This window comes from Micromys minutus, assembly GCF_963924665.1.
Source record: "Micromys minutus genome assembly, chromosome: 2".
NCBI lineage: Eukaryota > Metazoa > Chordata > Mammalia > Rodentia > Muridae > Micromys > Micromys minutus.
In genome coordinates this window covers 87,561,636-87,633,724 of record NC_137971.1, presented here as the reverse complement: position 1 = coordinate 87,633,724, position 72,089 = coordinate 87,561,636, and the positions used below count along the sequence as shown (strand labels likewise).

The 72,089-nt window shown below is 38.4% G+C and overlaps 3 protein-coding genes and 1 pseudogene across 4 annotated transcripts; 3 read left to right on the top strand and 1 right to left on the bottom strand.

The window, feature by feature from the left end:
- Positions 1-3,517: 3,517 nt before the first annotated feature.
- On the bottom strand, positions 3,518-4,465 carry LOC308417180 (olfactory receptor 5P76; the record flags this gene model as incomplete). Its single annotated transcript, XM_080912336.1, has 1 exon — positions 3,518-4,465. The coding sequence occupies one exon, from the start codon at positions 4,463-4,465 to the stop codon at positions 3,518-3,520; it is 948 nt and encodes a 315-aa protein (XP_080768462.1).
- Positions 4,466-34,244: 29,779 nt separating this feature from the next.
- Positions 34,245-35,189, top strand: LOC308417185 (olfactory receptor 5P81-like; the record flags this gene model as incomplete). The annotated part of the gene is made up of 1 exon (XM_080912341.1): positions 34,245-35,189. The coding sequence occupies one exon, from the start codon at positions 34,245-34,247 to the stop codon at positions 35,187-35,189; it is 945 nt and encodes a 314-aa protein (XP_080768467.1).
- A 941-nt stretch (positions 35,190-36,130) lies between these two features.
- On the top strand, positions 36,131-44,774 carry LOC308417696 (cytochrome c oxidase subunit 5B, mitochondrial-like; annotated as a pseudogene). Its single transcript has 2 exons — positions 36,131-36,252; positions 44,404-44,774. The product of its transcript is annotated as a cytochrome c oxidase subunit 5B, mitochondrial-like (transcript).
- Positions 44,775-62,587: 17,813 nt separating this feature from the next.
- On the top strand, positions 62,588-63,562 carry LOC308417175 (olfactory receptor 10A3-like; the record flags this gene model as incomplete). Its single annotated transcript, XM_080912330.1, has 1 exon — positions 62,588-63,562. The coding sequence occupies one exon, from the start codon at positions 62,588-62,590 to the stop codon at positions 63,560-63,562; it is 975 nt and encodes a 324-aa protein (XP_080768456.1).
- Positions 63,563-72,089: the final 8,527 nt, after the last annotated feature.

Genomic DNA, 72,089 nt, shown 5'->3' with positions numbered 1-72,089 from the left:
ATAAAAGCTGTTTTAATCACTTTGTCATGGGCTTGATCTGTATCAAAAATTTCAGAGCATTTGGTGGTAGGGTTGCGGTCTCTAGTAGAGACATATTGTCCTGGTTGTTATTATTTGGCCATATCACCCAGAAGATACCAAATCTTGGCAACACATTATTTTTTTATTTTTTATCACTATGTACATCTCAAGTATCTCTGACCCTTTTAGCAAATTATATATATATATATATATATATATATATATATATATATATATATATATATATATATATATGGCCTGTGTTGTTTTATATCAATATTAACCAAATGTTACTGGTTTCATTTCTTCCATATTTTGATTTCACCAAATTCCATATTTAATATTCCTGAAATTCTTTTGACTTGTCAATATCTTTCTCTGTGATTGATGGAATAACTTGAGAGTGAGCTGTTTATTTAATTACTTTATTCTGGAAAATTACTGGGTTTTGGCCATATTGAACAAGCACAAGGCCATGGCTAGAGGTTTGTGGTTGTTATCTGTGCATAGCTTGATATATTATATTTCCTCTTTTCCTGAAAACATGTGTGATGTCTAACAATTGTCTATACTTAGTTTTGCCTTTTGTCTATCCATTTACAAATAACATTAAATCTACAGCCCATGTAGGTAGCATTTTCTTCCTGGTTATCAAATCTTTACTGTTGAAAGAGATTATTTGGATGTCAGGTCATCCTGCCTCCCTCTCAACATGCACTTCCTGCCAGCTCTTACACTTTCAGTTTTGTTATTCTGTAAACCCAATTTTGATATTAAGCCTAACATTTATTAGTTGTTCTAGTTGTGGTTCCCATTGGATTGATTAAAATGACCAATGCTGATATTGTTGTAACTGAAATCTCAAAAGTAAATCTCATGCACATGAGTGAGTATTAAATTCACACAACTATCTATACAGAGATAACACCTCATCCCTGAAAACTTTAATGTCCTTCTGACATCCTTACTGGGGTATTGGGTAAGAACTATGTTGAACATACCATACCTTAGCACATCAATCTCCTATGTACATTTAATTTAATTTTGGTGGTGGTATTTTTGTTTTGTTTTGTTTTTTTCACTCACACTACTCAATGTAAACTCATAATTCACATATCTTACATTTAATTTTCTTTCTTGGAATCCTATTGTAGAAACTGAATTCCACTTTGAGTGTTTTTTATTCACAAAACCACTGGCATAGATTACTACCTTACATGTGAGATTTCAAAATATAACTCTAAAATATATCCAAACATGGACTTTTATTCTGAAGCACTGAAGAATGGCCCAGAAAAAAAGTGAGTGTGATAACCATTATCATTTGAAGATTTTCCCCACTGAAGATAATCACAACTTCAAGGAAAAGACAGCCAAGGTAGCATGAGAATGCAGATGAGGGTAGGGACGACTCTGATCACAATTTTTTTTCTAAAACTTTCTTCTTCACAATCTCATGGTCAGACTTACAAGCTTGACTCTTCAGGGAAAGTATTTTGGTTTGTCTTTCTTTGTTCTTGGAAACTCAGGAACCTGTTTATTCCAGCACAAAATCCCATTCTTAGTACCTGATATAGAATGCCACAAATTATTCTAGGCCAGGGCTGGAAAAAATTATGTAGTCTACAATTTCAGAGGGGCAGGAGTCAAGAAATATGAAAAAAAAAAGTTTGTATTGCTCTCAATATTAGCTAGACAAGCATTTTGTTTGTTTGTTTGTTTGTTTGTTTGTTTGTTTTCTTCCCAGAAGTTAGTGGTTAATGCAGAAGCCTATAGTTGATCAAAGCACATGGGTCATCTCTACCAATCTCAATCTTAAAATCCACAGAAAACTTCACAGAAGCCAAGTCGGAAAGAATGTATGAGCTTGCAGATGGAGAAAATCACTGTGAAATGCTTACCTCTAAATATAGCATGTCTATTTCACAAGTAATTTGGTTACCTTTAAAAGATCAGGCTAGTCCACAGTCCAGCATGAATAAGAGAAAATGAACCACTGTGACCCCAAGCCAGTCAGAGGAGCTACTAATATGTGGTGGTTCTTAAAGAACATAACATAAAAATGGAAAAGGTAGCTATATAATTAAAGGATCAAAGGGCTATATAATTAAAGGATCAAAGGGTATATGTAGCATTTTGGTGACAGAAAGGAGAAAAACTATATTATAATACCCAAAAATAAATGATAATTTAAAATATTTTTAAATATATAAATTTGTGCAGAAGATAAAGTGGGGGCACTCTGTAAACTGAGAAATAGTAGTGGGTAGATATAATCAATATACATATAATAAATTATGAAAATTTTTAAATATAAGAAAATTTTGTTAGAAATTTACAGATTAATCATGGATGTATTGCCTACTGTTCACTACAAACTCTGGAATTAGGCCATGGCCAGGGGTAAAGACCACAAATCAAAAGTTTTATGAATCTACAAATTCCATTCATTCTTAAATTTTTTAAAAATATATTTATTATATATTAGTATACTGTAGCTATCTTCAGACACACCAGAAGAAGGCATCAGGTCTCATTTCAGATGGTTGTTTGCTGGGATTTGAACTCAGAACCTCTGGAAGAGCAGTCAGTGCTCTTAACCACTGAGCCATCTCTCCAGCCTGGCCCATCTTTATATATCTCCCTTTCTATAATATTTCTAGGAATTTTAGTCTTTTCTTGCTACTTATCATTCAATAAGATAAAATTATTTATTGGGTTTATCTCAAGATAACAGTATTAAATCAAGTACAGCCTGAAGGATTGAAGTCTGTATTATCCAGGTTTCTTATACTACAACAAATAGCTAATAATTAACTAATAAAAAAACATTATATCTGACACAGAGGTTTACAAGTCTCAGTCACTGGTGGGTTGAGTATATCTATATGGTTTATTTCTACACCTCATGGTAGGATGTGTGGTTGAACAAAGTCACTAACCTCCTGGCCAAAAAAGAATGATAAACAAAGTTCTGAGTTACTATTATCTTTTATGACATACCTTAAGTAAAGGAGTTACTGCAAATAGGTTCAATTTCTAAGATTTCCAGCATTTTCCAAGGGCACTAAAATAGACAATAAGCTTTTGGAAATGACATGAGATTTGGGAGAAAATTAATATCTAATCTGAGCCAGGGGTGCTTGCCTTTAATCTCAGTACTTTGGAGGCAGAAACAAAAGGATCTCTGTGTTCAAGGTCAGCCTGTTCTACACAATGAGTTCCAGGACATTCAGGACTTTTACATAAAGATCCCTGTCTGAAGAAACCCAACAACAACAAATAAAGATCCTGTCTATTAAAGGCTTAACATCAAAATTATGTTTAGCAATTTTTATTTTCCATGTATAATGGAATTAGATTACCCATATTTATTGAAAAGCTTGTCACATGCTTGCACTGTCATCAATGTTTATTTCAATCAAAATCTTCCCTTTAATTTTATATTAAAGAGATATTAATTACTAAATTAAGTCTTTCTAAGTAACAGATAAATCTAAGAAAATGTGTTTTTACCAAATTGTCTCTTCAGAGCACCCTTAATCTCTTTATTTCTGAGGCTATAAATGAGGGGGTTCAGCATGGGGACCACCACCATGTAGAACACAGACACTACCTTGTTCTGGTCTGTAGAGTAGCTGGACTTGGGCATCACATAAATGAATGTGATGGTTCCATAGAACAGAGTGACTGCAGTGAGGTGGGAGGTGCAGGTAGAGAAAGCCTTGTGGCGGCCCTCAGTGGACTTCATCTTCAAGATTGTGATGAGGATGTAAATGTAGGAGACAGCTATGACAAACACTGTCACCACAATGATGGAGCCAGCTGTGAATGAGGGAACAACTGCAGAAACACTGATATCAGAACAAGATAGTTTTACTAATGGGGCAAAATCACAGAAAAAGTGATTGACTCTATTTGGTCCACAAAAGAGAAGAGAAAAGAAAGAAAGTGTGAAGGAGGAAGCATTAAGAAAGCCCCCTACATAAGATCCTACAAGTAGCTGAACACAAACTTGTGTGGACATTTTGTTTGAATAAAGCAGTGGGCTACAGATTGCTATAAACCGATCATAAGCCATGGCAGCCAGAAGGAAGCATTCAACTGTCCCAAAGAAAACAGCTGAGCCAAGCTGGATGCCACATCCAAGATAGGAGATAGTGTTTCTTTCCACCAGAAAGTTGACAAGCATGTTGGGTGTGACAGAAGATGAATAGCCTATGTCAGCAAAGGCCAAATGACTCAAAAAAAAGTACATGGGGTGATGGAGCTGGGAGGAGACTCTAATGAGAAGGATGGTACTGAGGTTCCCAGACACTGTCACCAGGTAGATGAACAGGATGATGGTGAAGAGGACGACTCTAAGAATTGGGTCATCTGTTAATCCCAATAAGATGAACTCTGTCATCACTGAGGTGTGGTTTCTATTATCCAGGAAAGCCATGGAAGAGTGTAGGTGAGGCTGGATCAAGTCTAGAGATAGTACACAAAGGATTTATAAATGGATAGTTTCATTAGTACACAGATAATGCAAATATATTTAAATATGTCCAAGCCTCCATACATATTTGCCTTCTGGAATGAGTCTACATTTTAAATTAATTAGCAATACACCAAAAACCATTTTCTCATGTTATATGCCTCTTTCTTTTTGTATTATCTTGTTTAACCAATTATACTGTAAACTAAAATATAAAAATATAATATAGATAAAAATAACAAAAATTAATCCTAGTAATATCAGGGAACATGAAGGCATAATTTTATATGAAAGATTTTATAGCAGCTAACATTTTACATCTTAACCTAACAAGTATATATATCTAAGAATAATCTAAGAAAAAAATCTAAAAAATATGCATAGGTACACATAGATAATTTTTTAAATTACAATGCTTGTCACATCATTCATAAAATATTATGTACATCAGAATTTTAATAACATTGGAAGAGATTGTTTAACTTGCATTTAGTTTATATAACATCCAGTAAAATTAGAATTAGGAGCAGAAGCTATCTGAAACCAATTACTTACCAGTTACATAATATATTTAAATAATAATAATATTAGACTCATATAAACCAAAAATTATTGAAATGGCTTTGATTAAAAAATTTAAAGAAATATTGTATAATAGTTTCCTAAATAAATGAATGTGGTATACAAACACCAAATAAACAGGAAGTTTAATTTATCAATAAAATTATCTATTTTAAATTTTTAAATATTTTCTGTGTTTAAATAAAAATCTTGTTTTACCAAATAATTTGATATATCTATGGAATTACCATGAAATCCTAACACATACTTAACCTATAGCCAAAACACATTTATTTTGAGAACATAAATACTTTTCTCAGATTATACATAAAAACAATTCAGCCAAATTCATTGTGAAAAGCCAAAGTCCTACCTGAAATGAGAACTCATTCCTCCTTCAGTGTAAAGTCCATGTTGTGGGGCTATATTGTCATATTTTAGTTTTTGTTTCCTTTGGGGATCAATCTCTGAAGGGACTAAATATTCAAATGTAAATTCTGAAGTTATCATGTAGCTTTATTATTTCTTCTGATGGTTACTGGGTGATTCAATTCACAGGCTGGAATAACTAAGCTCCCAAGATTCTATCAATTCTCAAGAGGTCAATTTATTATTTTGTTTTGTATAGGTACTCATGAATAGTGCTATAAGATTTGTTCACTATTTACTACATCATCATATAACAAATTTTCTAAGAACAATTATTTCTAAGTTTACTGTGATATTTGTAACAAATGAGCAATGCTTAACATCAACTATAAAAGCTAAAACTACTTTTATTCATTGTATTATCAATAAATATTTTAATAACCACCTTTAGCATATACCATCCAGTATACCAAGAGAACATAAAATGCAACTTTATATAAAATTTAAATTTTAAGTAACAAATATTTTGGCATTTCTATCATTGTATTTGAAGACAGTATATGGATGACTTAAAATTGCATAAAGAAATATAATTTTAAAATGACTTGGATGCCCCCAACAATGAAAACACAGTCCAAGTATCATGCTTGAGTAGTGTCTTTAATGTAGATAGGTCATTGAATAACACTAACTCTTCAGCCCAATGACTCAGTGGCACTCTACTTCTCTTGAAAATCCTAATTGCAGGATTCCTTGAAGCCCTGTTATTGGAGTGTTTGACAATTACAATAAAGAAAACACAAATGGAGGTAACTCTTGAGATAAACAACATAAGAAACAGACCAGGAACTAAAGATTCAAGCACCAGCATCAGGACACAGAGATAGAAGAAAGAATCTCAGGCATAGAAGATACCGTAGAAAATACTGACAGAATAGTCAAAAAATACAACTTGCAAAAAAAGCTTCTAACATAAAACATCCAGTAAATCCAGGATACAATACAAAGATCAAATATAAGAATAAGAGAAGTAGAAGAGAATGAAGATTCCCAGTTCAAAGTGGCAGAAATCATACTCAAAAAAATTAAGGATGAAAACTTTTCTAACCAAAAGAAAGAGATGGCCATAAATGTACAAGAAGTCTAGAGAAGGACATGGTCGATAAGACAAGTCAGCAACCTACTCACTGGGAAAAAGTCTTCACTAACCCCACATCTAGTAGAGAGCTAATATCTAGAATATATAAAGAAACTAAAGAACTTATTTTTCACAAAACCAAATAATCCAATTAAAAATATAATACAGAGCTAAACAAAATTTACAACAGAAGAATCTAGAATGGCAGAGATGCAAATAAAGAAATATTCAACACACTTAGTTATCAAAGAAATGCAAATCAGAAATGACCCTGAGATTCTACCTCACACCAATCAGAATGGCTAAGATCAAAACCTCAAGTAACAGCACATGTTGTTGAGAATGTGGAGAAAGAAAAACACTCCTCCACTGTTGGTGGGATTGCAAACTTGTACAAGCACTCTGGAAACCAATCAGGCACTTCCTCAAAAAGCTGGAAATAGTTTTACCTGAAGACCTAGATATTCCGCTCTTGGGTATACACCCAAAAGATGCTCCACCATACAGCAAAGACACATGCTCCACTATGTTCGTAGGAGCCTTATTTGTAATAGCCAGAAGCTGCAAACAATCCAGATGTCTCTCAATAAAAGAATGGATACAGAAAATGTTGCTTATTTACACAATGGAGTACTACTCAGCTATTAAAAATGAGAACATCATGAATTTTGCAGGCAAATCGATGGAACCAGGAAATATCATTCTACAGAAGGTACTCTGAGGTGCTGAGAATGAGTGAAATGTTCTATAGAAAGATGTCTAATCCATTTGTTTCAAACTTCTATTAGTTTCACTGTGTCGTTGTTCAGTTTCTTTTTTCATGTTATATCTATTCATGAGAGTGGGTGTTGAAGTCTTCTACTATTATATGTGAGTTTTGCTGTGTGTTTTGAGCTTTAGTAAATTTTCTTTTATGAATGTGGATTGCCATGCATTTTGGGGTATATATGTTCAGAATTGAGTCTTCATCTTAGTGAACTTTTCCTTTGATGAGTATGAAGTGTCTTTCCTTATCTTTTATGGCAAGGTTTGGTTGAAAGTTGACTTTATTTGATATTAGAATGGGTACTCCAGCTCTTTTCTTGGACCATTTGCTTGGAATTTTTTTTTAGCCTTTTACTCTGATGTAGCTCCTGTCTTTGTCACTGAGATATGTTTACTCTAGGTAATGAAATACTGAGTCCTGTTTATGAATTCAGTCTGCTAGCCTATGTCTTTTTATTGGGTAATTGAGTCCATTAATATTGAGAGATATTAAGGACCAATGATTGTTGCTTCCTATTATTTTTGTTGTTAGAATTGCAATTATGATTATGGGGCCCACTTTTTCAGTTTTTTATGAGAAGATCAATTTCTTGGTTTTTCATGGTGTAGTTATCCTCTAGTTTATAGACAAAGGGGTGTGGGGATGAGATGGGTAGTTTGCAGAGGGGAGATCTGAAAGGAGAACATTTGAAATGTAAATAAATAAAATAACCAATAAAAATAAAATAAAATAACATTCTGAGTGAGGTAACTCAGACTCAAAGTACATACATGGTATTTATTCACCAATTAGTGGATATTATTCAAAAAGTACAGAAAACATAGAATACATCCCACAGACCATAAAAATTGTTACAATCAGAACAGTCCAAGTAAGGATGCTTTAGTTACTTTAGAAGGGGAAAGAAAATTATCAGGAGAGGAAGGAGGAAAGAACATTGATGGGAGAAGAGGAGGGCAAAAGAAAAACATGATCAGGTATAGAGGTGAGGAACAGAGAAAAGCCTGGAGGGACAGGAGAATGAATGGAAATAATCACCCTAGTGGGATCAGGGGGATACTCTAGAAAGTACCAGAGTCCTGGGGCTTGAGAGACTCTAGGGACTCAATAGGGGTGACATTAGCCAAAATGACCAACAATGGGGATAGGGGTACTCAAAGAACTCACCCCCAATAGATAAACAAGGCCTCAAGTAGAGGAATGAGGTTACTAACACAGTCAAAATTTCTGACCCAGAATGTGTTTCTGTCTAAAGAACTGCAGGAACAAAAATGGAGAAGAGAGTAAAAAAAAGGCAGTCCAATGACTGGAGCAACTTGGGATTCATCTCATTGGGAGCAACAAAGGCCTGCCACTGTTACTGCTATGATGTGCTTAGAGACAGGGGCCTGGATAGCTCTGTCCTCTGAAAGGCCGGCCCTACAAGCAGCTGGCGGAGACAAATGCAGCAAACCTTTGGACTAAAGTCAGAGATGTCTATGGTTGGATTAGGAGAATGATTGAAGATGGTGAAGGGGAGGATGAGTGCATAGAAAGACCAAAAGTCTCAACTAACCCTGACCTAGAGATCTCCCAGAGAGTGAGCCCACAACCAGGAGTAGGCAGGAGCTGGTCCAAGGTCCCTGGCACATAAATAGCAGAAGTCAGCCTGGTCTGGCCTTAATGGAAGGAGATGCGCTTATTACTGAGAGACTTGAGGCTTCAGGGGAGGAAGAGGCCTATTGTGGTGTGGAGCACTCTATCAGAGGCAGGGAGAAGAGGAATGGGATGAGAAACTGTGGGGAGGGGTAACCAAGAGGGAGGGACAATGAGTGGAATGTAAAATAAATAAGATGATTTTTTTTCTCCAAATAACATGCAGTTTTCCTTATAAAATGGCTATATAGTACAACTTGAGATCAGAGAGATATAAAAAAAGGTGTCCTCTTTCAACAGATGAATAGCTCAGAAAAGCAGGAGAAGCTAATTGAATGAGTACAAACATGTTATCCTTCCTGAGAGAATTTTGGTTCTGAGAACTACTGTAGGCAAAATGTAAAACAAGTGTGGCAGATGTTTTATAGTCACTGTGAATCTTTGCCCTAGACATTCATCTGAAAATAGCTGAATCTCAAATAATCTCAAATTCTGTTCTGGAAAATTCAATCTGCTCATGATTCTACGTCTTTCCAGAGTGACACCTTACAATACAGTAACAATAACAATAAACAGAAACATCAACAATAAAAGAGAATAAAAGAAGCAAACAAACCACTCAAATTATAGTTCCTAAACGAATAATATTGAAAAAAAACAAAAAAAATCAAAACACAAAAACAAAACACTCTACATACTCAGTCTGTATTTTACTAAACAGTAAAGAATGTACAGGAAAAATATTTTTGTCATTATATTACATCCATAAAACAGGGTATAATTGATCTTCTTATCACGATTTATTCTTTTTTAATTGAACAATGTTATTTTTAAAAACAAAGATAAATGTACAGATTTCAAGCATTTTGCATAAAAGTATATGAATAAATTTATGTTAGTACGTGTTTTTTTTTAAAGGTTTGATAGTAGGCATTAAGATCTTACTAGTTACAATGAGCATAAAGTGGATGTAAAACAAAACATAACTGTCGTGCGCCCACGCTTCCCGCCGCTAGGAACAGGCGTGCAACAAACAAACAGCTTCTTCTCCGGATAACCTTTATTGAACAGCACTTTGAGCAGGGGCTTCTTGAGCAGGAAACTTCTCTCTGAGCCTGGGATTCCCTACCAAGTTCTACTGTCTAGGCGACCTCTCACGCACAGTCCCCCACGAGCGATCTCTCTGTCCAGTCTCTGTCCACGCGGGACCTCCCGCAATCTCTTTTACCGAGTCTCTCTCCGCGTGGGATCTCCCACAACCTCCCCTATCGGGCTTCTCTCCACGTGGTATCTCTCCGCCATCCCTCCATGTGGGGTCTCCCGCAATCTCTCCACTGTCTTCCTCTTCTCCCACGTGGGGGAGAGAATGCACTGCTATATATGCCTAAGAGACTTGTGTTGCTACCTGATTGGTGCATACTCCTGTAGCTCAATCACGTGCCCCGGGGGTGGGCTGTGACTATGTGGTTGCCAAGCAACACGAGGGGAAAGGTTTTTGTAGGCTGAACAATGGGCGGGAAGCTGGCGCCATCTATTGGCGCCAACGGCTTCCTACATTTCTCCCTTTTCTCTTAAATAAAAAACATAAAACATGGCCGATCAACCATCAGGCTCTTGTTGGACCTTTAGGGTTCAAGACCATGATCAGTAATAATTTTTGGGTAAGGTACCTTACCTTAAATTATTATTCCCTCCTGCGTGCAATGGGAACAAGCCCTGCAGGGTACAAAGGCTGACTTAGTGTAGGACACCCAATCCTGGTGCAATGCCTCGAAAGCTCAGGGTGCAGGGGCTATCCATACACAGACCCAACATTTTTCTTAAAGCATACTAAGCCAAACAGAGGGAGAGGTGCCCATTTCGAGTGCAGCAAGAGCTTGTGCTATGACCACTTTGTCACGTTATTGTTGAGTACGGAGTTTGCACACCATCTAGAGCAGAAAAACAGTCTCTCTGCACGAAAGCATGCCAAAATTACTTGATAAGGCAAGAGTTCTATAATCCCCATATCCCTGCTAATTCTGTGTCTAAGGGCAAGTACAGTACATTAAAGGTTACAATAGTGACAAAGGTACAGTACATCAAAGGTTACAATAGTGACAAACAAACAAGAAAATAATTTTGCATTAAGGCACATGGGCATCGGTTTTGGGAACCCCGACAGAATCTTCCAACTCAGTTCCGCTTGAATCGTCATGCAGGACAGGCTCATCAGAAGCAGGTGGAACAGCTTCTTGTTCTGGTAGCACTCGACGTGTCAGACGTTCTGGGATCCAAATTGGACTTTCTTCTCCCTGTGGAAAAACACAAATAGCTCCCCTGGATCATATTAAAATAGGACCCGGGCCTTTCCAATTACCAGTGAGGACATCTTTCCATCTCACTAGCTCTTTAGGTGGCACAGGCCATTGTCCATGGCGCTCGGCAGCTGAATGGCCATGAGCATCCAAATTTTAAAAATTTAAAGTAAGAAGTATAGTAGAAATGGCCATTTTAGGCGTAGGGGGTATCTCTCCAATTCCCCGTTTTTGTTTGTTTAAATAAACCTTTAGGGTTCGATGAGCACGTTCAATGATGCCTTGACCCTGAGGATTATAAGGCAATCCTGTCAGGAGTGAAACTCCCATGTGATGGCAAAATTTCTTGAATTTTGCTGAGGTATATGCAGGAGCATTGTCCGTTTTTAACACTTTAGGAATGCCCCATGCACTCCACGCTTCAAGACAATGAGTAATAACATGAGAAGCCTTTTCTCCTGATAAAGGAGAAGCAAAAATAACTCCTGAGCAAGTGTCAATGGACACATGTACATATTTTAATTTCCCAAAAGAGGGAACATGGGTGACATCCATTTGCCATATTTGGAGAGGCTGAATGCCTCGTGGGTTTACCCCAATATGTGGAGTGGTGACAAAGACGCTGCAGCTTCCACAGCGGAGAACTATGTCTCTGGCGTCTTTCCTGGTGATGGAGAAATGCCTGCGTAAGGTTTCAGCTGTCACATGAAACAGAGAATGGAACCAGGTGGCAGCCTCCACAGGGGTTAGGACTGCAAATGCAGTAGCTCGGGTGGCAAGATCTGCTAAATTATTACCTTGTGACATCGGGCCAGGTAGGCCTGAGTGGGCACGAATGTGCATGATATAGCAAGGAGAACGTCTGGATAACAGCTCTTGCTGAATTTGCATAAATATGGAAGCAACCGGGCTCCCAGATTTGATTAGACCAGCTACCTCTAGGGAATTAACTGCATTAACTACATAAGAGGAGTCTGAAACTATATTAACAGGACCAGGGAAAGCACGTAAAACTTCTAGAACAATTTGACATTCAACCAGCTGAGGGGAATTTTGGGCAAACTGTTTGGTTACTACTTTGCCCTCATGCACATATGCACCTAGTCCTGTTTTAGAGCCGTCAGTATATACTATGTCACCTTTTGTAAGAGGAATCGCGCTAGTCACACGGGGAAACACAAGAGGCTGACAGCGTGCAAAGGTCAAAATTGGGTTTTTAGGGTAATGGTTGTCAAATGTCCCAGAAAAGGCGCATACAAGTATGGCCCAATCATCATTAACAGCAGCCAAAGTTTGTAACTGTTCTGCAGTATATGGAATAACTATTTTTCCTGGATAGGTACCAAAATGAGTAACAGCAGCCTTTAATCCTCGTAAGGCAAGTTTGGCTACAGCTGAGGGATACCATTCAATAGTTTTGGCTGGAGAAGCCTGTGGATGAATCCACAGCAAAGGACCTTTCTGCCATAATACTGCAGTAGGTAGCTTCTCAGTCTGTAAGAGACATAGCTCAAAAGGTTCACCAGGTTGTATTCTGACTATCTGAGCTTTAGTCAAGGCTTTTTCTACCTCTTGTAAGGCTGCCACAGCCTCTGGGGTCAGAGACCGTGGGGATGTTAACTCTGGATCTCCTTCAAGAATATCAAACAAAGGTTTTAGTTCAGCAGTAGAAATCTTTAGGAAAGGCCTTACCCAATTAATGTCTCCTAGGAGCTTTTGGAAATCATTTAATGTCTGTAAATGATCTCTCCTGATTTCTATTTTTTGGGGTACAACAAATTCTGGATGAATGACAGCTACTAAGAATGTTCCCATTTGTGATCGCTGAACTTTTTCTGAAGCTATCGTTAACCCAAAGTGTTGTAAGGACTTAACTAAATCATCAAAAGCTATTTCTAAGTCTTGAACATTAGGGCCACATAATATAACATCATCCATAAAGTGAAAAATAGATAATGATGAGTATTGCCTTCTAATAGGGGTTAAAGCTTGTTGTACATACAGCTGGCACATAGTAGGACTGTTTGCCATTCCTTGTGGGAGAACCTTCCACTGGTATCTATTATCAGGTTCTACATGGTTTATGGCAGGCAGAGTAAAGGCAAACCTCTCTTTATCTCTGGGATGTAACGGTATAGAGAAAAAACAGTCTTTAATGTCTATAATAATTATCTCCCACAGCTTGGGTAAAGCTGATAGAAGCGGGAGACAACGTTGAACAGACCCAAACAGTTGCATTTGCGCATTAATAGCTCTGAGGTCATGTAAGAGTCTCCATTTGCCTGATTTCTTTTTTATAACAAAAATTGGAGTATTCCAAGGGGAGCTAGAAGGCTCCAAATGTCCTAACTGTAATTGCTCTCTTACCAATTGATGAGCAGCCTCTAATTTTTCAGAGGAAAGAGGCCATTGAGGAACCCACACTGCCTCCTCTGAAAGCCATTGTATGGGCATAGTCTCCCCAACGGCCCCTAAGAAAAACCCAAACCACTTCGATCAGATTTTATGGTGGGCTATATGGGGTCTGTAGGACCTTGATGATATTTGCCAATGCCCCTTCCGGGGATATACCCCATATTAGTCATCATCTCTTGTGCAGGCAGGGAATAATTATTCATAAGTTTAAGACCTAGTTTTGTTAGAATGTCTCTTCCCCATAGATTAAACGGTATTGGAAGGACATAAGGTGTAAAAGTTCCTTGTTGTCCCTCAGGGGCTTTCCATTTCAATGGCTTAGAGCTAATAGCGGGACTGGCTTCATAGCCAAGGCCTTGTAAAGAATGGGAAGATTGATTAACTGGCCACTTAGCAGGCCACCACTTAGTAGATATGATACTAACGTCCACTCCAGTGTCTAAGAGTCCTTCAAAGAGTTTTTCTTCTATTTTTAAATTTAAGGTTGGTCGAGTATTTAAATCTATTGTTAGACAAGCTAAGTCAGTTCCTGAAGAACTGAAGCCTTTGTTTTCCCTTCTGGCCCGGTTAGATGAAAATTGGGCCTGACTACTGGGAAGGATAAGCAGCTGAGCAATCCGATCCCCTGGTGAGATGGGAAATAAACCCTTCAGGGAGGAGCACATGATTTTTAGTTGGCCTCTATAATCTTGATCAATTACCCCAGGGTGTACTACCAAACCTTTAAGGGTGGCAGATGTGCACCCCAAAAGCAGTCCTATTGAATTTGCAGGTAGCGACCCATGAAAGTCAGAAGTAATAGGCTGAACTCCCATTTGTGGAGTCAGGACAATTCTGGTGGTGGCACGGAGGTCCAATCCTGCGGAACCTGGAGTGGCTCTCCGTGGGGGTTCTCTTGCTCCCAGACTACTGGGGAGGTGGTTGCCCCATATATTTGAGGGCCCTGAGGACGGGGGCCCCGCTGTACTTTTTTTGACGCTTCTAGGGGCTTCCCAGTGGAATCTTTTACTGATCTACATTCATTAGCCCAATGCTTTCCTTTCTTACACTTCGGACACAATCCAGGAATACTCTTAGGGTTGAATCCAGAGCTCTGACCTCTACATTCTCTCTTTATATGACCAGGCTTCCCGCATTGAAAGCAATTGACACCTTTTTTAAAAAGACCTAGCTGCCTTTGTCCCTGGAGTATGGCAGCAGCCAAACCTGCATTAGTTAATGGTCCTCCTATCTCCCTGCAGGCTTTAATCCAGGCTTGTAATCCTTTAGCCTTGCAGGGGGTGATGGCATTATGACATTCTTTAGTACATTGTTCAAAAATTAGCTGCTCTATCAAGGGCATAGCCTGTTCTTGGTCTCCAAATATTTTTCCAGCTGTCTCTATCATTCTGGCCACAAAATCCGAAAAAGGTTCACTTGGACTCTGAATAATTTTTGTTAGATTTCCTGAAACTTCCCCCTTATTAGTGAGCGCTTTCCATGCCTTTACGGCACAAAGTGCTATTTGGCCATAGACTTCTACGGGATAGGCGGTTTGATTTACCGCCCACTGCCCCTGTCCAGATAACATATCAAAATCCCAAGCTGGCTGTCCTGCGGCTGCATTGGCGCGAGCCTGGACCTGACAAGCATCCTGCCACAAGGCTTTCCACTCAATGTATTGTCCCATACTTGGGAGACAAGCTTTAGTAACAAACTGCCAATCAGCAGGTGTCATGGCTATAGAGCTTAATCTTTCAATTAACAACATAGTAAAATTAGCAGTGACTCCATAAATTCTGACTGCCTCTGCCAACTCTTTGACTTGTTTATGTTCTAGAGGCTGATAACTGCATATGTTATTCTCCTCAAACACTGGAAACATTTGCCTGAGGGCATGGAATGTCTCTGGCAGACAAAAGGAAAATTCACATTTCCTCTCTGCATGAGGTGAAAAAGCAGAGGCGGCCTTTTGTTTTGCTAAAGTCTTTTGTTTCTCCTGAGACTGCTCTGCCCCAAATTCTTTTGTCTCTTGTTTTTCCAAAATTTCCTCAAATTGAAATTCAGTTTGTGATCCTCTTTCCTCCAGCTCTGTGGCCCGTTCCTTTAAGGGATACAATGTATTGGACTCTGGCGCAGTCCTCTCTTTTCCAGGCCGTTCTTCCACCTGGACTTGTTTTGAACATGTCTTTCGGAGACCATCTCCTTTAATTCTTTCTGGGAACTCTCCGTTTCTGACTTGTTTTGAACATGTCTCTCAGAGACCAACTTCCTTGTCCTTTTCTTTATCACGTTCTATTTCTGACCCACTCTCTAGGTGCTGCCTGCTAGCTTTCCATCTAGATAACTTCCACAACAGTAATGTTATAACAATTACCACAAATGCAAGCAATACTCCTTCTACTGCCAGAGGAAATCCAAGAAGAGACATGCCTAACTTTTTGGCATGTTCTTTTGGCACCCCGTATAAACTAAAGAGTGACATGTCTCTCAGAACTTACCTCTTGACTTCTTCCGCAGTTCTGAATATAGTTCAGCGGCCTGAAGGTTCCCCTCGGCACTCCCGGGATTTTCAGCACTACTTGTCACACGCCCACGCTTCCCGCCACTAGGAACAGGCATGCAAAAAAAAGATTCTTCTGCGGATAACCTTTATTGAACAGCACTTTGAGCAGGGGCTTCTTGAGCAGGAAACTTCTCTCTGAGCCTGGGATTCCCTACCAAGTTCTACTGTCTAGGCGACCTCTCACGCACAGTCCCCCACGAGCGATCTCTTGTCCAGTCTCTGTCCACGCGGGACCTCCCGCAATCTCTTTTACCGAGTCTCTCTCCTCGTGGGATCTCCCACAACCTCTCCTATTGGGCTTCTCTCCACGTGGTATCTCTCCACCATCCCTCCACGTGGGGTCTCCCGCAATCTCTCCACTGTCTTCCTCTTCTCCCACGTGGGGGAGAGAATGCACTGCTATATATGCCTAAGAGACTTGTGTTGCTACCTGATTGGTGCATACTCCTGTAGCTCAATCACGTGCCTCAGGGGTGGGCTGTGACTATGTGGTTACCAAGCAACACGAGGGGAAAGGTTTTTGTAGGCTGAACAATGGGCGGGAAGCTGGCGCCATCTATTGGCGCCAACGGCTTCCTACATATAACCAAGATAGTCAAAAGTTTCTTGGTGTGTAAAGATTAAGCATAATGTGCACCCGGAAAGGCGGCTCGTACAGGCTGAGCAACTGTGACCGGGAACAGATCTTAGGAACTTCTGTTCCCACCCGGAGACGACTTCAGGACGCAGAGCAGAGCCTGGCCCAACTATTAGCTGGAAAGGCGGCTCTTACAGGCTGAGCAACTGGTGAGTGGAAGACCTAGGCTGCTGGGGAGCAGAGGGATCTCTGCGGAGTGCACACGGAAAGGGCACCTCCTGCCCTGACCTGCCCTGTCCTCCCCGATCCAGTGACCAGGAACAGATCTTAGGAACTTCTGTTCCCACCCGGAGACACCTTCAGGACACAGAGCAGAGCCTGGCCCAACTGCGAGCCGGAAAGGTGGCTAGGAGAGGCTGAGCATCTGTGACCAGGAAAAGATCTTAGGAACATCTGTTCCTACCCAGAGGCGACTTCAGGACGCAGAGCAGAGCCTGGCCCAGCTGCCACCCGGAACCTGGGCTGCCGGGGAGTAGAGAGATCTCTGCGGAGTGCACACGGAAAGTGTACCAGGGACACAGACCAGATACAAGGAAAAGGCAAGAACATATCACTGACAACAAAATGGCAAGAGGAAAGAAAAAGAGTATATCCCAAGGAAACCAAGACAATCTAGCAACACCAGAACCCAGCTCTCCGATAGTAGCAAACATCGGAATTCCAAACATTCCAGAGAAAGAAGACACAAACCTGAAATCATGCCTCAAGACGCTGATAGAGTTACTTAAACAAGAAAGAAAGGAAAAGCAAAAAGATTCAGAAGCTTTTAAAGAAGAAACAAGAAAAACACTCAAAGAACCCAAAGAACGAGAGGAAAACAGAACCAAAGAAATAAAGGAATGGAAGAGGGAAATTAAAACAGAAATTGACACAGTAAAGAAAGCGCTAAAAGAGATAACCCTAGAGTCAGAACACCAAAAAAAAAAAAAAAGAAATCAGGAGTCAAAGAAGCAAGCATTTCCAATAGATTACAAGAGATCGAAGAGAGAATCTCGGAGGCAGAAGACAACATTGCAAACATAGACAAAACAGCCAGAGAAGATGCAAAAAACAAAACGCTCCTAACCCAAAATGTCCAGGAAATCCAAGACACAATGAGAAGACCGAACCTAAGGATAATAGGAATAGAAGAGGGAGAAGAGTATCAACTAAGAGGCACAGTAAATATCTTCAACAAAATCATAGAAGAAAACTTCCCTACCCTCAAGAATGAGATGACCACGAGCATAAAAGAAGCCTTCAGAACTCCGAATAGGTTGGACCAGAAAAGAAATACCTCCCGACACATAATAGTAAAAACATCAAGTGCCCAAAGTAAAGAAAGAATACTAAAAGCAGTAAGGGAAAAAGGTCAGGTAACATATAAAGGCAGACCAATCAGACTCACACCCGATTTCTCAACAGAGACAATGAAAGCTAGAAGAGCCTGGACAGACATCATGCACTCCTTAAGAGAGCACAAGTGCCAGTCCAAGCTGCTATACCCAGCAAAACTATCAATCACCATCGATGGAGAGACAAAGATATTTCAAGACAAATCAAAATTCACACAATATCTGACCACAAACCCAGCACTACAACGAATTATAGGTGGAAAACCCAATACAAGGAGGGAAAATCCAGCCTATTAAAAACAAGAAAACCCCTAAACAGGAAAACTAAAAGAAGAAAAAAACACAGACAGAACTCAACCCAAAAAAGCAAAAATGGCAGGAAACAAAAACAATTATTCCTTCATATCTATTAACATAAATGGTCTCAACTCCTTAATAAAGAGACATAGACTATCAGACTGGATACATAAACAAAATCCAGCCTTTTGCTGCATACAGGAAACTCATCTCAGGGACAGAGACAGACACTATCTCAGAGTAAAAGGGTGGGAAAAAAACTTCCAAGCAAACAGCCCGAAGAAGCAAGCTGGAGTGGCTATTCTAATATCGAATAAAGTAAATTTCCAACCAAAAGTTATCAAAAAAGATAAGGAAGGACACTTTTTACTCATTACCGGGGAAATCTGTCAGGAGGAACTCTCAATCCTTAACATATATGCTCCAAATAAAAAATCACCCACATTCATAAAAAAAACTCTACTAAAGCTCAAAAAATACATTTTACCCCACACAATAATAGTGGGAGACTTTAATACCCCACTCTCACCAATGGACAGATCAGGGAAACAGAAACTGAACAAGGACACTGCAAAACTAGCAGAGACTTTGAACCAACTAGAATTAATAGATATAAACAGAACATACTATCTTAAGTAAAAGAATACACCTTCTTCTCACCACCCCATGGCACCTTCTCGAAAATTGACCACATAATTGGACACAGAACGAGCAATCATCGATATAAGAAGATTGAAATACTCCCATGCATCCTCTCAGATCACCAAGGTCTACGGCTGGTCTTTAACAACAACAAAGACAACAAAATGCCCACATACACATGGAAACTAAACAACGCTCTGTTAAAGGATAGCAGGGTCAAAGAAGAAATAAAGAAAGAAATTAAGGACTTTCTAGAATTCAACGAAAACGATAACACAATATACCCAAACCTATGGGATGCAATGAAAGCAGTATTGAGAGGAAAACTCATAGCCCTAAGTGCTTCCAAAAAGAAACTGGAGAGAGCTCACATCAGCAACCTGACAGCAAAGCTAAAAGCCCTAGAACAAAAGGAAGCAGATATACCCAAAAAGAGTAGACAGCAAGAAATAATCAAAATTAGGGCAGAAATAGACCAAATAGAAACAAAAAGAACCATTGAAAAAATCAACAAGACAAAGAGTTGGTTCTTTGAGAAAATCAACAAGATTGATAAACCCCTAGCCAGACTAACTAAAGGGCAAAGAGAGAGTATCCAAATTAACAAAATCAGAAAGGAAAGTGGTGACATAACAACTGAAACTAAGGAAATTCATGAAATCATCAGATCCTACTACAAAAACTTATACACCATAAAATTGGAAAATCTGGAGGAAATGGACGAATTCCTAGACAGATACAAGGTCCCAAAGTTTAACCAGGACCAAGTAAACCATCTAAATAACCCTATAACACCTAAAGAAATAGAAGAAGTCATCAAAAGCCTCCCAAACAAAAAAAGCCCAGGTCCAGACAGGTTCAGTGCAGAATTTATTGGGGATATAACACCAATATTCGCCAAACTATTCCAAAAGATAGAATCAGATGGAATATTACCCAACTCATTTTTTGAGGCTACAATAACCCTCGTACCTAAGCCACACAAAGACCCTACAAGGAAAGAGAACTTCAGACCAATCTCACTTATGAACATTGATGCAAAAATACTCAACAAAATCCTTGCAAACCGAATCCAAGAACACATCAAAACCATCATTCATCATGACCAAGTAGGCTTCATCCCTGGGATGCAGGGATGGTTTAACATAAGGAAATCCATCAATGTAATCCACCATATAAACAAACTTAAAGACCAAAATCACATGGTCATCTCACTAGACACTGAGAAAGCATTCGACAAAATCCAACACCCCTTCATGTTAAAAGTCCTGGAAAGAACAGGAATCCAAGGCCCATATTTAAACATAATAAAAGCAATATACAGCAAACCAACAGCCAACATCAAACTTAATGGCGAGAAACTTGAAGCAATCCCACTAAAATCAGGGACTCGACAAGGCTGCCCACTCCCCCACTACCTATTCAACATAGTACTGGAAGTCCTGGCTGGAGCAATTAGACAGCAAAAGGAGATCAAAGGGATACAAATCGGAAAGGAAGAGATAAAAACATCACTCTTTGCCGATGACATGATAGTGTACTTGAGTGACCCCAAAAATTCCACCAGAGAACACCTACAGCTGATAAACAAGTTCAGCAAAGTGGCCTGATACAAAATTAACTCAAACAAATCAGTAGCCTTCCTATACTCAAAGGACAAACATGTGGAGAAAGAAATTAGGAAAAACGTACCCTTCACAATCGTCACAAAAACTATGAAATACCTTGGTGTGACTCTAACTAAGCAAGTGAAGGACCTGTATGACAAGAACTTCAAACCTCTAAAGAAAGAAATTGAGGAGGATCTCAGAAAATGGAAAGATCTCCCATGCTCATGGATTGGAAAGATCAACATCTTAAAAATGGCCATCATACCAAAAGCAATCTACAGATTCAATGCAATCCCCATCAAAATTCCAACCCAGTTCTTCATGGAATTGGAAAGATCAATGTGCAATTTCATATGGAATAACAAAAGATCTAGAATAGCGAAATCCATCCTCAACAACAAAAAAACATCTGCGGGAATCACTATCCCTGACCTCAAGCTATATTACAAGGCAATTGTGCTGAAAACTGCATGGTACTGATACAGAAATAGGCAAGTGGATCAATGGAATAGAATAGAAGATCCAGAAATGAGCCCTCATGTATATGGTCACCTGATTTTTGACAAAGGAGCAGTAAATATTCAATGAAAAAAGGACAGCCTATTCAACAAATGGTGCTGGTCCAACTGGCACTCAACATGCAAAAGAATGAAAATAGACCCGTTCTTATCTCTTTGTACAAAGTTCAAGTGTAAGTGGATTAAAGATCTCCACATTAAACCAGATACACTGAAACTATTAGATGAGAAAGTAGGGAAAACCTTAGAACACATAGGCACAGGAGAATATTTCCTGAACAAAACACCAATGGCTCAAGCTCTAAGGTCAAAGATTAACAAATGGGACTTAATGAGATTGCAAAGTTTCTGTAAGGCTAAGGACATCGTCAAGAAAACAAAACGGCAACCAACAGAATGGGAAAAGATCTTTACCAACACCACATCAGATAGAGGCCTAATATCCAAGGTGTACAAGGAACTCAAAAAGCTAGACACCAGAGAATCAAATAACCCTATTAAAAAATGGGGTACAGAGCTAAACAAATCATTTTCAGTTGAGGAACACCGAATGGCCGAAAAACATCTGAGGAAGTGCTCGACATCCTTAGCCATCAGGGAAATGCAAATCAAAACAACCCTAAGATTCAACCTCACACCAGTCAGATTGGCCAAGATCCAAAACTCAGATGACAGCAGATGCTGGCGAGGCTGCAGAGAAAGAAGAACACTTCTCCACTGTTGGTGGGGTTGCAAGCTAATACAACCACTCTGGAAATCTGTCTGGCGATACCTCAGAAAATTGGATATAGTACTACCTGAAGACCCAGCTATTCCACTTCTGGGCATATACCCCAGAGACACTTTAATACACAACAAAGATATATGCACCACAATGTTCATATCGGCTCTATTTATAATAACCAGAAGCTGGAAGGAACCCAGATGTCCTTCAGAAGACGAATGGATACAAAAATTGTGGTACATATACACAATGGAATACTACTCAGCCACCAGAAACAATGACTTAACCAAATTCTTAAGAAAATGGCTGCATCTAGAGAAGATCATCCTGAGTGAGATAACCCAGTCACAAAAGAACAGACATAATATGCAGTCACTGATAGTGGGATGCTAACCCCAGAGGCTTGCACTCCCCCAGAAACAACTCACAGACTGTATGAAGTCCAAGAAATAAAGAATATAAAAAATATACATATATTCACAAAACAAGAAGACTGTGACTATTTCCATGTTGCGTTTTGTTTTGCATGTACTTTACGCTTATTGCAACTAGTAGGTTTTCAATGCATACTGTCAAGCCCTTGAAAAAAATCAAGTATTGACTAAAAAACATATTCACATGGTTTTATGTAAAATTTATTTTAATGTCTGAAAAAACAGTACTGACAAAAATGTATAATTTTAAGCAAAAAATATTTAAAATCTGTACATTTATCTTTGTTTTGCAAAATAAAGTCGTTAAAAAAAGCATAATGTGTTTTTTTTCATTTTCTTTCTCTTTTTTTCTTGAACTTCATATAGTTTATGAATTGTTTCTGGGGTGTTCAGAGCTTTCTAGGGTTAGTATCCAATTATCAGTGAAAGCATATTATGTCTGTTCTTTTGTGACTGGTTTAACTCACTCAGGATGATATTCACTAGATGCATCCATTTTAAGAATTTCATAAAGTCATTGTTTCTGATAGCTGAGTAGTACTCCATTGTGTAAATATACCACAATTTTTGTATCCATTCACCTACTGAAGAACATCTGAGTCCTTTCCAGCTTCTGGCTATTATAAATAGGACTGCTATAAACATTGTAGTGCATGTGTCTTTGTTGTATGTTGGAGCTTCTCTGGAGTATATGCCGAGAAGTGGAATACTGGGTCTTCAGGTAGTATTATGTCCAATTTTCTGACAAACCACCAACTGATTTCCAGAGTGGTTGTACCAGTTTAAAACCCCACAAAGAATGGACAAGTGTGCCTCTTTCTCTGCATCCTCACCAGCATCTGCTGTCAACTAAATTTTTTATCTTAGCCTTTCTGACTGGTGTTTTGCATTCTCAGGGTCATTTTTACTTGCATTTCCCTGATGACTAATGGTATTGAGCACTTCTTTAGATGATTCTTGGCCATTCGATATTCCTCAATTGAGAACTCTTTGATTAGCTCTATACCCCATTTTTAATAGGGTTGTTTGATTCTCTGGTATCTAGCTTCTTGAGTTCTTTGTATAACTTAAATATTAGGCCTATATCTGATGTCAGGTTGGTAAAGACCTTTTCTGACTCTGTTGGCTGCTATTCTGTTTTCTTGACAGTGTCCTTAGTCTTACAGAAACTTTGCAATCTCATTAAGTTTCATTTGTTAATATTTGACCTTAGAGCATGAGCCATTGGTGTTTTGTTTAGGAAATTTTATCCTGTGCCTATGTGTTCTAACGTTTTCCCTACTTTCTCTTTTAATAGTTTCAGTGTACCAGGTTTAATTGGACATCTTTGATCCACTTGCACTTGAGCTTTGTACAAGGACATAAAAAAGAGTCTACTTTAATTCATATGTATTCTAAGTGCCCGTGGAACCAACACCATTAGTTGAAGAGGCTGTCCTTTTTCCATTGAATGTTTACAGCTCCTTTGTCAAAACTCAAGGGACCATATATGTGAGGGCTCATTTCTGGATCTTCTTTTCTATTCCATTGATCCATGTGCCTATCTCTGTACCAGTACCATAAAGTTGTTAGCACAGTTTCCTTGTAATATAGCTTTGGGTCAGGGATGGTGATTCCCGCAGATGTTTTCTTGTTGTTGAGGATGGATTTCACTATTCTATGTCTTTTGTTATTCCAGATGAAATTGCACATTGCTCTTTCCAACTCTATGAAGATTTGGGTTGGAATTTTGATGGGGATTGCATTGAATCTGTAGATTGCTTTTGGTAAGATGGCCAATTTTACAAAGGTGAACATTCCAATTCATGAGCATGGGAGATCTTTCCATTTTCTGAGATCTTCCTCAATTTCCTTTAGAGGTTTGAAGTTCTCATACAGGTCCTTCACTTGCTTAGTTAGAGTCACACCAAGGTATTTCATATTGTTTGTGACTATTGTGAAGGGTATCTTTTCCATAATTTCTTTCTCTGCATCTTTGTCCTTTGAGTAGAGGAAGGCTACTGATTTGTTTGAGCTAATTTTATATCCAGCCACCATGCTGAACTTGTTTATCAGCTATAGAAGTGCTCTGGTAAAATTTTTGGGCTGACTTAAGTACACTATCATGACATATGCAAATAGTACTGTTTTTATTTAGTCCTTTTCAATTTGTATCCCTTTATTTCCTTTTGCTGTCTAATTGCTCTGGCCAGGACGTCCAGTACTATGTTGAATACGTAGGGGGAGAGTGGGCAGCCTTGTCGAGTCCCTGTTTTTAGTGGGATTGCTTCAAGTTTTACACCATTAAGTTTGATGTTGACTTTTGGTTTGCAGTATATTGCTTTTATTATGCTTAGGTATGGGGTTTACATTCCTATTCTTTCCAAGACTTTTAACATAAAGAAGCAGTGCTGAATTTTGTCAAATGCTTTCTCAGCATCTAGTGAGATGACCATGTGGTTTTTTTTCTTTGAGTTTGTTTATATGGTGGATTATTACATTGATGGATTTCTGTATATTAAACCATCCCTGCATCCCAGGTATGAAGCCTGCTTGATCATGGTGAATGATCATTTTAATGTGTTCTTGGATTTGGTTTGCAAGGATTTTGTTGTGTATTTTTGCATCAATGTTCATAAGTGAGATTGGTCTGAAGTTCCCTTTACTTTTAGGGTCTTTGTGTGGTTTAGGAATGAGGGTTATTGTGGCCTCAAAAAATGAGTTAGGTAGTGTTCCATCTGACTCTATTTTGTGGAATAGTTTGAAGAGTATTGGTATTAGAACATCAATAAATGTCTGGTAGAATTCTGTACTGAACCGATCTAGACCTGGGCTTTTTTTGGTTGGGAGGGTTTTGATGACTGGTTTTATAACTTTAGTATTTATGGGAATATTTAGATGGTTTACCTGGTCCTGGTTTAACTTTAGAATCTGGTAATCTGTCTAAGAATTCATCTATTTCCTCCAGATTTTCCAGCTTTTTTGAGTATAGGCTTTTATAATAGAATCTGATAGTTTCTTGAATTTCCTCAGTTTCAGTTGTTATGTCTCCACTTTCCTTTCTGATTTTGTTGATTTGGATACTCTCTTTTTGCCCTCTTGCTAGTCTGGCTAAGAATTTATCAATTTTGTTAATTTTCTCAAAGAACCAGCTCTTAGTTTTGTTTATTCTTTGAATTGTACTTTTTGTTTCTATTTGGTCTATTTCTGCTCTAAGTTTCATTATTTCTTGCCATCTACTCCTTCTTGATGTATCTGCTTCCTTTTGTTCTAGAGATTTTAACTGTGCTGTCAAGTTACTATTGTATGCTCTCTTCAGTTTCTTTTTGGAAGCACTCAGAGCTATGAGTTTTCCTCTCAGTGCTGTTTTCATTGCATCCATAGGTTTGGGTATGTTTGGTTTTCATTTTCATTAAATTCTAGTAAATCTTTAAATTTTTCTTTATTTCTTCTTTGACCTTGCTATCGTTTAATAGAGTATTGTTTAGTTTCCATGTGTATATGGGATTTTTATTGTCTTTGCTTTTGCTATTAAAAACCAGCCTTAGATTATGGTGATCTGATAGGATGCATGGGAGTAATTCAATCTTCTTATATCTATTGAGGCTTGTCTTGTGACCAATTATATGATTAATTTTGGAGAAGGTGCTGTGAGGTGCTGAGGAGAATGTGTATTCTTTGGTTTTAGGATGATATGTTCTGTAGATATCTATTACTTCCAATTGGTTCATAACCTCTGCTAGTTTTACAGTGTCCTTGTTCAGTTTCTTTTCCCATGATTTGTCCATTGGTGATAGCAGGGTGCTGAGGTCTCCCACTATTATTGTGTGGGGTGCAATGTATTTTCTGAGCTTTAGTAGGGGTTCTTTTATGTATATGGGTGCTCTTGTATTTGGAGCATATATGTTATATGTTAGAAGTTTTCTTCTACGATTTTGTGAAGATATTTACTGTGCCTCTTAGTTGATATTCTTCACCCTCTTCTATTCCTATTATCCTTAGGTTTTGTCTTCTCATTGTGTCCTGGATCTCCTGGACATTTTGGGTCAAGTACTTTTTGGTTTTTGCATTTTCTCTGACTGTTTTGTCTATGTTTGTTATGTTGTCTTCAGCCCCCGAGATTCTTTCTTCCATCTCTTGTAGTCTGTTCGAGATGCTTTCATCTGTGATTCCTGATTTCTTTTTTAGGTTTTCTTCCTCTAAGGTTGTCTCTTTTAGTGTTTTCTTTATTGTGTCCATTACATTTTAAATTCCCTCTTCCATTCCTTCATTTCTTTGGTTCTGTTTTCCTCTAGTTCTTTGAGTTCTTTGAGTTTGTTTGTTTGTTTGTTTGTTTGTTTGTTTCCTCTTTGAAAGCTTTTATTTCTTTATGCTTTTCTTCGCATTCTTGTTTAAGGATCTCTATCATAATCTTGAGGGATGATTTCAGGTCTGAGTCTTTTTTTTTCTGTAGTGTTTGGCATTCTGCTGTTTGCTGTGATGGGAGACCTGTGTTCTGGTGTTGCCAGGTTGTCTTGATATCCCTTGGGTACATTCTTTCACTTTCCTCTTGCCATCTTGTTGTCTGTGATTATATGTGGTCTTGTTGTGAGTGATTGGTTCTCATCTCTCCATTGTATCTAGCCTGTGTCTCAGGATCTCCACTGTTCCTGGTGTTAGATTGCCTGAGTGCCTGTTCTGCATTCAAGGGCCGCCTGGTGGAAACAAACAGCTTAAGGGAGGTTTCTTGCTCCTCTGAACCAATCAGGGGTGCCTGGGTGCACGTTCTGAGTGCTCAGCACAGACCTCTTTGCTCCCCAGCTACCCAAACCACTGTCTCACCAGGCCTGTGTCCCTGAATCTCTGCTGTTCTTGGTAGCAGATTGTCTGAGCGCCTGTTCTGCACACACAAGCCGCCGGCTGGAAAAAGACACCCTAAAGCAGGGTACCTGCTTCCCTGAACCAATGGGGAGGGCACACTTTCTGCACACTCGGCACAGACCTCTGCTCCCCAGCTACTCGGAAAGCTGTCTCACCAGGCCTGTGTCCCTGGATCTCTGCTGTTCCTGGTGGCAGATGGCCTGAGTGCCTGTTCTGAATGCATGGGTCACCAGCCGGCCTCCCTTTGTGATTTTTTAATTGTTTCTATTTCCATTTTTAGATCCTGAATGATTTTGTTCAATTCCTTCACATGGTTGGTTGTGTTTTTCTGTAATTTTTAAGGGATTTTACACTTCCTCTTTAAGGGCTTTTACCTGTTTACCTATGTTCTGTATTACTTTAAGAGAATTATTTATGTCCTTAAAGTCCTCTATCATCATCATGAGATGTGATTTTAAATTCGAATCTTACTTTTCCAGTGTAATTGGGAGATTTTTAATGATGGTTTTTATTTTTTTAGGAGTCATGGGGCTATTTAGTTGGTTTACCCGATCTTGGCTGAGCTTTGGTAATTGGTATCACTTTAGAAAAAAAAAATTCATCCATTTGTTTTAAGTTATTTAGTTTTGTGGAGTACAGTCTGCTGAAGTAAGACCTAATGTTTCTTTGAATTTCCTCAATGCCTGTTTTCACTTTTTATTTTATAAATGTGGGTGCTGTTTATGTGTCTTCTATTTAGTTTGACTATGTCTTTGTCTATCTTGGTGACATTCCCAAAGAACCAGCTCTATTCTTTGTTTATACTTTGTATTGTTCTCTTGTTTTTAATTGTTTAATATTAGCCCTGTGGTTGGTCATTTCTTGCTACCTACTCCTCCTAGGTATGTTTGCTTCCTTTTTCTAGAACCTTCAGATGTACTATTAATTTGTTAGTCTGAGAAATTACCAATTTCTTTATAAGAACAGTTAGTGACCAATTTTGGAGAAGGTTCTTTATGCTGCTAAGAAGAAGGTATATTCTTTTGTGGTTTGGGGAGATAGTTTATAGATATATCTTAGGCATATTTGATTCATAACATTAGTTGGTTTTGTTATTTCTCTGATTAATTTCTGTCTTGATGACCTGTTCCTTGGTGAAAGTGGGGTGTTGAAGTCTCACAGTATTATTGTGTGGGGTTTGGTGTGTGATTTGAGATTTAGTAACATTTCTTTTATGAGTGTAGGTATCCTTGTATTTGGGACATTGATGTTCAGAACTGAGGCTTTCTCTTGGTGGATATTTTCTTTGATGAATATGAAGTATCCTTCCCCATCTCACTTGATACCTTTTGACTGAAAGTCTATTTTATTAGATGGTAGGATGTCAACTCAAGTTTGTTTCTTGAGACCATATGCTTGGACAACTTTTTTTCCAGCCTTTACTCTGAAGTAGTGTCTGTCTTTGTTATTAAAGTGTGTTTCTTGTCTGCAACATATTGCTGTATCCTGTTTGTATATTCAGTCTGTTAGCTCCTATCTTTTTATTGGTGAGTTGAGTCCTCTTAGTATATTTTTCATTTGACTAATATAAAGTGTCTTTCCCTGTCTCTTTTGATTACTTTCAGTTGGAAGTCTAATTTATTAGATACTAGAATGGCAACTTCAGCTTGTTACTTTAGTCTATTTGCTTGTAATCATTTTTCTATCCTTTTACTGTTGGTTATGTCTATCTTTGTTGAAGAAATGTGCTTCTTCTGTACAGAAGAATGATATATTCTGTTTATGTATCCTTTTGGTTAGCTCATGCTCTAAGCTGAAAGATTGACAAATGGGACTTAATGAGACTGCAAAGTAAGGCTAAGGACACTGTTAAGAAAACAAAACAGCAGCCAACAGAGTGGGAGAAGATCTTTACCAACCCCACATCAGATAGAGGCCTAATAAGCAAGGTATACAAAGAACTCAAGAAACTAGACACCAGAGAATCAAACAACCCTATTAAAAAATGGGGTACAGAGCTAAACAAAGAGTTCTCAATTGAGGAATATGAAATGGCTGAGAAGCATCTAAGGGCATGCTTGAAATCATTAGCCATCAGGAAATGCAAATCAAAACAACCCTGATATTCCACCTCACACCAGTCAGATTGGCCAAGATCAAAATTCCAGATGATAGCAGATGGTGGTGTGGTTGTGGAGAAAAAGGAACACTTCTGCAATGTTGGTGGGGTTGCAAACTGGTACAACCACTCTAGAAATCAGTTGGCAATTCTTCAGAAAATTGGACATAGTACTACCTGAAGACACAGTTATTCTAATTCTGGGCATTTACCCCAGAGGCGCTCCAACATACAACAAAGACACATGCACCACAATGTTCATAGCAGCTCTACTTATAATAGCCAGAAGCTGGAAAGAACCCAGATGTCCTTCAGTAGATGAATGGATACAAAAACTCTGGTACATTTACACAATGAAGTACTACTCAGCTATCAGAAACAATGACTTTATGAAATGCTTAAGAAAATGGATGCATCTAGAGAATATCATCCTGAGTGAGATAACCCAGTCACAAAAGAACAGACATAATATGCAGTCACTAATAATTGGATACTAACCTCAGAAAGCTCTGAACAACCCCAGAAACAACTCACAGACTGTGTGAAGTTCAAGAAAAGAAAAGAAAAGAAAAGAAAAGAAAAGAAAAGAAAAGAAAAGAAAAGAAAAAACCATTATGTTTATTCCTTACACACCAAGAAAACTTTGATTAATTCCAGGTTACATCCTGTTTTACATGTACTTTATGCTCATTGTAACTAGTAAGATCTTAATTCACACTATCAAACCTTTCAAAAAAGCCAAGCAATGACAAAAATCTATTAGTATACTTTTATGCAAAAATGCTTAAAATTTGTACAGTTATCTTTGTTTTTTTAATAAAGTTCTTCAATAAGAAATAAAATGGTTATTATTCAAGAAATTCATAATATAATGAATGAAGCACTTTTAAAAGGAAAGCCAGTATTGGGATGCTGGATAGAAAAGAATATGGAGAGAGAGAAAAGCAGAAGTTGGTCACTAGATTCAGTTATAATCAACCAGATTGTGTAAAGTTTATAACTGTATAAAAAGTAGGGTGACAGTTTTTAGAATGCTATATTCACTACTTACAAGTCATTAAGAACATATATTTGAAAATTGTTATTATAAACAATTGTTGAATCAATAAAAGACAGGTATGCAAATACCCTACTAGAATATTACACAAGGCATGGGAAAATGAAACAAGAATAGAAACTTCATAAATAATGTCTCATATTATACAGTAAGTAAAGTAATAATGTTTAAAAGTGAGAAGACTTTGCAATACTTGAAAGTTATATATGCACATATTTATTTTCAGGAAATGAGTGGGTATTCAAGTATAGGGGAACACTTGAGATAAATGACAAATATACACAGAGATTGCTACTAAATGTAGGAGGGACATGGTAAGTAGAAATTGAACATTATGTGATATGGACAATATTCGAACAACTCAAGTTACAAAAGGATAACACCCTAAAGTTATTAGCGTTTGGACATCTTAGATATTGTATACCAGGAACTTCTTCTACATTCTCATCTGTGTGTCAATGCTTATAAAATTATTCCTCAAATTTAGTTTCCCTTCTAGATATAATTGGTCTTTTTTCTTGTACTGACTTAATAAATGGTTTTGTTGAAGGTCACAGAAGTCTTAAGTAAATCATAGAAAAACATATGCCATCAACCTAATTTCCGAACCTTCTTGTCCATTGTCAATCATCAACCCCCCCAAAAAAAACCATAAATTGTTTTTTGTGTGCCTCTGTCTTATCACATATCTGACAATCTGATAAAATTTTCTATTGCCATTTATTAAAACCATTTGTTATCAATAATTATTCTTTTTCCCAATCCCATTGTAATCCTAAAATCATTTCTTTTAAGACACAGAGATTAATTTATTTTCATGATTCTGCCTCTCAGCCAAATTACACTATTCACCTCTCTATAATTCTACAAATTAAAGAATATGAAAACAGAAAATTCTGTTAGGTATGCTTTTAATGTTACTCAGCCTATTTCCCTAGCTGCTTTTAAAATTCTTTCTTTGGTGTAGATATTCTGTATTTTATTATTTTATGATTATTTTATTATTAGTTCTGGTATTATCTGGTGTTCTTAAAGATTCTTGTGTTTTTATAGGCATCTCTTTCTTCGGGATAGAAAAATTTTCTTCTATGATATTGTTGAATATGTTTTCTGGGCCTTTGACCAGGGAATTGTCTTTTCTATTCCTTTTATTTTTAGTTTTGGTCTGTACAAAGTGTCCCATATTTTCTGGATATTTTGTGTTATGGAGTTTTTAGACTTTGCATTTTCTTTGACAGATATATTAATAGATATATTAATTTCTTCTATAATATCTTCAACACCTGAAATTCTCTCTTCCATCTTCTGTGTTCTGTTAATGATTCTAATGACTTTAGCACCTGCTCCCTTTCTTAGGTTTTCTATCTTCAGGATTGCCTCAGTTTGTGCTTTCCTATCTCAGACAGTTTTATTCATATTCTTCATCTGTTTATATTTTCCAGTATTTATTTATATTTCTTTGCTTCCTCTTTTAATGCCTCTACCTTTTTGAATGTATCTTCCTGTATTTCCTTAAGAGATTTATTCATGTCCTCCTTAAAGGCCTCTACTATCTGTACAAGATTGGATTTAAAATCCTCTTCTTGAGCTTCAGTTTTATTAGAAAACCCCTGGTTTGTTATAGAAGGATAGCAAGGCTGTCCTTCTATAACAAACCAGGTGGAACCACATTTCCCTGGGTCTTCTTAATTGTGTTCTTACACTATCCCTTAGGCATCTAGTTTTCCCTAGTGTTGAGTTGATAATCCTGATGCCAGCAGGAGTCCTCAGAAAGGTGATGTGAGCCATGGGCTAGACAATGAAAATTAGGGTGCTCTACTCTGCTGTTACTCAGGAAGCCCCCACTCTGTAGGCTATGACATGGTTGAACTTTACTCTGCAGGTTGTGATCCAGTCAGACACACCTGGGTGGCAGGCAGGTCCAACTAGGATAGGTGATAAAGCAAGGTTCTAAATTGGTTAGTTTTGAGGTCTCCAAAGATTTCCATGGGGACAAAGGATGCTCTTGGGTGCTGTACCTTCTCCAGATGAGAGAGGCAGGCCACAGCTAGACTATAGGGGTCCAGGGGTTATTCATGTCACTTCACCTCTCTGTTCAGTTTCAAATAGAATATCTTAGAATGAAATCTAAACAGAGGAGAATGCTTGTGACTTTTGATTAAGTTAAAGAAAAATCTCAGATGAAATGGAAAACTGCAATAAAATTATAGGTTAATATAAAAAGTGATTATTTAAGATACCAATATTTGAGATAAAATGGACAAAGAGAAGATGACCCAGAAGTTCAAATGATCACATATAAATAAAAAAATGTGAAACCAAGACAGATGTTATTCCTTCCTCTCCCCCATGTCTCCACCCAAGTATCTGCTCTTGAAACCTTTCTGTAAATCCCAGTGAAATATCTGTCAAAGAACCCAGAGACAGCTTGTACCTGGAGCTGTTGTCTTCTCTGAATTACTTGAGGTGAAAGAAAGAGCAACTGTGTGGTAAATCTGAGCAGTACACATGCAGCTGGAGCCATGGGTCTCTCCATGTCTACTCACTGATTGGTGTTTTAGTCCCTGGGAGCTCTGAAGAGTTTGGTTGGTTGATAATGTTGTTCTTCTCATGGGGTTGTAAATCCTTTTATCTCTAGCTCCTTCATTGCAGTCCTCATGTTCAGTCCGATGGTTAGCTGCAAGCATCCTCATCTGTATCTGTATGGCTCTGTCAGAGCCTCTGAGGAGGCATCCATATCAGGCTTCTGCCAGTAAGCACTTTCTGGCATTAACAATAGTGCATGGGTTTTGGTGACTCATACAAGATTTGCTGGGACTGGGAAAGGTTCCAGCTACCAAAGTTATCTTGCACTTAAGAACAAACAACACATGCAAATTTTAGTTCCTTTTATCCATGACTAGACAAAATAAAATGTAAGAACTCCAGGTTCATCATGAGTATCTTAGGTTCAAGATTAGTGCAGCTGCTAGAGCTTACAAAGCACCAAGTGTGGGCCTTCTAGAGACAATATTCAGTCTCATAACAGTTCTCAGCCTCTAATGAGTGACAAAAACATAGCAAATGTTTTGCTGAATCATTTCACAAAATGCCAGACATAAAGACTTTATTATGCATGTCACTACAGTTCCGTTTAGGTTATGGGTTGGATGTCTATTATGTTGTCTCACAGTAATTGCATGGAAATTTCACTTTATTTGGTTTAAAAAATCTGTTTCAAATATATCTAACATATTTACAATAGACATTTCTATTGATAATTTAAAATTCCTGTTTAGTTGGTGTATTAATAATAAATCTATTTCTGTGGAAAATTAATACACAATATATATTTAAAATAAAACTTGACAAAAACGCATTCCAATCATTTCTAGTATATAATCATCTATGATTATTATTGCTTAATTTTATTATTACATAGATGTTAAGCAGTAGGGTACAGACAGGGTTCTGTTTCAAATTTTACTGGCTGTTTTATAAAGGAAAAGCAAGTGAAATAATCTTTTTTTAAGTCATTAAAATTCTGATGAAAATAATATTTTAGGAAAATATAATGTTTAAAATAAAACATACATATGAAATTATTTCAACTTTATACATTACCTGTTTGTATCTATGGATAATTCTTAGCTTCTTGTTTATTTTTCATGAGTATGTAAAAGTATAAGCTGTTATTTAAGTATTCCCTACAGAATTTCATGCATTTATTTTATTTGACATACTAGTGATTTTGTTATTTGTATATTAACAAAAGTAAAACTACCTATTTGTAAATCCCTTTCTGTACTTTCTCCATCACAGCCTTGATCTGGCAGCTACACTGCCCCATGGCTTTCCTGGAAGATGGGAACCACACTGCAGTGACAGAGTTCATTTTATTAGGTTTAACAGATGACCCAATCCTTAAAGTTGTCCTCTTCACCATCATCCTGTGCATCTACCTGGTGACTGTGTCTGGGAACCTCAGCACCATCCTTCTCATCAGAGTCTCTTCCCAGCTCCATCAACCCATGTACTTTTTTCTCAGTCACTTGGCTTCTGTTGACATAGGCATTTCATCATCTGTCACACCCAATATGCTTGGTAACTTCCTGGTGGAGAGGAGCAGTATCTCCTACACTGGATGTGGCATCCAGCTTGGTTCAGCTGTTTTATTTGGTGCTATTGAATGTTTCCTTCTGGCTGCCATGGCTTATGACCGATTTGTGGCAATCTGCAACCCACTGCTTTATTCAACTAAAATGTCCACACAAGTATGTATCCAGTTGCTTGTAGGGTCTTACATTGGTGGTTTTCTTCATTGTTCCTCCTTTACACTTACCTTTGTTTCTTTTCTCTTTTGTGGATCAAATAGAATCAATCACTTTTTCTGTGATTTCACTCCTTTAGTTGAACTCTCCTGTTCTGAAAACAGTGTCTTTCTAATTCTTAATTTATTTTCTACTGCCTCCATCATTGTGATCACAGTGTTTGTCATAGCCATTTCCTATGCCTACATCCTCATCACCATCCTGAAGATGCGCTCCACTGAGGGCCGCCACAAGGCCTTCTCCACCTGCACCTCCCACCTCACTGCAGTCACTGTGTTCTATGGAACTGTTACATTTATTTATATGATGCCAAAGTCCAACTATTCCACAGATCAAAACAAAGTGGTGTCTGTGTTCTACATGGTGGTGGTCCCCATGTTGAACCCCATTATCTACAGCCTCCGGAATAATGAGATTAAGGGTGCTCTGAAGAGACAGCTTAGTAAAATAATATTTTCTTAGAGATATCTGTTGTTTTGATAGACTTGATATAGTAATAATGCCTCTTTGATATAATATTTAAAGAAAGGTTCTGGTTGAAATAGATTGTTGAGAGTATTAGCATGTGACAAGTTTTACAAATGTGGGATCAAATTTCTTATTACATTGAAGGTAGAAGTTTCTTTAAAAAAATCAAATTAACTTTTAAATTAAGGGCATATTGAATAATATAAATATAAATTTCAAAATATAATTTTGAAGTTACATTAATATTTTTCAAAGCTGTTCATAGTTAAGCATGTTACAGAGTTGGTCTTAATTGTTCCAAATCTGATGTCATTTGTGAAAAGCCTGCTGACTATTATAGTTCTCTTAGAGAATGCTACAGACATTTAGGAATGGAGTCTAGTTGCAATTCTTACTTTACTTCAGGCATGTCATAAAAGGGATTTAGACACTCAGAACTTTGCTAATCTTTTTACTGGCCAAGAGGTAAATGGATTTGTTCAACTCTACATTTCTATCATGAGGCACACAAACAGAACATACTCATACACTTAACCCACCAGGACTGAGCCCTACAAAATAACAGTTTTCCTTTGGTTAGTTGATTATCTTAGCTATAGTATGTTTGCTATTGTAACAGAAGCCTCTTTAGTTCAGACTTTGATCTTTCATGATGTGTTTGAATTAACACTAAGTTATCTTGAGATAAATCTGATAAATATATCCATCCTATTGAATGATAAGAATCAAGAAGAAAGTAAAATTTCTAGAAACACTGTAGAAAGAATTATCTATAAGAATAGACCTTGTAGACTCATAAAATTTCTGATCTGTGAACTTGGCCTCTGTTCATGACCTAATTGTGAACTCTTTCTGCGTCTCATTAGTATCACACATATGTACATGGGTGTCTGGACATCTACTAGGTAAGTAATATACAGCAGTCTTATTGCAAAATGGAAGTGACTCACCATCTTCAAGAACCATCAGCTGTCAGTAGCTCTCTGACATACTCGGGACCACAGTGGCTTTTTCTTTCCATTCCTACTGGAATATGGATTGGCTTTGTCTTGTTCAAGTAACCATATTAATTGGGCAGCAGTCATTTTATATTTAGAAGTTAGGATCACACAATGATTCTGTCTGCCAGCTCTCACATTCTTTCCAACTCCCCTTCTGTGTTCTCTGAGGATTGTAAGATAAAGATTGGTATAGATGGCCCATGTTTGGGTGAACAAACAGACTACTTTGACCAGCTATAAGCCTGTGCATTAATCATTACCCAGTTGAGTTTGAATTGAGTAGTAGGGGGAGGCAAAACAAATCATAAACAAACCAAAAATAAACAACCAGAGAATATAGAAGACTGATATGCTAATGCAGGGACTGATCAAAATAGTCCTTACTGGGAACACAAAATTTTTCTAAGTACTGAAGCATGACCTCAGGTTCTTCTGGGATAGGGTACTATTTCTATGCAACTAGTTGTGTGAATTCATTACTTATTCAAGTATTTGAGAAAAAAAAAAAAAAAACCTTGTCTAACCAAGGTTGGAAACAATACAAACATCTTCCCTGTGTTCATAATTTCTTGAACACAGAACTACCATGAACTTCTAGTCTGTATGTCTCTGGTCAAGTTCTGGCCTCCTGCCAGTAATATGTGACATTCTATATCAGGTACAGTGTGTGAGATCTTGTGCTGAAATGAGCAGTTTCCTAAATTTCTAGGAACCAAGAGAAACAAACCAAAATACTTTCCCAGAAAGTCATGGAGTTTAGTTTACAAAGACTTTGAAGACTTCTGAGCCATACCCCACTCTGTCTACATGCTAGGGCTGTATTGCATGTTGTTCACTTGAAATCGTGATGACCTTCCCAATTTCAAATTATACTTTAAAATTCTGTCATGTAAAGAACTATTCTATGCTACTGGGGTTGTAAATGAGAAATATTCAAAATGAGACTTATCTTCTACAGTAGGATTCCAAGAATGAACGTTGAAAGTAAATGATGTGAACTACAAATTTGATTTAAGTAGTATTGGTGAAAAAGACAAAGCAAAACATAAACAACAAAAAGAAAACCAAGTAAATATAGGAGATTGATAAGCTAAGGCAGGGTTATTCAACATAGGCTTCACTGGGAACCCCAAAACCTAGTAGGGACTGCAGAATGTCCTCAAATTCTTCTGGGTTGTGGTGCTATTTCTGTACAGCCCATTGTGTGAATTCAGCACTCATTCAGAAGCATGCAATTTACTTTGAGTTTTCAGTTGCAACAATGGCAGAATTGATCATTTTAATCAAATCCATGGGGACCGCAACTAGAAAAACTAATAAATATTAGATTTGATATCAAACTAGGGTTTCGAGAATAATAATTCTGTGAATATTTATAAAAAATATAAGAGTAATCAGGAGGTGGCTGGTGGGCAGGAGGGGGACCTAATGTGTAAATATTCTCTCTCAATATGAAGAATTTGATAATCATGAAGAAAATGCTACCTACATAGTCTGTAGGTTTAAAGTTCATTGGAAATGGGTGAGGCAAGAGGCAAAACTAGAGATTATTCCACAGAGACATGATATAGGTAGACCACTTCTATGTCTTTGAGAATTCTAAGACTGTTTAAATTGTTTACCTAATCATGATTTAACTCTAGTAAGTGGTATCTGTCTAGAAAATCATCCATTTCATTAAGATTTTCCAATTGTGAAAATGCATTTTTCTATATTTATTCCTCTGTTTAGGAACAGCTGGGTTGTTTCCAGTTTCTGACTATTATAAATATGGCTGCTATGAACATAGTGGAGCATGTGTCCTTGTTATATGTTGAAGCATCTTTGGGGTATATGCCCAGAGTGATATAGTTGGGTCCTCAAGTAGTACTATGTTCAATTTTCTGAGGAACTGCCATACTGATTTCCAGAGTGGTTGTTCCAGCTTGCAATCCTACCAGCAATGAAGGAGTGTTGCTCTTTCTCTACATCCTTGCCAGCAACTGCTATTAAAAACAATGACTTCATGAAATTCGCACTCAAATGAATGGATTTAGAAACTATCCTGAGTGAGGTAACTCAGTCACAAAAGAACACAATGGTATGCACTCACTGATAAGTGCATATTAGACAAAAAGCTAAGAATACCCACAGTACAACTCACAGACTATATGATGCTCAAGAGGAAGAAAGACCAAAGAGTGTATACTTCAGTCTTTCTTAGAAGGGGAAACAAAATAATCAAGGGAGGTAGATAGCGGGGGACTTGTGTTGAAGAGAGGAGAAGAGTGGGAAAAGGGGCAAAATCAGTTATGGGAGGAGATGGAGGAATGTGGGGTGGGGAACTGGGAGTAGCAAACAACAAGTCCCACATGCCAGGAAAGCAAGAGCTTCCCAGGACCCCACTGGGATGGCATTAGCTGAAACACCCCACAAAGGGGAGAAAGAACCTGTAAAGACCATATCTAGTGTTTAGGCATGCCCTCCAGATTGAGGGATTGGGCCACTCACACATCTTCAAAATTTTAATCCAGAATTGTCTGAAGGAAATACAGGGGCAAAGAGAGGCGCAGAGACAAAAAAAAAAAACAAAACTATCCAGGAGACTGCCCCACCTGGAGATCCATCCAAAATACAGACACCAAACTCAGACACTATTGTGGATGCTAAGAAGTGCTTGCTGACAGAAGTCTGATATAACTGTCTTTTGACAGTGTGACAGATTCTGACAAATACAGAGACAGATGCTCACAGACAATCTTTGGACTAAGCATGGAAACCCCAATGGAGGAGTTAGAGAAAAGAAAGAAGGAGTTGAAGGGGTTTGCAACCCCATAAGAAGAACAACAATATCAACCAAACAGATGTCTCAGAGTTCTTAGAGACTAAACCTCTAACCAATGCATATACATAGATGAACCCATGGTTCCAGCCACATATATAGCAGAGGATGGCATTGTGTGGAATCAATGGGAGGAGAGGCCCTTGGTCCTGGCTTTATTTCCCAGTGTACATGAATACCAGGTCAGTGAGGTGGGAGTGGGTGGATGGGAGGGGGAGCAACCTCACTACAGCATGTGGAGGAAGGATAAGATAGAAGTGTTCAGGAGGAGAAACTGGGAAAGGAAATAACGTTTGAAATGCAAATATATAATACACCCAATAAAATAATAAAGAATGCTATCATCTTCATTAATGGGGATTTTAGGTCAGAATTGTTCTTCATGTGTGTTTGAGTATCCTGGGTTTGTTGTGGTAGGAGAACTGGATTCTGATGGTGTCAAATTACAGTGGCTTCTGTTTCTTCTGTGCTTGTTCTTAACTTTGCCATCTGATTATTTATGGTGCTTACTGGTATTTGGGTGTTTTGGATTAGAGCAGGCCTCCTGGGAGGCTAACAATGCTGCTCCTAGTTAGAGCATTCCTCCTGTGTCCTGGATTAGAGCAGATCTTCTGAGAGAAAGGCAGGCTGCGGGGTTCTGAGGGAAGACATTTTGGTCTGCCATGGTGCAGGTGAGGTTCATGGCTCCTTTTCAATGATTCCCAATTGTTCAATAATTTTCTCTGATATGTACACATAAATACACACATCCATATGCACACACACAAACATGCCTAAACCCATTATATGAGAACTTACCCAATAAACTTAGGTTTATTTTTATATCAATACACAAAGTCATATTAAAAGTTCTTATTTTAAAATGTAAATTGAATTTATTTTTAATCCCTTCATTGGGATTCCTCTGATCAGTTTGATGGTTGGTTTTGAGCATCCTCATCTGTATTGGTCAGGATCTGGCAGAGCCTCTCAGAAGACAGCTATAGCAGGCTCCTGTCAGCAAGTGCTTCTTGGCATTAGCAATAGTATCTAGGGTTTGGTGTCTGCATGTGGAATGGATCCCCAGGTGGGGAAGTCTCAGAATGACCTTTTCTTCAGTCTCTGCTCCACACTTTGTCCCTGTATTTCCTTTTGACAGGAGTCATTCTGGGTTAAAAATTTGGAGATGAGTAGGTGGCAACGTCCCCCAACTAGAGGCCTTGCCAAACCTCTAGATATAGTCTCTACAGGTTCTCCCTCCCCTTTGTTGGGCTTTTCAGCTAATCTCATCCCTGTTGGGTCCTGAGAGTCTCTTGCTTTCCAGGCAACTGATACTTGCTAGTGGCTTTCATCAGCTCAACATTGTCTATTGTTACACAACTCTGTTCAAATTTCTGACCCTCTGTATATCATCCCTGTCTCCTCCCATACCTGATCCTGCATCCCCTTTTGTCCCTCATCCTCCTGCTTCCTCCAAAGTCCAATTCACCCTCTACCTCCTGTGAGTATTTTGTTCTCCCTTCTAAGATGGACTGAAACATGGACATTTTGGACTATGATTTGTATGTTAGGTATTCTGAGCTTTTAGAATAGCATCTACTTATCAGTGAGTGCATGCATACCAAATGTGTTCTTTTGTGACTAGGTTACCTTACTCAGAATTATATTTTCTAGTTCCATTTATTTGCCTATGAATTTCATAGAGTCATTGTTTGTAATAGCTGAGTAGTACTCCATTATGTAAATGTACCACAATTTCTGTATACATTCCTTTGTTGAAGGACATCTGGGTTCCTTTCAGCTTCTGTCTATTATGAATAAGGTTGCTGAGATAATAGTAGAGCATATGTCCTTGTTATATGTTAGAATATCTTTTGGGTATATGCCAAGAAGTGGTATACCTGGGTCCTCAGGTAGTACTATGTCCAATTTTCTGAGGAACCACCAGACTAATTTCCAGAATGGTTGTACCAGCTTGCAATCCCACCAACAATGGAGCAATGTTTTATTTTGTCCACATCCTTACCAGCATCTTTTGTCACCTGAGCTTTTTATAATAGCCATTCTGACTAGTATGAAGTAGAATCTCGGGGTTGTTTTGATTTGCATTACCCTGAAGACTAAAGATATTGAACATTTCTTTAGGTGATTTGCAGCCATTTCTTATTCCTCAGTTGAGAATTCTTTGCTTAGCTTTGTTCCCCATTTTTAATAGGCTTATTTGATTCTCTAGAGTCTACCTACTTGAGTTCTTTGTATATATTGGATAATAGCCCTCTATCAGATGTAAGATTAGTAAAGATCTTTTCCCAATCTGTTGAATGCAATTTTGTCCTATTGACATTTGTACTTTTGAATTTGCATACAGATGCTCTTTAATTTTATGAGGTCCATTTGTTAATTGTTGATCTCAAAGCATAAACCATTAGTAATCTGTGCAGAAAATTTCCCTCTGTGCCAATTTGTTAGAGGCTCTTTCCAAATTTCTCTTCTAATAAATTCAGTATATCTGGTTTTATTTGAAACTCAATGATCCATTTGGACTTGAGCTTTGTACAAGGAGATAAGAATGGATCAATTTACACTTTTTACATGTATACCACCACTTAATCCAGCATCATTTGTTGAAAATGCTATGTACTTTACACTTATTCCAACTCGTAGGTTTTCAATGCATACTGTCAAGCCCTTGAAAAAAAATCAAGTACTGACTAAAAAACATATTCACATGGTTTTATGTAAAATTTATTTTAATGTCTGAAAAAACAGTACTGACAAAAATGTATAATTTTAAGCAAAAAATGTTTAAAATCTGTACATTTATCTTTGTTTTGCAAAATAAAGTCGTTTAAAAAATAAAAAAAAAATAAAAAAAAGAAAATGCTATCATTTTTCCACTGAACGATTTTAGCTCCTTTGTCAAAGATCAAGTGACCATAAGTGTGGGGGTTCATTTCTGGAATTTCAATTCTAGTCTCTTGATCTACCTGACTGTCTCTATACAAAAATCATGCAGTTTTTATCACAATAGATCTGTAATAAAGCTTGGGGTCAGAAATGGTGATTCCCCCAGAAGTTCTTTTATTGTTGAGAATAGACTTTGTTATCCTGAGTTTTTTGTTATTCCAAATGAATTTGAAAATTGTTCATCCTAATTCTATGAGTAATTGAGTTGGAATTTTGATGGGGATTGCATTGAATCTGTAGATTGGTTTCAGCAAGATGGCCATTTTTATTATATTAAATGCTGAGAAAATGTGAGCATGGAAGATATTTTCCATCTTCTGAGATCTTGGGTTTCTTTCTTCAGGGACTTTAAGTTCATTTCATACAGATTTTTAATGTGCTTAGTTAGAGTCACACCAAGGTATTTTACATTATTTGTGACTATTGTGAAGGGTATCATTTCCCTACTCTTTTCTCAGCTTCTTTATCCTTTGAGTAGAGGAAATCTACTGATTTGCTTGAGTTAATTTTATATTCAGACACTTTCTGGAATTCAATGAAAATGAAAACACAAAATACTCAAACCTATGGGATGCAATGAAAGCAGTACTGAGAAGAAAACTCATAGCTCTGAGTGCTTCCAAAAAAAAAAAAAAAAAAAAAAAAAACTGGAGCGAGCATACACTAGCAACCTGATGGCACAATTGAAAGCTCTAGAACAAAAGGAAGCAGATACACCCAAGAGGAGTAGATGGCATGAAATAATCAAACTTAGGGCAGAAATAGACCAAATAGAAACAAAAAGAACCATTGAAAGAATCAACAAAACCAAGAGCTGGTTCTTTGAGAAAATTAACAAGATCGATAAACCCTTAGCCAGACTAACTGGAGGGTGTAGAGAAAGTATCTAAATTGACTAAATCAGAAATGAAAGGGGAGACATAACAAAAGAAACTGAGGAAATTCAAGAAATCATCAGGTACTATTACAAAAGCTTATACTCAACAAAACTAGAAAATCTAGAGGAAATGGACAATTTTCTAGACTGATACCAGGAACCAAAGTTGAATCAGGATCAGATAAACCATCTAAACAGTCACATAACCCCTAAGGAAAGAGAAGCAGTTATCAAAAAGCTCCCAACAAAAAAAAAAAAAAAAAAAAAAAAAAAAAAAAAAAAGCCCAGGACTCAATGGGTTTAGTGCAGAATTCTATTGGACCTTCATAGAGGACCTAATACCTATACTCTCCAAACAATTCCACAAAATAGAAACAGAGGGAAAACTACCCAACTCATTCTTCAAAGCCAAAATTACACTCATTTCTCAACCACAGAGAGACCCTACAAAGAAAGAGAACTTTAGACCAATTTCCTTCATGAAAATTGATGCAAAAATATTCAACAAAATCCTTGCAAACCGAATCCAAGAACACATCAAAAGAATCATTCACCATGATTAGGTGGACTTCATTCCAGGGATGCAAGGATGGTTCAATATATGGAAATCCATCAGTGTCAACCACTATATAAACAAACTCAAAGGAACAAAAATCACATGATTATCTCTCTAGATGCAGAGAAAGCATTTGACAAAATTCAACACCCCTTCATTAAAAGTCTTGGAAAGGTCAGGTATTCAGGGACATACTTAACATAATAAAAGAAATATACAGCAAACCAGTAGCCAGTATCAAAAGAAATGGTGAGAAACTTGAAACAATCCCACTAAAATCAGGGACTAGAAAAGGCTGTCCACTCTCTCCCTACCTATTCAATATAGTACTTGAAGTACTAGCTACAGCAGTAAGAAAACAAAAAGATTTCAAAGGGATACAAATTGGAAAGGAAGAAGTCAAAGTATCACTATTTGCAGATGATATAATAGTATACTTAAGTGATTCCACCAGGGAATTTTACAGCTGATAAGCACCTTCAGCAAAGTAGCTGGATATAAAATTAATTCAAGCAAATCAGTAGCTTTCCTCTACACAAAGGATAAACAGACTGATAAAGAAATTAGAGAATCAACACCCTTCACAATATCCACAAAGTACATAAAATATGTTGGTGTGACCCTAACCAAGCAAGTGAAGGATCAGTATAACAAGAACTTCAAATCTCTGAAGAAGGAAATTGAAGAAGACCTCAGAAGATGGAAAGATCTTTCATACTCAGGAATTGGAAGGATCAATATTGTAAAAATGACCATCTTGCCTAAAGCAATCTACAGATTCAATACAATCCCCATCAAAATTCCAACTCAATTCTTCATAGAGTCAGAAAGAGCAATTTGCAAATTCGTTTGGAATAATAAAAAAACCCAGGAAAGGAAAAACCATTCTCAACAATAAAAAAAACTTCTGGGGAATCACTATCCCTTACTTCAAGCTGTATTATGGATCAACTGTGATTTTAAAAATAATAATTAAATAAAATAAAATAAAAACCCTGGTCTTCAAGGTTACTTCACGGAGTAGGCGTTTTGGCGGCACAGGCACTGAGGGCCCACGGGCCCGTGGCACAGCCGCAACCAGCTCCATGGATTCTGGAGGTGGTGTCCCTACTGATAAGGAGAAGTCTACCAGGCTGGTGAGGAAGATAATGATTGCAGCACAGAAAGGCCTGGACCCATACAATATGCTACCTCCAAAGGCAGCTTCGGGTACCAAGGAAGACCCTAATCTAGTCCCATCTATCAGCAATAAGAGAATAGTGGGTTGCATCTGTGAAGTGGACAACTGCACCATCATCTGGTTTTGGTTGCACAAAGGCAGCGATGCCAGAACTGTGGAACCCATTACAAGCTGGTGCCCCACCAAATGGCCCACTGAGCCAGCCCCTGGGTTAATGTTTCAGAATGTAAAGGAAAACTTCTCTCTAAGAAAGACTAGCCATTATACTGGCAAAAAAAAAAAAAAAAAAAAAAAAAAAAAAAAAAAAACCCTGCCTGGTATTGGTACAGAGACAGGCAGGTAGACCAATAGAATAGAATCAAAGATCCAGAAATGAATCCACACACCTATGGTCACTTGATTTTTGATAAAGAAGCTAAAAATAATCAATAGAAAAAGGGCAGCCTCTTCAACAAATGGTGCTGGTTCAACTGGAAGACAGCATGCAGAAGAATAAAAATAGATCCTTTCTTATCTCCTTGTATAAAGCTAAAGTCTAAGTGGGTCAAAGATCTTGGCATAAAACCAAGTACACTGGAACTAATAGAACAGAAAGTGGGGAAGAGCTTAGAACACATAGGCACAGGGGGAAATTTCCTGAACAGAATACAGATGGCTTATGCTCTAACACTGTCAAAGGGACAAAACAACAACCAAAAGATTTGGAAAAGATCTTTATCAATCCTACATCTGATAGAGGGCTAGTATCCAATATATACAAAGAACTCAAGAAGTTAAACCCTAGCGAATCAAAGAATCCTATTGAAAAATGAGGTAGAGAGCTACACAGAGACTTCTCAACAGAGGAATATCAAATGGCTGAGAAGCACCTAAAGAAATGCTCAACATCCCTAGTCATCAGGGAAATGCAAATCAAAACAATCCTGTGATTTCACATCACACCACTCAGAATGGCTAAGATCAAAAACTCAGGTGACAGCAGATGCTGACAAGGATGTGGAGAAAGAGGAACACTCCTCCACTGTTATATTGTAAACTGGTGCAACTACTCTGGAAATCAGTCTGAAGGTTCCTCAGAAAATAGAATATAGTGCTAACTGAGGACCCAGCTATACCACTCCGGAGCATATACCCAAAAATAACCTTCAATATCTACCAAGGACACATGCTCAACAGTGTTCATAGCATCTTTATTTGTAATAGCTAGGTGCTGGAAAGAACCCAGATGTCCTTCAACAGAGAAATGGATTCAGAAATTTTGGTACATATCCATAATGAAGTACTATGCAGCTATTAAAAACAAGTTTATGAAATTTCTAGGCAAATGGATGGAACTTGAAGCTATCATCCCGATTGAAGTAACCCAGTCACAAAATAAAACTCATGTCTGTCCAGAATCTTCTAGTTTTCATAGTCTCTGTTAAGAAGTCTGGTGTGATTCTGATTGGTCTGTCTTTACCCTTTTTTTCTCTCTTACTGCTTTAAGGATTCTTTCTTTGTTTTGAACATTCGAAGTTTTGACTATTATGTGTTGGGAAGAGTTTCTTTTCTCTTCCAATCTATTTGGAGTTCTGTAGGCTTCTTGTATGTTCATGGTCATCTCATTCTTAAGGTTTGGGAAGTTTTCTTCTGTGATTTTGTTGAAGATATTTACTGTACCTCTTCGTTGGGAGTCTTTATTCTCTTCCATACCTATTATTATTAGATTTGGTCTTCTCAATATGTCCTGGATGTTCTGGATATTTTCGATTAGGAGCTTTTTCATTTTTGCATTTTCTCTTACTGTTGTGTCAATGTTTCCTATGTTGTCATCTGCCCCTTAAATTCTCTCTTCCATCTATTGTAATCTGTTGATGATGCTTACATCTATGCCTCCTGATATCTTTCCTAGGTTTTCTATCTCAGGGGTTGTCTCCTTTTGTGATTTCTTTATTGTTTCTATTTTCATTTTTAATTTCTTCACCCTTTTGGTGTGTTTTCCTGTACACCTTTGAGTGATTTTTGTGTTTTCTCTTTAAGGGCTTCTACTTTTTTATGTATGTTCTCCTGAATCCCACTCCTGTAATTCTCCTGTAATTCATGAGCTCAAAGACATCCACCATCATCATAAAGTATGATTTTAAGTCTAAATATTGTTTTTTCTGGTATGCTGGGAAATCCACGGCTTGCTGTGGTGGGAGAACTAAGTTCTGTTATTGCCAGGTTGTCTTGGTTTCCATTGCTTAGGTTCTTGTGTTTTCTTCTTGTCATCTTGTTATCTGTGATTATAGGTAATCTTGTTGTCTCTGACTGGAGTTTGTCTCTCCTGTGGGTCTGAGAACCTATGGGCTCAGGAGGGAGATTGCTCCTGGGTGTTCATCTTTTTGTGGGCAGGCAGTGAGTTTTGATGGTGGTGACTTGGCTCTGATTCTGTGGGTTTGAATGGGAGAGCATTTCTGAGGCTCTTCTGTGTGCTTAGCAATCTGCAGACAACCCCTGAGTCCTGATGGCAGTCTCCTGGCTCTCTCTCTCTCTCTCTCTCTCTCTCTCTCTCTCTCTCTCTCTCTCTCTCTCTCTCTCTCTCTCTCTCTGGGCAGAAAAAAATCAGTCTCCAGAGAGCACCAGCTACCTGTGCCCTGAGAGTTTCCAGTAGTCTCTCCCTAGATTTTCGTTTGGGTTTGTTGAAGGAAGATTATTTTCTTGATTTTTCTAGGGTATAGTTTCACTCCTTGTTTTTGGGTTTTGCATCTATTATGATTTTAGGGTTGGAATTGTGGAAATATATTGTGTAAATTTGGATATGTTCTGGAATATCTTGGTTTCTCCATCTAAGGTAACTGGGAGTTTTGTTGGGTATAGTAGTCTAGGTTGGTATTTGTGTTCTTTAGGGTCTATATGACATCTGCCCAGGATCTACTGTTTTATAGTGTCTGTTGAGAAATCTGGTGTAATTTCTTTTAAATGACTTTATTTTACAAAACAAAGATAAATGTACAGATTTTAAACATTTTTTGCTTAAAATTATACATTTCTGTCAGTACTCTTTTTTCAGACATTAAAATAATTTTTACATAAAACCATGTAAATATATTTTTTAGTCAGTACTTGATTTTTTTCAAGAGCTTGACAATATGCATTGAAAACCTAATAGTTACAATAAGCATATAGTATATGCAAAACAAAACACAACATGGAAATAGTCAAAGTCTTCTTGTTTTGTAAATATATGTATATTTTTTTGTTTTCTTTATTTCTTGGACTTCATACAGTCTGTGAGTTGTTTCTGGGGGAGTGCAAGCCTCTGGGGTTAGAATCCCACTATCAGTGACTAAATATTATGTCTGTTATTTTGTGACTGGGTTATCTCACTCAGGATGATATTCTCTAGATGCAGCCATTTTCTTAAGAATTTGGTTAAGTCATTGTTTCTGGTGGCTGAGTAGTATTCCATTGTGTATATGTACCACAATTTTTGTATCCATTCGTCTTCTGAAGGACATCGGGGTTCCTTCCAGCTTCTGGCTATTATAAATAGAGCCACTATGAACATTGTGGTGCATATATCTTTGTTGTGTATTAAAGTGTCTCTGGGGTATATACCCAGAAGTGGAATAGCTGGGTCTTCAGGTAGTACTATATCCAATTTTCTGAGGTATCGCCAGACAGATTTCCAGAGTGGTTGTATTAGCTTGCAACCCCACCAACAGTGGAGAAGTGTTCCTCTTTCTCTGCAGCCTCGCCAGCATCTGCTGTCATCTGAGTTTTGGATCTTGGCCAATCTGACTGGTGTGAGGTGGAATCTCAGGGTTGTTTTGATTTGCATTTCCCTGATGGCTAAGAATGTGGAGCACTTCCTCAGATGTTTCTCGGCCATTCGGTGTTCCTTAACTGAAAACGTTTTGTTTAGCTCTGTACCCCATTTTTAATAGGGTTATTTGATTCTCTGGTGTCTAGCTTTTTGAATTCCTTGTACACCTTGGATATTAGGCCTCTATCTGATGTGGTGTTGGAAAAGATCTTTTCCCATTCTGTTGGTTGCCCTTTTGTTTTCTTGACGATGTCCTTAGCCTTACAGAAACTTTGCAATCTCATTAACTCCCATTTGTTAATCTTTGACTTTAGAGCTTGAGCCATTGGTGTTTTGTACAGGAAATTTTCTCCTGTGCCTATGTGTTCTAAGGTTTTCTCTACTTTCTCATCTAATAGTTTCAGTGTATCTGGTTTAATGTGGAGATCTTTGATCCACTTACACTTGAGCTTTGTACAAGGAGATAAGAAAGGGTCTATTTTCATTCTTTTGCATACTGAGTGCCAGTTGGACCAGCACCATTTGTTGAATAGGCTGTCCTTTTTCCATTGAATGTTTACTGCTCCTTTCTCAAAAATCAGGTGACCATATACATGAGGGCTCATTTCTGGATCTTCTATTCTATTCCATTGATCCACGTACCTATTTCTGTACCACTACCATGCAGTTTTCAGCACAATTGCCTTGTAATATAGCTTGAGGTCAGAAATAGTGATTCCCGCAGATGTTTTTTTGTTGTCGAGGATGGATTTCACTATTCTAGGTCTTTTATTATTCCATATGAAATTGCACATTGATCTTTCCAATTCCATGAAGAACTGGGTTGGAATTTTGATGGGGATTGTATTGAATCTGTAGATTGCTTTTGGTAGGATGGCCATTTTTAAGATGTTGATTTTTCCAATCCATGAGCATGGGAGATCTTTCCATTTTCTGAGATCCTCCTCAATTTCTTTCTTTAGAGGTTTGAAGTTCTTGTCATACAGGTCCTTCACTTGCTTAGTTAGAGTCACACCAAGATATTTCATAGTTTTTGTGACGATTGTGAAGGGTACCTTTTCCCTAATTTCTTTCTCCACATGTTTGTCCTTTGAGTATAGGAAGGCTACTGATTTGTTTGTGTAAATTTTGGATCCAGCCACTTTGCTGAACTTGTTTATCAGCTGTAGGAGTTCTCTGGTGGAATTTTTGGGGTCACTCAAGTACACTATCATGTCATCGGCAAAGAGTGATGTTTTTATCTCTTCCTTTCCGATTTGTATCCCCTTGATCTCCTTTTGCTGTCTAATTGCTCCAGCCAGGACTTCCAGTACTATGTTAAATAGGTAGGGGAGAGTGGGCAGCCTTGTCGAGTCCCTGATTTTAGTGGGATTGCTTCAAGTTTCCCGCCAAGTTTGATGTTGGCTGTTGGTTTGCTGTATATTGCTTTTATTATGTTTAAGTATGGGCCTTGGATTCCTGTTCTTTCCAGGACTTTTAACATGAAGGGGTGTTGGATTTTGTCGAATGCTTTCTCAGCGTCTAGTGAGATGACCATGTGATTTTGGGCTTTGAGTTTGTTTATATGTTGGATTACGTTGATGGATTTCCTTATGTTAAACCATCCCTGCATCCAGGGATGAAGCCTACTTTGTCATGATGAATGATCGTTTTGATGTGTTCTTGGATTCGGTTTGCAAGGATTTTGTTGAGTATTTTTGCATCAATGTTCATAAGTGAGATTGGTCTGAAGTTCTTTTTCCTTGTAGGGTCTTTGTGTGGTTTAGGTACGAGGGTTATTGTAGCCTCAAAAAATGAGTTGGGTAATATTCCATCTGATTCTATCTTTTGGAATATTTTGGCAAGTATTGGTGATATATCCTCAATAAAAGTCTGATAAAATTCTGCACTGAACCCGTCTGGACCTGGGCTTTTTTTGGTTGGGAGGCTTTTGATGACTTCTTCTATTTCTTTAGGTGTTATAGGGTTATTTAGATGGTTTACTTGGTCCTGGTTTAACTTTGGGACCTTGTATCTGTCTAGGAATTCATCCATTTCCTCCAGATTTTCCAATTTTGTGGAGTATAAGTTTTTGTAGTAGGATCTGATGATTTCTTGAATTTACTCAGTTTCAGTTGTTATGTCCCCACTTTCCTTTCTGATTTTGTTAATTTGGATACTCTCTCTTTGCCCTCTAGTTAGTCTGGCTAAGGGTTTATCAATCTTGTTGATTTTCTCAAAGAACAAACTCTTGGTTTTATTGATTTTTTCAATGGTTCTTTTTGTTTCTATTTGGTCTATTTCTGCCCTAATTTTGATTATTTCTTGCCGTCTACTCTTTTTGGGTATATCTGCTTCCTTTTGTTCTAGGGCTTTTAGCTGTGCTGTCAGGTTGCTGATGTGAGCTCTCTCCAGTTTCTTTTTGGAAGCACTTAGGGCTATGAGTTTTCCTCTTAATACTGCTTTCATTGCATTCCATAGGTTTGGGTATGTTGTGTTTTTGTTTTCGTTGAATTCTAGAAAATCCTTAATTTCTTTCTTTATTTTTTCTTTGACCCTGCTATCCTTTAACAGGGCATTGTTTAGTTTCCATGTGTATGTGGGCTTTTTGTTGTCTTTGTTGTTGTTAAAGACCAGCCGTAGACCATGGTGATCTGAGAGGATGCATGGGAGTATTTCAATCTTCTTATATCGATGGAGGCTCGTTCTGTGTCCAATATTGTAGTCAATTTTCGAGAAGGTGCCATGGGGTGGTGAGAAGAAGGTGTATTCTTTTACTTTGGGATAGTATGTTCTGTATATATCTATTAATTCTAGTTGGTTCAAAGTCTCTGCTAGTTTTGCAGTGTCCTTGTTCAGTTTCTGTTTCCCTGATCTGTCCATTGGTGAGAGTGGGGTATTAAAGTCTCCCACTATTATTGTGTGGGGTGAAATGTATTTTTTGAGCTTTAGTAGGGTTTCTTTTATGAATGTGGGTGATTTTTTATTTGGAGCATATATGTTAAGGATTGAGAGTTCCTCCTGACAGATTTCCCCGGTAATGAGTAAAAAGTGTCCTTCCTTATCTTTTTTGATAACTTTTAGTTGGAAATTTACTTTATTCGATATTAGAATAGCCACTCCAGCTTGCTTCTTGGAGCTGTTTGCTTGGAAGTTTTTTTCCCACCCTTTTACTCTGAGATAGTGTCTGTCTTTGTCTCTGAGATGAGTTTCCTGTATGCAGCAAAAGGCTGGATTTTGTTTATGTATCCAGTCTGATAGTCTATGTCTCTTTATTGGGGAGTTGAGACCATTTATGTTAATAGAAATCAAGGAATAGTTGTTTCTGTTTCCTGCCATTATTGCTTTTTTGGGTTGAGTTCTGTCTGTGTTTTTTCTTCGTTTAGTTTTCTTGTTTAGGAGTTTTCTTGTTTTTACTAGGCTGTATTTTCCCTCATTGTATTGGGTTTTCCACCTATAATTTGTTGTAGTGCTGGGTTTGTGGTGAGATACTGTGTGAATTTTCATTTGTCTTGAAATATCTTCATTTCTCCATGGATGGTGATTGATAGTTTTGCTGGGTAAAGCAGCTTGGGCTGGCACTTGTGCTCTCTTAAGGAGTGCATGATGTCTGTCCAGGTTCTTCTAGCTTTCATAGTCTCTGTTGAGAAATCGGGTTTGAGTCTGATTGGTCTGCCTTTATATGTTACCTGACATTTTTCCCTTACAGATTTTAGTATTTTTTCTTTACTTTGTGCACTTGATGTTTTTACTATTATGTGTCGGGAGGTATTTCTTTTCTGGTCCAACCTATTCGGAGTTCTGAAGGCTTCTTTTATGCTCGTGGTCATCTCATTCTTGAGGGTAGGGAAGTTTTCTTCTATGATTTTGTTGAAGATATTTACTGTGCCTCTTAGTTGATACTCTTCTCCCTTTTCTATTCCTATTATCCTTAGGTTCGGTCTTCTCATTGTGTCTTGGATTTCCTGGACATTTTGGGTTAGGAGCGTTTTGTTTTTTGCATCTCTCTGGCTGTTTTGTCTATGTTTGCAATGTTGTCTTCTGCCCCCGAGATTCTCTCTTCGATCTCTTGTAATCTATTGGAAATGCTTGCTTCTGTGACTCCTGATTTCTTTTTTTTTTTTTTTTTTTTTTTTTGGTGTTCTGACTCTAGGGTTATCTCTATTAGTGTTTTCTTTATTGTGTCAATCTCTGTTTTAATTTCCCTCTTCCATTCCTTTATTTCTTTGGTTCTGTTTTCCTCTAGTTCTTTGAGTTCTTTGAGTGTTTTTCTTGTTTCTTCTTTAAAAGCTTCAGAATCTTTTTGCTTTTCCTCCCTTTCTTGTTTAAGTATCTCTATCAGCATCTTAAGGTATGATTTCAGGTCTGTGTCTTCTTTTTCTGGAGGGTTTGGAATTCCGATGTTTGCTGTTATGGGAGAGCTGGGCTCTGGTGTTGCTAGATTGTCTTGGTTCTCTTGGGATATACTCTTTCTCTTTCCTCTTGCCATTTTGTTGTCAGTGATATGTTCTTGCCTTTCCCTTGTATCTGCTGTGTGTCCCTGGTTCTCCACTGGTTCAGGTGTCAGATGGGTCGAGCCCTGTTTTATGCCTCAGAGTCGTCGGGTGTGAGCAGAAGTTCCAACGTTCTGTTTGTGTTTGCTGGATCAGGCAAGGCAGGACAGGGCAAGGCAGGGGGTGCACTTTCCGTGTGTACTCCACAGAGATCTCTTTGCTTCCCTGCAGCCCAGGTCTCCCACCCACCAGTTTCTCAGCCTCTATGAGCCTCCGTTCCGGGTGGCAGATGGGCCAGGCTCTGCTCTGCGTCCTGAAGTCACCTCTGGGCAGAAACAGAAGTTCTAGTTTTCTGTTCCCACTCGCAGTTGCTCAGCCTCTATGAGCCGCTGATCCAGGTGGCAGGTAGGCCAGGCTCCGCTCTGTGTCCAGAAGTCGCCTCCGGGTGGAAACAGAAGTTCTAATTTTCTGTTCCTAATCGCTGGATCAGGCAAGGCGGGGCAGGGCAATTTAGGGTGTGCACTTTCCGTGTGCACTCCGCAGAGATCTCTCTGCTCCCCTGCTGTCTAGGTCTCCCACTCACCAGTTGCTCAGCCTCTATGAGCCGCCCTTCTGCGTGGCAGGTAGGCCAGGCTCCGCTCTGCGTCTGGAAGTCGCCTCTGGGTGGAAACAGAAGTTCTAATTTTCTGTTCCCAATTGCAGTTGCTCAGCCTCTATGAGCCGCCGATCCGGGTGGCAGGTAGGCCAGGCTCTGTTCTGCGTCCGGAAGTCGCCTCCGGGTGGAAACAGAAGTTCTAATTTTCTGTTCCCAATCGCAGTTGCTCAGCCTCTATGAGCCGCCAATCCGGGTAGCAGGTAGGCCAGGCTCCGCTCTGTGTCCGGAAGTCCTCTGGTGTAATGTTGATAGGCCTGTTTTTATATGTAACTTGACTTTTTTCCCTTACTGCTTTTAATATTCTTTCTTTCTTTTATGCGTTTTGTGTTTTGACTATTATGTGACAGAATAAATTTCTTTTCTGGTACAGTCTATTTGAAATTCTGTAGGCTTCTTGTATGTTCATGAACATCTCTTTCTTGAGGTTAGGGAAGTTTTCCTCTATAATTTTGTTGAAGATATTTACTGTCCCTTTAAGTTGGGAATCTTCACTCTTCTATACCTATTATCATTGGGTTTAGTCTTCTCATTATGTCTTGCATTTCCTGGATATTTTGGGCTAGGAAATTTTTTTCATTTTTCATTTTCTTTGACTGTTGTGCTAATTTTTTCTAAGGTATCTTCTGTACCCAAGATTCTCTCTTCTATCTCTTGTATTCTGTTGGTTATGCTTGCATCTATGACTCCTAATCTCTTTCCTACAATTTCTATCTCCAGGGTTGTCTCTTTTTGTGATTTCTTCTTTGTTTCTATTTTCACTTTTAGATTATGGGTGGTTTTGTTCTATATCTTCCCCTGTTTGATTGTGTTTTCATGTAATTCTTTAAGATTTTTTTCTCATTAAGGGATTCTACCTGTTTACCTGTCTTCTCCTCTGTTTTTCTAAGGAAGTGATTTAAGTCCTTCTTAAATTTCATCCTCTATTATCTTTTATGAGATGGGATTTTAGATCTGAAATTTGCTTTTGCTCTGTGTTAGAGTATCCAGGACTTGCTTTGGGAAAACTGGGTTCTGGTGATGGCAACTAGCCTTAGTTTCTGCTGCTTAGTTTTGTGTGCTTGCCTCTCACCATCTGGTTATCTCTGGTGTTAGTTAGTCTTGCTGTCTCTGACTGGAGCTTGTTTTTCCTCTGGACCTCAGAGCCTGTGACCTTTGGCATGTCAACACTGCTGGGAGAGCAGCTGTCTCCAGGCAGTAATGGGGTAACTAGAGCTGTAATTTTAGGTGTGTCACACTCCTGGGACACCAGTTCTTTCCAGTTGAAATTTAGGTGTGGAGAGTTGTGTCACAGGGTTAGTTCTGGGGCACGGATAGAAACTGGAAGAATCCTGTCCCTGCCTGTGTTGTGGTTTCTGTGCCTTATGCACTCCTAATAGGTCCCTCTTTGGCCAGTTAATAGAGCAAAAGTGTTGGTCTCAACTGTGAGCTTGGGAGTGACAGTACTCTAAGGAGACCAGCCAGGAAGCTTGACTCTCACTTAGACATGCCAATAAAATAGTTAAAAGAGGCCAATAGGGGGAGGAAACTAGAAGAAAGGAGAGTGATACAGACACAACCCACCCACAGAAACTCTAACACAAGAAATGCAGGAATTGGTGAGTTGAGTAGAGACAGAGGGAAAGGCCAACCAATAACTGGCACAATTTGAGACCCATTCCATGGAAGGCACCAACTCCTAACCCTACTAACGATACTCTGTTATGCTTGCAGTCAAATGTATTTTGTCCTCTGAGAGGCTCCATCTAGCAGCTGACTTGGACAGACACGGACACACCCATAGCCAAACAGTGGATGGAGCTTGGAGACTCTTATGAAAGTAGAGGAGAAAAGACTGAGGGGCCCCAGTGTTGGGATAGAAATCTTGGGTCATGTCCAGGCAAACCACACTAAGCCAACACAGCTGCACATAGAGAGGTTTAATGATGCAATGAGACAAGGGTCAGGTCGAGAGGGAAGAAGAGAGAGAAGAGGAGGAAGTTTGGTTTTTTATGTGTGTAATGATATCACTTGGTTCCAGGTGTGGATGGATATCTGAAAAGGTATGTCCTGGGAATGGTTGTCCATTTCCATGGTAATGCCTGCACTGAATCCCTGTCACCCATGGGTGTCACCATTGCTGAGGGCAGGATCAGTTACTCTCATTTTCTTATCATATAAAGAAGAAAAGGGGAAAGGAGAAGCCAATGGTAAAAGGGAATAGGGGTGCCATGTCTCTTTGGCTACCTCCTGCTGTCTTGGCACATTGTCAATTTTAGGGTATACCTGGCTTTCACCATAGGGGTACACTTGGTAAAAGTTCACATCAGGCCCCTCCATGGACAGTGGCTGGTAATCCTGTAATAGGAACTGATAAATAGTTTGGTTAGATTTTTTTTGTATCTATCATTGAAGGAATGTAGAAAAAAGATTAATGAGGCAGAGAACAAACACTAACTCTATAATGGAAATATGACTAGAAAAGGTGGTATGAAAGGGAGTATCCGCTTCTATATAGGGTTTTCTGAAAATCCAGGAATTGGAAGCCTTACTCTCTTTAACTTTTCTTAACATGTATAAATAAGAATTCCTCAAGAATAATGATAAAGTATGAGATTAAGAAAAGGATCCATGTCTTTTAATTTTGGAAAAGCTCCTCTAAAATAAAGATGAGAGACTAAAAAAAAGAATTTATGTCCAGGCCACATCATCTAAGCTCTGTATAAAGCTAAGTCTTGACTGGTCCATCCCTATATCTTCTGGACATGAAACAAATGGTCCCATTGATTGGTCAAGTCAGTTTGGACTAACTCCTAAGTCCCATGATTCTTATATAAAGCCTGTGAGAATGGATAAGATTGTCTTATTTTACTAAAAAGCTAACAGGAACAGAGAATTTACATTTTTGGCTCAAGCTGCTATGCCTAGCATAGGTGTCTTAAATTCAAGTTAGTAAGATTCAACTATGAAAATTACCAGAAAATATTTTATTATTAATTATTTTATTTATTTATATCCAAAATGTTGTCCCCCTCCCTTTTCCCCTTGCAGAGTTCTTAACCCCCTTCACCTCTGAGAGGGTACCTCTCCTCTATTGCCTTGCACTGAGACATCAGGTATCTATTGGATTAGATGCATCTCCTCCACTGAGGCCAGACAAGATAGCTCTCTGTAACATAAGTGTTGGGGCCTCAGATCAACCCATGTGTGCTCTCTGGTTGGTAGCTCAGTCTCTGGGAACTCCCATGGGTTCAGGTTGGTTGACACTGTTCCTAGGGGTTGCCATCCTCTTCAGTTTCTTCAATCCTTTCCCTAACTCTTCCATAGAGGTCCTCAATTTCCATCCAATGCTTGGCTGTGAATATCTACATCTGTCTCAGTCAACTGCTGGTAAAACATCTCAGAGGACAGCCATGCTAACCTCCTTCAGCAAACACAACATAGCATCAGTAATAGTGTCAGGGTTTAGTACCTGTGCATGGGATGGATGCTAAGTTGACCCTGTCATTGGTTGGCCCATTCATTCAACCTTTGCTCCATTTTTGTCTCTGAGTTTGTTTTAGAGAAGAGCAATTTGTAGTTAAAAGTTTTGTAGGTTGGTTGATGTGCCCAACACTTCACCATGGCTTCTTACTAAAGAGATTCAATATCCCCACTGCTGGGCATTTCTGCTAAGATTACCTATAGAGTCTTGGAATCCTTCTCCATCCCAGGTCTCTGGGATTTTCTTAAGGTTCTCCAACCCCCCACCCACATCCAGGAACTGCATATTTTCATTCATTCTCCTGGCCTTCTGGGCCTCTCTCCTGTCTTCCCCATACCTAATCCTGCCTCTCTTATTCTCTCCACCTCCTCCTCCCCTCTACCACTCAGGCCGTTCCTTTCTTCTGCCTCCCGTGATTATTTTGTTCCCCCTTCTAAGTAGGATTGACACATCCTTACTTGGACCTTCTTGTTTAATTTCTTAGGGTTTGTGGAAATGTATCATGGATATTCTTTACTTTTTGGCTAATATCTACTTATCACTGAGTATATACCATGCATATCCTTTTGGGTCTGGGTTACCTCACTCAGGATATTTTCTAGTTATACCCATTTGCCTGCAAAATTCACAGTGTCCTTGTTTTTAATGACTGAATAGTATTCTATTGTGTAAATAAACTACATTTTCTGTATCCCTTCTTCAGTTGAGGGATACCTGGATTGCTTCCAGTTTTACGCTATTATGAATAAGGCTGCAATGAACATAGTGTAGCATGTGTCCTTCATCTTTTAGGTATAAGCCCAGGAGCAGTATAAGCTATCTCTTCAGGTAGAACTATTTCCAATTTTCTGAGGAACTACCAAATTGATTTGGCATTCATAAAATTTCACTCTGAACTGTTCCATAATGTTCTTGTTTTTGAGAATTTCACACAAAGACACAGACACATACATACACAGAGGGGGGTATAAAATATTATCATATCTACCCCCTTAACACTCTCTTTATACCTCTTTTACATTCATGTCTGTTTTTTCTATCATCATTCACTAAGTTCAGCTAGCGATGCCCATATATGCACGGATGTGAGGCCATCCACTGGATCATTTAGGCCTACCAGTTTCTGTATTTCTCATTAAAGAATGATTCTCCCTCTCCTAGTAATTATTGTGTCCATGACCGGGAAAGTCATAAGCATACCAAAGAAACTGTTATTGTTATTTTGCTAAATGGTCCTTCTGACAATTCATCTTTAAATTTTTTATAGTCATATTTATAGGCCTAGGCCGCTCTCAGTTTTGTAAGCAAAGCCTGTTGTTCTGCAGTGGGCAGCAGTCTATAGAGAGATTCAGAACTGGTCAGAGAACTGAGAATGAGGTTGAATACAAAACTCATTTTTTTTTAATTATTTTAAACCTTTTTTTCACAGTCCAGTCATTATCCTCCTCCTGGTCCACCCGCCCCCCCCCCCCAAAAGTATCCTCATCAAATTCCTCCTACTCCATTTAAGAAAATGCTCCCCCACTCCACCAGGCCTCCATACTTCCTGAGACCTCAAGTCTCTCAAGAGTTAGGTGCATCTTCTCCCACTGAGACCAGACCAGTCAATCCTCTTTTATATGTGTCAGGGTCCTCATATAAGCTAGTGTATGATGCCTGATTGGTGACTCAGTATCAGAGATCTCAGCAGGTCAGGTTAGTTGAGACTGCTAGTCTTCCTATGGGGCACCCTCCTTCTCAGCTTCTTCCACCTCTTCCCTAATTCAACCACAGGGGTCCTTGGCTTCTGTCCATTGGTTGGGTATAAGTACCTGCATCTTACTCTTTCATCTGCTTGTTGAACGTCTCAGAGGGCAGTCATGCTTGTAAGCATACCATAGTATCAGTGATAGTGTCAGGCTTTGGAGCCTTCCTTTGAAATGGGTCCCAATTTGTGCTGGTCACTAGACCTCCTTTCCCTCAGTCTCTTCTCCATTTTTGTTTCTGCAGTTCTTTTAGACAAGATTAAATCTAGGTCAGAGTTTTTGACTATGGGATGTCAATCCCATCCCTGTACTTAATGTCCTGTCTTTCTACTAGAGGTGGACCTTATAAATTCCTGCTCCTCACTGCAGGGCATTTCATCTTTTTAAGTCCTGAGAGTCTCTCACCTCCCATGTATCTGGTACATTCTAAAGGATCCCTTCACTTTCTACTTCCCAAGGTTGCCTGTTTCCATTCTTTCTGCTGGCCCTCGGGACTTCACTTCTATTCTCCCACACCTGATCATGTTTCCCCTTTTCCCTTCTCGTCCCCTCTCCTACCCAAGTCCTTTCCTCCATCTCTCCCCATGATTGCTTTCTTCTCCCTCCCAAGTGGGATTGAGGCATTCTCACTTGGGCCTTTCAGCTTGTTAACCTTCTTGAATTCTGTGTATTTTATCCAAGGTTTTTGCTACTATTATGGTTAATATCCACTTATTAGTGACTAAATATCATGAATGTCCTTTTAGATCTGAGTAACCTGACTGAGGAAGATTATTTTATAGTTCATTCTATTTGCCTGCAAAATGCATTATGTCCTCATTATTAATAGCTGAATATTATTCCATTGTGTAAATAAATCACATTTTCTGTATTCATTTTCTGTTGTGAGACATCTGGGTTGTTTCTATCTCCTGCCTATCACAAATAAGGCCACTATGAACACAGTAGAGCACATGCCCCAATAGCATTTTTGATCACAACCCAATTTTTAAAAACAGGTTTTATTAATTTTTGCATATGTGAGTAAACTGTTACTGCCTTCATATACACCAAGGGGGAGCATTGAATCTCATGACAGATGGTTGTGAGCCATCGTGTGGTTTCTGGAAATTGAACTCAGGACTTGTGAAAGTTCTCTTAAATGCTGAGCTATCTCTCCAGCGATACAACCCAAATTTTAATACACTCAAAGTATGTTTTGAAAATCTGATAATAAAAACCAGGCTTTCCACAAAGTAATGTCACCCATTTCATAATTGTACATGATGTCTTCTCTAATGAGATCTTCCCGTGGGTCATCTTGCTCTCACTGTGGCCTGCATCCCTCCCCATCTTCTCAGGTATTATTTATAGCATCCGTTCAATCTCCACTTGCATTTCCTTAAGGTCAGCCCAGGTCAGCTCATCACCTTCGCAACCTCATTTTCATAATTGGGGACACAATGGTGAAATCGAATCTCTTGTGTGAAGACAGTATTATTCCCTGTAGAAGCCTGGAGGAGAGGTGCACATAGTTAGTGCCATGGTGCTTCCTGCCCTCCACAGAGAGAAGTCTGTATATGTGGAGTATAAGGTCTCCAGAGAGAAGGCTTCTCCCAGAGCACACAACATTATAAAATCAGTGCACTCAACTGAGTGGTATGGATGGGAATGATTTTTAAATACCTGGTCAAATATCTGATGATTAGGTTAAGCATCAGTTCATCTTTGACCTAAAGATTATGCTTGAGAGTCTGTCGGTGACTTCTACCTTATTAATACTGTCAGGGAGATCTTATTTCAGTTCTTCTGGCATGGGTTTCTGATTCTGGGGATGTGTGAATACTGATAGTGGGGAGAAATTTTAAAACAAGAGGAATTGGTCTGGAAGGTGCAGGGAGAGTGGGAAGCTTTGTCCAGAATTGGGCTGTAATGGGGAGTTGGACAAGGAAGAAAGCCATTGTATATAAGATTGGGAGACAGTAGAAATTTAGGAGTTTCATGCTTGCATATCGCCTAACTGCTGATCCTCCATCTCCCTAAGCTTAGCTCCAATTTGACTGAAATGGGGAACCTGTATCCTGCAGTTTCCTATTGATAAATAAGATGCTCATGTCTGAGCCAATAGGGCTGTCCAGGAGTAATTCCTGACCATATAGATAGGGGTCCACAGGCTCAAACTGTGGTTTTAGTACATGGACAGAACCAATTCTTAAACCAGTGGTACTCATACCCCACAGTAGCCTCAAGCCTCTAGAAAAGTCAGAGAGAGTAAACGCAGCTCTTCTTTGTTCTCAGGTTGTTCATTATTTTCCTTTAGACACAGGAGTCAACTGAAGGAAGAATCTGGGCATTCTTAATTTAAATAATTATTCCTCCACAGTCTTCTCAAATATCAATTCATCATTTCATTGGGAGGGTCAGTTAATTTATTATGTACGTAGCTACCTGTTTTCTGTTTTGTGTTTTCAGACACAAAGTCCAGAACAAAATTACTTTCATCCTGCAGTTTATATTCTTGAGGAGGGATTGGGCATTAAACATAAAAAACAAATTAGATTTGATTATTTCCAGTGGTAGTGAGTGCTCTGGAAATGACGACCAGGTGATAGGAGTTAGAGATCTGGGTGGTAGAGGTGCACAAAGCGACTCTGATGTCTTCTGTGGAGTGTATGGCTCAGGTTTATCTGAAAGAATGTAGACATTCCTTGGTGATGGTTGTTCAACCAGTTAATGGGTGACACAAATTCCAAGTATATCTGTATTTTCTTTTAAAGGTAGCGAGTGAATCACAGAATCAGAATGGTCCTACATGAATATTAACTAAAGTCATTTTCTCATTGGGCAAATTTCAGTAAATTTGGTTCACCTGGATGAGAAACCAAAGAAATATTCTGGAAGCCTTTGACTTATATTCATTTGGGGTCACTTTATTTACAAATCAAATTTTTGTGTATGGTATATTTATTCAGGTATATATGGTTTATTTTTCAATCTTAACAAAGTAAGTGTGCTCTGTACTTTGGCATGTGCAAAAACATTTATTAATATATTTACAGTTAAAATTATCATAGATTTATTTGTCAGTTTTTTTACTATTTATCTAACTTGAAATTTCTTCTTTAAAATTCATATATAAGCATACAATTAATTACAACACATGTATGCATGTATCAGAGTAATGTATAATAGATTCTAAGTAACACAGTGCGCGTGTATGTTCTAAGAATAGGTTTGGCTAAATTTTTGTTACACAGAAAAGTGTTGCCAAAACCTATTAATCTATTATTTAAGTTTTTAGTAAGTTTTAATAATAATAATAATAATAATAATAATAATAATAATGAAGTATGTGTGTGTATGTGTGTGTGTGTGGCATGACACCCAGACATGCACACACACACCATGGAGAGCTTGTGGAGTTTGGGGAACTTTAGGAATTACTTCCCTTTGTCCACCATATCAATGATGGTCTATTTTGTTTCTATTGCACCTTGCACTCCAGGCTAACTGGCCTTCAAGCTTAAGGGTATTTCACATGGCTTTGCCTCACTCATGTCTTATTATGGGAACACTGGGATTAGAGATGTGCTCCTATATCCAACTTTTTGTTTTGCATTGTTTTGTTTTGTTGTTTGTGTGTTCCAGGGATGAAATTGAAGTCAGGTTGTGTGGCAAGGGCTTATAATAGCTGGGTCATTTAAATAGCATTATTTTTTATTTGATAACATTTCTGAGTCAAAGTTTTGTAACTTCCCACTTGTCTTTTAAAGATTCATTGTTACAACATATTGACCCTTCTTCAAAACCACTAGTCTGAACCTCTATTAGAAGGAGCATGCCTTTACAACTTCTGCAAAGAACTCCAAATCTCAACTCAGTTCCTGCAATGTGATTTCACCCTGTATGTATTATGTCCCTAAGACAGGGCTTCAGTATTGTTATGAAGAGGCAAAATCACAGCTCTACAGGTGAGTTCATCCTCTTGGGATTTTCTAACTATCCTGAACTTCAAGGGCAGATGTTTGGGGCTTTCCTAGTTATTTATCTGGTGACTGTGATGGGAAATGCCACCATTATCACCATCATCTTCCTGGACCAGAGCCTGCACATCCCCATGTACCTGTTTCTGCAGAACTTATCCTTAGTGGACCTCTGTTTCTGCACAGTCATCACACCTAAAATGTTGGTGGTCCTGACCACTGAGAAAGCGACCATTTCCTTTGGGGGTTGTATTGCACAAATGTATTTCATTCTTTTCTTTGGTGTGACTGAGTGTTTTCTCCTGGGGGCAATGGCTTATGACCGATTTGCTGCAATCTGCCATCCTCTATCCTACCCAGTGATTATGAACATCAGAGTGTTCATAAAATTAGTGATGTTCTCATGGATCTCAGGTACCATGATGGCTACTCTGCAGACCACATGGGTGTTTAGTTTCCCCTACTGTGGCCACAAGGAAATAAACCATCTCTTCTGTGAGACTCCTCCTGTGCTGGAGCTTGCCTGTGCAGACACTTTTGTGTTTGAAGTCTATGCCTTCACAGGCACCATTTTGATTGTCATGGTCCCCTTCCTGTTGATACTCTTGTCTTATACTCGAATTCTCTTTGCCATCCTGAGGATGCCATCCACTACAGGGAGGCAGAAGGCCTTTTCCACGTGTGCCTCTCATCTCACGTCTGTCACCCTCTTCTATGGCACAGCCAGTATAATTTATCTACAGCCCAAATCCAGATACTCACCAGACACCAAGAAACTGATGTCATTGGCATATATACTGCTCACCCCTCTGCTGAATCCACTTATCTACAGCCTGAGGAACAAAGAGATGAAAAGGGCTGTGTTGAAATTATGGCAAAGAAAAGTGGCTTTACACGCAGGGTGACTTGTTGAGGAATTTGTTTTTCTATTATGCTTTTGATGTCTATGGATTTTGAAGGTGGTGGGAACAGAGCACATTTCTTCATTAGAGTATTTTTTCTTTCTTGATATTTCCATGTTTGAAAACATATCACATTAATCTTTGTTTTTAATGCTTTACTCAAATGTTTTTAAGAGGTATATGCTTCTGAAACATAATTCACAGTTTATTGATCTACTTTCTGTTTTTGGCATACGGTCATTGCTATTCCGTTGCCATTGAGATGTTTCAAGATGATGTTTCAATAAATATCGAGTTTCTTATATGTTTGTATGTTTGATGATTTTACTTATTTTTCAATTAATTAACTTTTTATTTATTCATGTTAATTTCTAGTCACCGTTCCCTTTATTTCCTTCACATAGTCCCTTTCCTCTGAGAAAGGGACACCTCCCCTGGCACATCAAATCACTGCAGGTCTAGGCACATCTCTTCCACTGAAAATAGACAAAGCAGCCCAATTAGAGGAACAGGATCCACAGACAAGCAACAGCTTTAGAGACAGCCCTACTATAGTTGTTAGGAAACCTGGATGAGGACCAAACTGCACATCTTCTACATATGTGTGTGGGCCCTAGACCCAGACCAACAACTCTTTGGTTCTTGGTTCAGTCTCCGAGAGCCAAAAGGATCCAGGTTAGTTTACACTGCTGGTTTTCCTGTGGAGTTCCTTTCCCCTCTGAGGCCCTTAATTTTTCCACCAGCTCTTCCATAAAGACACTTTAAGCTCTGTCCAATATTTGGCTGTGGGCCTCTGTATCTGTTTCAGTCAGCTGCTGGGTAGAACCTCTCCAAGGATAGTTATGTGAGGCTCCTGTCTGCAAACATAACAGAGTATCATTAATAGTGTCAGGGATTGGCACTTGCCCTTGGGGTGGGTCTCTAGCTGAGCTAGTTTTTGGTTGGCTATTCCATCAGACTCTGTTCCATCTTTGTCCCTGCATTTCTTATAGACAGAACAAATTTTGCATCAAGAGTTTTGAGGTTGGGTTGGTGTCCTTATCTTTCCACTGGTGTCCTACCTGACTACATTGCATGGCTTCTTCTGATACTATGTCCCCATTACCTGAAGTCACAGCTAAAGGCTAAAGTCACCCCATAGACTCCTGTTGTCAATCTCAATCCTGGGTCTCTACAATATCTTAGAGATGCTTCCAACCCCCAACCCTGCCAGCCAACAATTTCTATTCTTTCTTGGTGATTTTATTTTTATGTGATGCATTTCCAAGGATGACTAGGGAGAAGAATTATTTTGTATTCACATACTTTAGTGGGTGTTATAAATGCTGGTTGAAGTGGTGCATGTTTTTAATCAAGTTCAGTGCAGGAAAATCCAGAACTCAAGATTAGCATGGGGTATATATATTTTAGAACACTGTGAGCTATGTACAAAATGAGAATCATTCTGAGAATAAAAATGCTAAGGATGTCACTCAATGATAAACAGAAGGTTTGCTTAATATTCACTAGAACCTGGGTTTAATCCCAGTACCACATAAACAAAAAAAAAATTAGAGCAAAATTTTTGTACACATATGTCTGCTTACTTAATGCTGTTGTAGAGCCCCACTGAGCATGACTCCTGTCTAAAGCATCAGGAGACCAAAAACATGGTGAGATTTTTCTAGAGAGAAAATCTATTTCAAGAAAGAGTTTTTAAAATGCATTTATTTGGTTCTTTCCTGTTTGCACCTGCACCATGGAGTGGACCCTGGGTTCTGACTCTCCACCCACTCCACCCACACCCAGAGACAGCCTGAACCACAGGAGTTATGACACACTCAAGATCTCAGGTGAAGCCCCAACCCATACCCCACTACTTGGCATAACAGGGACAATCCAAGACCCTGAAGATGTAGAAACCCCTCTCCAACCAGATGCACACATTCCTTTCATTGTGCACCTGCACCTAGGAGCTGACCCTGAACTCTGGTTCTCTGACCACTCTGCCCACACCCAAGATTGTAAGATGCCAGAATCATAGAATCAGAGAAAAAGTTGGGACCCCAGGAGTTCTGACACAACAATTCCAGGATCACAGGAATACAGGCTCGGAGTAAGGCCATTTAGCACCAGAGATAACCAGATGGCAAGAAACAAACACAAGATTATAAACAACAGAAACCAATACTATTTAGCAATATCAGAACATAGCTTGTCAGCACAGCAAGCCCTGGATTCCCCCAAAACACCTGAAAAGCAAGATTCATATCTAAAATTTCATCTCACAAATGATGATAGAGGACATCCAGCCCAAAGCCAGAGCCTATCCAGTTTCATGAAATATTGCTGGGTACCCAAAGGAGCCACAGAAGCACTCTCAGTCCTGAACCCACTGATGAGTCTATTGAGGAGAGACTGACCTAAACTCTAAGAGCACAGGTAGCAGTGCTGCCTGGGAACAGACACTTCCAGCCTAAAGTCAGAGCTAGTCCAGTTTTATCAGGACTGACAGCCTGCCTGCACATTCCTGGGCACCAGGAGGAGCCTCAGAAGTACTCTCACTCCTGAGCCTACGGGTGTGCTCCACTGACTACTGGGGAGACACTGTCCAGAACTCTCAGGGTACAGGTAGATCGGTGCTGCCTAGGTACAGACTGTTAGGGAAAAAATCCATAAACAGTCCACTGCCATCAGAATTTACAGAGTAACCAGAGAGTTGAACACCCAGGAACAATCTCCCTCAAAAGCCTACAGGCCCAAAGACACACAGAAGAGACAATCTCCAGTCAGAGACACCAAGATCACCTAGCATCACTGACAACAAGATGGCAAGAGGCAAGCACAAGAATTTAAGAAAGGAAAACCAAGACAACATGTCAAAATCAGAACCTAGTTCTCACAACACAGCAAATAGTGGATATCCCAACTCGACAGAAAAACAAGAGTTAGATTTAAAATCATACTTCATGATGATGATGAAGGTACTCAAGAAGCGTATAAAATATACACTTAAAGAAGTAGCAGAAAGACAGAACACACACAAGCAAATTGAAGCTCTTAAAGAGGAAACAAAAAGAAAAAAAAGCACAAAAATCACTTAAACAGCTAAAAGAAAGAACAACTAAACGGGTGAAGAAATTGAAAACAGAAATAGAAATACTTAAGAAATATCAGAAGGAGACAACTCCAAAGTTGGAAAACCTAGGAAAGACATCAGGAGTCATAGACATAAGCATCACCAACAGAATATAACAAATGAAAGAGAGAATCTCAGGGGCAGAAGACAACATAGAAAACATTGATAGTATTATGTCCAATTTTTTGAGGTATTGCCAGACTGATTTCCAGAGTGGTGGTATTAGTTTGCAACCCCACCAACAGTGGAGAAGTGTTCCTCTTTCTCCGCAGCCTCGCCAGCATCTGTTGTCATCTGAGTTTTGGATCTTGGCCAATCTGACTGGTGTGAGGTGGAATCTCAGGGTTGTTTTGATTTGCATTTCCCTGATGGCTAAGGATGTCGAGCACTTCCTCAGATATTTCTCAGCCATTCGATATTCCTCAACTAAGAATGTTTTGTTTAGCTCTATACCCCATTTTTTAATAGGGTTATTTGATTCTCTGGTGTCTAGCTTTTTGAGTTCTTTGTATACCTTAGATATTAGGCCTCTATCTGATGTGGAGTTGGTAAAAATCTTTTCCCATTCTGTTGGCTGCTGTTTTGTTTTCTTGACAATGTCCTTAGCCTTACAGAAACTTTGCAATCTCATTAAGTCCCATTTGTTAATCTTTGACCTTAGAACTTGAGCCATTGGTGTTTTGTTCAGAAAATTTTCTCCTGTGCCTATATGTTCTAAAGTTTTTCCTACTTTCTCATCTAATAGTTTCAGTGTATCTGGTTTAATGTGGAGATCTTTGATCCACTTACACTTGAGCTTTGTACAAGGAGATAAGAAAGGGTCTATTTTCATTCTTTTGCATGTTGAGTGCCAGTTGGACCAGCACCATTTGTTGAATAGGCTGTCCTTTTTCCATTGAATGTTTACTGCTCCTTTGTCAAAAATCAGGTTACCATATATGTGAGGGCTCATTTCTGGATCTTCTATTCTATTCCATTGATCCACATGCCTATTTCTGTACCAGTACCATGCAGATATCAGCACAATTGCCTTGTAATATAGCTTGAGGTCAGGGATAGTGATTCCCGCAGATGTTTTCTTGTTGTTGAGGATGGATTTCGCTATTCTAGGTCTTTTGTTGTTCCATATGAAATTGCACATTGATTTTTCCAATTCCATGAAGAACTGTGTTGGAATTTTGATGGGGATTGCGTTGAATCTGTAGATTGCTTTTGGTAGGATGACCATTTTTAAAATGTTGATCTTTCCAATCCATGAGCATGGGAGATCTTTCCATTTTCTGAGATCCTCCTCAATTTCCTTCTTTAGAGGTTTGAAGTTCTTGTCGTACAGGTCCTTCAGACCAAGCTATTCCACTTCTGGGCATATACCCCAGAGACACCTTAGTACACAACAAAGATATATGCACCACAATGTTAATAGAAGCTCTATTTATAATAGCCAGAAGCTGGAAAGAACCCAGATGTCCATCAGAAGATGAATGGACACAAAAATTGTGGTACATTTACACAATGGAATACTACTCAGCCACCAGAAACAATAACTTGACCAAATTCTTAAGAAAATGGCTGCATCTAGAGAATATCATTCTGAGTGAGATAACCCAGTCACAAAAGAACAGACATAATATGCAGTCACTGATAATGGGATGCTAACCCCAGAGGCTCGCACTGCCCCAGAAACAACCCACAGACTGTATGAAGTCCAAGAAATAAAGAAAACAAAACAAAACAAAACAAAAAAAATCTCTATACAAGAAAACTTTGACTATTTCCATGTTACATTTTGTTTTACATGTACTTTATGCTCATTGTAACTATTAAGTTTTCAATGCATACTATCAAACCTTTAAAAAAAATCAAGTACTGACTAAAAAAAATATATTCATACAGTTTTATGTAAAAATTATTTTAAAATCTGAAAAAAAGTACTGACAAAAATGTATTGTATAATTTTATGCAAACAATGCTTAAAATCTGTACATTTATCTTTGTTTTGTAAAATAAATTTGTTTTAAAAAAAAGAGAGTTGGGATTAAAGACATGCACCTCTACCACCCAAAAAAATAAAATAAAATAAAAAAGAAAACATTGATAGAACAGTCAAAGAAAATGCAAAAATCAAAAGGCTTCTAACACAAACTTTCTCTAAGGCAAAGGACACTGTCAAAAAGACAAAACCAACAGATTGTGAAAAGATCTTTACCAATCCTACATCTGATAGAGGCCTAGTATCTAATATATACAAAGAACTCAAGAAATTAGACTCTAGAGAATCAACTAATCCTAATTTTAAAATGGGGTGTAGGGCTAAACAAAGAAATCTCAACTGAGGAATATAGAATAGCTAAGAAGCACCTAAAGCTCAACATTCTTAGTCATCAAAAAAATGCAAATCAAAACAACCCTGAGAGTCCACCTTACACCAGCCAGAATGGCTAATATCAAAAGTTCAGGTAACAGCAGATGCTGGCAAGGATGTGGAGAAAGAGAAACACTTCTCCACTGTTGGTGGTATTGTAAGCTGGTACAACCACTCTGGAAATCATTCTGGCAGTTCTACAGAAAATCGGATACAGTACTAACTCAAGACCCAGCTGTGCCACTTCTAGGCATATACCCAAAAGTAGCCCCAACATAAAACAAGGATACATGCTCCACCATGTTCATAGCAGTCTTGTCTATAATAACCAGAAGCTGGAAAGAACCCAGATGTCCTTCCACAGAGGAATGGATGCAGAAATTGTGGTACATATGCACAATGGAATGACTTCATGAAATTCTTAGGCAAATGGATGGAACTTGAAGCTATTATCCTGAGTGAGGTAACCCAGTCACAAAAGAACACTCATAGTATTTACTCACTGAGAAACAGACACTAACTGAAAAATCTCAGAATACCTAAGAAACAATTTTCATAACTTATGAAGCTCAAAGAGAAAGAAGGCCAGAAGGTGAATACCTCAGTCCTTCTTAGAGCAAAGAACAAAACACTCATGGAAGGAAATAAAGGGACAAATAATGGAACAGGGATTGGAGAAAAGTTCATCCAGAGACTGCCACACCTGAGGTTTATTCCATATGCAACCACTAAACGCAGTCACTGTTGCTGATTCCAAGTAGTCCTTACTAACAGGAACCTGATATGGATGCCTTCTCAGAGGCTCTGCCAGAGACATACTGATACAGAGGAGGATGCTTGTAGCTAACCATCAGACTGAACATAAAGACCTCAATAAAGGAGTAAGAGAAAGGACTGAAAGAGCTGAAAGGGTCTGCAAACCCATAGGAAAAACAAAATTATCAACTAATAAAACCCACCACAGCTCCCAGCGAAGGATCATTTTTCCAGTGTAGGAAAGTGCCAAGACACTGAGGTGGGAGAGGATGGTTGGGAAAGGAAGAACCTTCATGGAAGTAATGAGAGGAAAAGGAAGAATGGGATTGGGGGAAGGGGATAACATCTAAAATGTAAATATAGAGAATATTAAAAAAAATACTGAAAGAAGACATTAAGAAGGACATAAATAACTCTTTTAAAGAAATACATGAGAGCACAGATAAACAATTTGAAGCCCTTAAAGAGGAAACACATAAATCTCTTAAAGAAATAAAGGGAAACACAATTAAGTAAAAATATCACTATTTGCAGATGACATGATAGTGTACGTAAGTGACCCAAAAATTCGACCAGAGAACTTCTACAGCTAATAAACATGTTCAGCAAAGTGGCTGGATATAAAATTAACTCAAACAAATCAGTAGCCTTCCTCTACTCAAAGGACAAACATGTGGAGAAAGAAATTAGGGAAAAGATACCCTTCACAATAGTCACAAACAATATGAAATACCTTGGTGTGACTCTAACTAAGCAAGTGAAGGACCTGTATGACAAGAACTTCAAACCTCTAAAGAAGGAAATCGAGGAAGGTCTCAGAAAATGGAAAGATCTACCATGCTCATGGATTGGAAGGATCAACATTGTAAAAATGGGATACTAACCCCAGAAAGCTCTGAATACCCCAGAAACAACTCACAGACTGTGTGAAGCTCAACAAAAAATATATTTTTTTAATTAAAATAGAACTGTATCACATCCCCCTTTCCTCCCTATAGCCCCTCCTAGTCTCTCTCCTATCCCCTCAAATTAATAGCCTTTTTTCTATATTATTGTTACATATATACATATGTGTATGTATATGTACCCACAAATACTTAATTACAACCTTAAAAATGTATTCGAAAAAATAAAGAAAAAAAAAAAGAATAATAAAATGTTTAAAAATTTTTTTTTTAAAATGGACATCTTACCAAAGCAATCTACAGATTCAATGAGATCCCCATCAAAATTCCAACCCAATTCTTCATAGAGTTAGAAAGAGCAATGTGCAATTTCATCTGGAATAACAAAAGACCTAGAATAGCGAAATCCATCCTCAACAACAAGAAAACATCTACAGAAATCACTATTCCTGACCTCAAGCTATATTACAAGGCAATTGTGCTGAAAAACTGTATGGTACTGGTACAGAGATAGGCATGTGGATCAATGAACTAGAATAGAAGATCCAGAAATGAGCCCTCACGTATATGGTCACTTGATTTTTTACAAAGGAGCTGTAAAGATTCAATGGAAAAAGGACAGCCTCTTCAACAAATGGTGTTGGTCCAACTGGCACACAGCATGCAGAAGAATGAAAATAGACCCTTTTATATCTCCTTGTACAAAGCTCAAGTGCAAGTGGATCAAAGATCTCCACATAAAACCAGGTACACTGAAACTATTAGAAGAAAAAGTTCTGGAAAGTTTAGAATACATAGGCACAGGGAAAATTTTCCTGGACAGAATACCAGTGGTTTATGCTCTAAGATCAAGAATCAGCAAATGGGAATTCATGAAATTGCAAAGATTGTGTAAGGCTAAGGACACTGTCAAAAGGACAAAACAGCAGACAACTGATTTGGAAAGGTTCTTTATCAATCCTACATCTGATAGAGGGCTAGTATCTAATATATACAAAGAACTCAAGAAATTAGACTCCAGAGAATCAAACAATCCTATTTTTTAAATGGGGTACAGAGCTTAACAAAAAATTCTCAGCTGGAAAATACCAAATGGCCAAAAAGCACCTAAAGAAATGCTTGACATCCCTAGTAATGAGGGAAATGCAAATCAAAACAACCCTGAGATTCCACCTCACACCAGTCAGAATGTCTAAGATCAAAAACTCAGGTGACAGCAGAGGCTGGCAAGAATGTGGAGAAAAAGGAACACTCCACCATTGTTAGTGAATTGCATGCTTGTACATACACTCTGGAAATCAGTCTGGCAGTTCCTCAAAAAAATTGATATAGTGCTTTCTGAAGACCTAACTATTCTTCTCCTAGGATTATGGGGCCATACCCAAAACA